The following is a 72,089-nucleotide window of genomic DNA, read 5'->3' as shown; positions in this document are numbered from 1 at the left end:
ATTAAATGTTAATGGTAATTTGTCCTAGGGACAAAGTGGGGCGCGGATTCGGTGGGCAGCCTTTGTTTGTGGCATCTCGCCAAAAAATGGTGCATATTTTTTATGAAGTAAACTACCATTTCTACCCATAAAAGTTGAAAAGGCTGATATATCTACCCATAGAAAAAGAAAATTACCATTTGTACCCATGAAACATGGGTTCCATACAACAAAATTATCCAAACACTAAAAAATCACATAAAAACCCCAAATTTCCCTTATCATCATCATTTTCAACTTTTCATTGAACTCAAAACAGAGTGCTACCATCTAATGCCCCTGCAACGAATCAATTGCCAAACTCAAACAGGCCATGTGGGAAATTGAACGAATTGAGCAATCCTCACCTGAGCCAAACTCTGAGTGACAGGGGTGAACTTGTTCTGTTTCACCTCTGTTTTGGTGAGAGAGACTTAGCTATGGTAGTTGCTCTGAAGGTTCACCGACTGAGAAGCTGACGATGATGGTGACATCGCCGGCAGCTCGTTGGAGTAGAAGAGAGAGTGAGAATAGGGGCTGAGTTAGGATTTGGTAGAGGAGGTGCGAGACTGGTGAATGGCTCACTGGTAGTGGTCTGGACCGAGAGAAAGAATGACTGGGACGGTGAGGGTGGCTCGGGTTTGTCGTAGATGGTGGAGATGGCGGTGGTTTGCGGCAGTTCTGGCAGTTGGAAGTGCGAACGGCGATGATGGCAGGGCTGTGATGGTGGTTCCGAGGTCTCTGGTTCTTGAAGAGGAAAGAAGAAGAGGAGAAGGAGAAGTGAATTAGGGTTCGGTGGTTTAAAATAGATGGCGAAAGAGACAGAAAGAGAGGGAGAGCTCACCGCGGTTTTGGTTCGCAAAAGGGACCGCGGTGGTGGCGGCTGGCACGGTGGCCCGTCGGTAGCACTGGTTTAGTGATAAGGAGAAGGTAGCCACGTTAGGTGAAGAGAAGAGAGGGGGCACTACGGCTCTAGAGTTGCTGGCGGCGGCGAAGCAGGGGCTGCTGTGAAGGTCCCTTGGTCGGTGATGGCGAGATAGGGAAGGAGAGAAGGAGGGGTGACCACGACGAAGGAGGACGGCAGCGGATGGGGTTAGTGGTGGTGGTAGTGGTAAGGTGATAAGTAGATGAGAATGATGGAGTGGTTAGTGGGGAGGAGAAAGATTATGCGGATGATGATAAGGGTAATTTGGAGTTTTTATGTGATTTTTTAGTGTTTGAGTGATTTTGTTGTATGGAACCCATGTTTCATGGGTACAAATAGTAATTTTCTTTTTCTATGGGTAAATATGTCAGCGTTTTCAACTTTCGTAGATAGAAATAGTAGTTTACTCTTTTTTATGAGGAGCTTTGGATAACTAATGCATTATGCAGATTTTATATCAGTGGAATAATTTTACAAATATTAGTTTTATGATTGCTATTGTTATTAGATCTGAAATGCTTTTATAACTATTAGTTTTATGATAGTTATTGTTATTAGATTTGAAATATTTTGTGGTATTATATCAAAAAATTAGAAAAGTCAAATGTTTAAATTAATTGAAAATTGAGGAAATTGTTTTTGGGCAAGGTATTTTTTGTATTATTTTGCATAGACGAAGGAGATATGGGCGGAGATCAATGAACATCGGAAAGGAGGCGTCAGACCAAATTAGAGAGGGACAACTGCGAGATTAGCACGGCGTTAATGTTGCTGGGGCAGAATGGCTTCTTGGCCATATCCTTACTGTCAACGCGCATGACCTCTCCTTACCAGCATAGTCCTTCACCTATGATGACGGCGTTCCCAATGCCTGCGACCGCCTCGGCGGATGAGGGTACTTCATGAGTGTAGCAACGCCTCGACAGCAACCATGGAGCAGATGCCCCAATGAGGAGGATTAGGTGTCGTAGGGATGATATTAGAAGAGAAATACTATCGCGTGTACAGTTGAGTAGATGCCTCTCTCCTCTTCCTCGTTCTCTTCCTCCGAGTTGCAAACACACTGCCCCTTCCACTATCTCCACCGTCAGCGACAAGTCCAAACCTCCCCACCGCCTCTCATACTCATTTCTTCGTCACGCTATCAATTCCTTCTCCTCTCCACTCGATCATGGCGACTTCGGTATCGTCTTCTCCAGCACACTCCCTCCTCTAGCAAAAATTCCGTCGCAGTGAAGCTCATGGACCCCACAACAACCTTACAACAAAGAGAGTGCAAGTTTCACAACAAGCTCTTTTTTCTAATTCGCTTGTGAAATTAAAATCGGTGAATCGCAGGATTGGAATTCTGATGAATGGGTTGTGTTCCATTTTTTTATCACAATTTTGGTTAGACTTACTTACTAGTTACTATTCTTTGGAGTTTTGAGAAGAATGGAACATTTTATGAAAAGAAAAATAAAAAATAAATGAATTTTACATTCTAAACTAATTGTGTATTATAAACCAATTATTATGAGTTAAATAATTCGGTTCAATCTTTATTCATTAAACATAGTAAGATGTTTTGCGAAATTAATTATTTTTAGAGTAATTTGATTAATTATAGAAATATATATATATATATATATATATATATATATATATTAAAATTAGTGATTTTGCTACATTACATTTATTAATTATAGTTAAATGATATAGAGAATAATTTTATTAATTATAGTAAAAAGTCATGTAAAATTAGTAATCTTTTAAAGTAACTTTATAGGTTATAGTAATATGATTTAAGAAATTTTATTAATTTCCTGACTACTTTGACGAAAGCAGCGATGAAATGGTTCGACGGTCTACCCCCAAGGTCGGTGACTAGCTTTGACGACCTCTCGTGCAAATTCCTGATGCGGTTTTCCATCCAGAAGGATAAAGTAAAGCACGCACCAAGCCTCCTGGGCGTAAAGCAAGAGGCAGAACCTTTAAGAGACTACATGGAAAGGTTCAATAAAGCATGCCTGGAGATCCAGAATCTGCCCACAGAAGCGGTAATAATGGGCCTAGTAAATGGACTCAGAGAAGGCTCTTTTTTCCAGTCCATCTCAAAAAGGCACCCGACCTCCTTGAGCGACATACAAGAAAGAGCTAAGAAGTACATCAACATGGAGGAAAACGCTAGATTGCGAGAGCCGAACTGGCGACCTGGGCATTCTAACTCGTCGAAAGAGAAAGAAAACGAGCCCAAGAAAAAAGAGGAGGTCGACCTGGAAAGGCCGAGGAGATATCATTCTTATACTCCTCTAAGAGTTTCCCTCGTTGATGTATACCGAAAAATCTGCCATACTGAAAGACTACCACCCCCCAGGCCCATCAAAAACAAAAAAGGGGGGTCGCGGCGACTACTGCGAGTACCATAAGATGTATGGTCATTAAAAAAATGATTGTTACGACCTAAAAAATGTGATAGAAAAGTTGGCCAAAGAATGTCGGCTTGACAGATATCTCATGGAAAGGTCGGACAATCATGGAAAAGAAAGCGAGATGACAGTGACCGAAGAGACCCACCACCACAGACCCCGGAGAGACATATACATATGATCTCGGGGGGATTTGGGGGTGGGGGACTCACCAAATCATCTCACAAAAGACACCTGAAGCGAATCTACCAGGTCGGGAGTGAGTATTCCGACCTTCTAACTATCTCATCCACCAAAGAGGATGCACAAGGGATCATCCCTGGACACGATGATTGGTGCACGAATTGTGATCATCAATGGCGCCATCAACATGGTACGCTCAATTGCAATCTCAACTATTTATCACAACTTCGCACAACTAACCAGCAAGTGCACTGTGTCGTCCAAGTAATAAACCTTACGCGAGTAAGGGTCGATCCCACGGAGATTGTTGGTATGAAGCAAGCTATGGTCATCTTGTAAATCTCAGTCAGGCGGATTCAAATGGTTATGGAGGATTAATGATTAAAAGATGAATAAAACATAAAATAAGGATAGAGATACTTATGTTATTCATTGGTGAGAATTTCAGATAAGCGTATGGAGATGCTTTGTCCCTTCCGTCTCTCTGCTTTCCTACTGTCTTCATCCAATCCTTCTTACTCCTTTCCATGGCAAGCTGTATGTTGGGCATCACCGTTGTCAGTGGCTACAGTCCCGTCCTCTCAGTGAAAATATTCAACGCGCTCTGTCACAGCACGGCTAATCATCTGTCAGTTCTCAATTAGGTTGGAATAGAATCCAGTGATTCTTTTGCGTCTGTCACTAACGCCCAGCCTTCAGGAGTTTGAACCTCGTCACAGTCATTCAATCCTTGAATCCTACTCAGAATACCACAGACAAGGTTTAGACCTTTCGGATTCTCTTGAATGCCGCCATCAATTCTAGCTTATACCATGAAGATTCTGATTAAGGAATCCAAGAGATAAACATTCAAGCCTTGTTTGCTTGTAGAACGGAAGTGGTTGTCAGGCACGCGTTCATAAGTGAGAATGATGATGAGCGTCACATAATCATCACATTCATCAAGTTCTTGGGTGCAAATGAATATCTTGGAACAAGAATAAGCTGAATTGAATAGAAGAACAATAGTAATTGCATTAATACTCGAGGTACAGCAGAGCTCCACACCTTAATCTATGATGTGTAGAAACTCCACCGTTGAAAATACATAAGAACAAGGTCTAGGCATGGCCGAGAGGCCAGCCCCCAATGATCTAAGAACTAGACGTCCAAATATGATCCTCAGATCTAAAGTGATCCAAAGATCCAAAGATATGAAATACAATAGCAAAAGGTCCTATTTGTAGAGAACTAGTAGCCTAGGGTTTACAAAGATGAGTAAATGACATAAAAATCCACTTCCGGGCCCACTTGGTGTGTGCTTGGCCTAAGCATTGAAGCTTTCATGTGTAGAGACTTTTCTTGGAGTTAAACGCCAGCTTTTGTGCCAGTTTGGGCGTTTAACTCCCATTCTTGTGCCAGTTCCGGCGTTTTACGCCAGAATTCTTGAGCTGACTTGGAACGCCTGTTCGGGCCATCAAATATCGGGCAAAGTATGAACTATTATACATTGCTGGAAAGCCCAGGATGTCTACTTTCCAACGCAATTGAGAGCGCGCCAATTGGGCTTTTGTAGCTCCAGAAAATCCACTTAGAGTGCAGGGAGGTCAGAATCCAACAGCATCTGCAGTCCTTTTCAGCCTCTGAATCAGATTTTTGCTCAGGTCCCTCAATTTCAGCCAGAAAATACCTGAAATCATAGAAAAACACACAAACTCATAGTAAAGTCCAGAAAAGTAAATTTTAACTAAAAACTAACAAAAATATAATAAAAACTAACTAAAACATACTAAAAACAATGCCAAAAAGCGTATAAATTATCCGCTCATCACAACACCGAACTTAAATTGTTGCTTGTCCCCAAGCAAATAAAAATAAAATGAGATAAAAAGAAGAGAATATGCAATGAATTCCAAAAACATCTATGAGAATCAGTATTAATTAGATGAGCGGGGCTTTTAGCTTTTTGCCTTTGAACAGTTTTGGCATCTCACTTTATCCTTTGAAATTCAGAATGATTGGCTTCTATAGGAACTCAGAATCTAGATAGTATTATTGATTCTCCTAGTTAAGTATGATGATTCTTGAACACAGCTACTTTATGAGTCTTGGCCGTGGCCCAAAGCACTCTGTCTTCCAGTATTACCACCGGATACATACATGCCACAGACACAAAACTGGGTGAACCTTTTCAGATTGTGACTCAGCTTTGCTAGAGTCCCCAATTAGAGGTGTCCAGGGTTCTTAAACACACTCTTTTTGCCTTGGATCACGACTTTAATATTTTTTTCTTTTCTTTTTTATTTTTCCCTTTTTTTCATTTTTTTTTGTATTCACTGCTTTTTCTTGCTTCAAGAATCATTTTTATGATTTTTCAGATCCTCAGTAACATGTCTCCTTTTTTCATCATTCTTTCAAGAGCCAACATTCATGAACAACAAATTAAAAAGACATATGCACTATTCAAGCATACATTCAGAAGTCAAAGTATTGCCACCACATCAAAATAATTAATCTGTTATAAAATTCAAAATTCATGCAATTCTTCTCTTTTTCAATTAAGAACATTTTTCATTTAAGAAAGGTGATGGATTCATAGGACATTCATAACTTTAAGACATAGACACTAAGACACTAATGATCATAAGACACAAACATAGATAAAACATAAAGCATAATTTTTGAAAAACAGAAGAACAAGGAGATTAAAGAACGGGTCTACCTTAGTGATGGCGGCTTGTTCTTCCTCTTGAAGATCTTATGGAGTGATTGAGCTCCTCAATGTCTCTTCCTTGCCTTTGTTGCTCCTCTCTCATGATTCTTTGATCTTCTCTAATTTCATGAAGGAGGATAGAATGTTCTTGGTGCTCCACCCTTAGTTGTCCCATGTTGGAACTCAATTCTCCTAGGGAGGTGTTGATTTGCTCCCAATAGTTTTGTGGAGGAAAGTGCATCCCTTGAGGCATCTCAGGGATTTCATGATGAGGAATTTCCTCATGTCCATGTCCATGAGTGGGATCTCTTGTTTGCTCCATCCTTTTCTTAGTGGTATCCATGAGGACTTGGTCCAACCTTTGATCAACGTTGACCCTTTTTGAGTTTGAAAGGGACCTCGGGGATCACCTTCTTCTTGGCCATTACATCCCTGCTGATTTCATAGTCCTAGAGACTGGGAAGTGCATGGATGAATCCATCATCCTTGGCAGACCCTTCCTAGCCACAGCAAAGGCTGTGATTGATGTTGACAGAGAAGAATTGATCATTCAAGTGAATGAAGAATCCTTTGTGTTTAAGGCTCAAGGATATCCCTCTGTTACCATGGAGAGGAAGCATGAAGAGCTTCTCTCAAAATAGAGTCAAGCAGAGCCCCCACAGTCAAACTCTAAGTTTGGTGTTGGGAGGCCACAACCAACTTCTAAGTTTGGTGTTGAACCCCCACATTAAAACTCTAAGTTTGGTGTTGGGAGGTTCCAACATTGCTCTGAGTATCTGTGAGGCTCCATGAGAGCCCACTGTCAAGCTACTGACATTAAAGAAGCGCTTGTTGGGAGGCAACCCAATGTTATATTTATCTATTTTCCTTTGTTATTTTATGTTTTCTGTAGGTTGATGATCATGGAAAGTCACAAAATCAATTGAAAAAGCAAAAACAGAATGAAAAACAGAAAGAAAAACAGCACACCCTGGAGGAAAACCTTGCTGGCGTTTAAACGCCAGTAAGGGCAGCAAATGGGCGTTTAACACCCAGTCTGGCACCATTCTGGGCATTTAACGCCAGAAAGGGGCACCAGACTGGCGTTAAACACCAGGAAAGGGCAAGAAGCTGGCGTTAAACGCCAGAAATGGGCACCAGCCCGGCGTTTAACGCCAGAATTGGCATAGAGAGCATTTTCACTCGCCACTTGGTGCAGGGATGAATTTTCCTTGACACCTCAGGATCTGTGGACCCCACAGGATCCCCACCTACCCCCCACCACTCTCTCTCTTCTTCTTCTCCATTCACCAATCACCTCAACACCTCTTCCCCAAAAATCCCTCACCTATCAAATCCCACTATTCTCTTCACCACCTCATTTTCACACAACCTAAACACTACTTCTCTCCCTTTGGCCGAACCACAAAGCCACCTCCATCTCCTCCATTTCTTCTTCTTCTAATCTCTTCTTTCTTCTTTTGCTCGAGGACGAGCAAACCTTCTAAGTTTGGTGTGGTAAAAGTATTGCTTTTTGTTTTTCCATAACCATTTATGGCATCTAAGGCCGGAGAAACCTCTAGAAAGAGGAAAGGGAAGGCAAAAGCTTCCACCTCTGAGTCATGGGAGATGGAGAGATTCATCTCAAAGGTGCATCAAGACCACTTCTATGAAGTTGTGGCCATAAAGAAGGTGATCCCCGAGGTCCCTTTCAAACTCAAAAAGAGTGAATATCTGGAGATCCGACATGAGATCCGAAGAAGTGGTTGGGAAGTTCTTACCAACCCCATTCAACAAGTCAGAATCTTAATGGTTCAAGAGTTCTATGCCAATGCATGGATCACCAAGAACCATGATCAAAGTGTGAACCCGGACCCAAAGAATTGGCTTACAATGGTTCGGGGGAAATGCTTAGATTTTAGTTCGGAAAATGTAAGGTTGGCATTCAACTTGCCCATAATGCAAGGAGATGAACATCCTTACACTAGAAGGGTCAACTTTGATCAAAGGTTGGACCAAGTCCTCATAGACATTTGTGAAGAGGGCGCTCAATGGAAGAGAGATTCAAGAGGGAAGCCGGTTCAACTGAGAAGGCATGACCTCAAGCCTGTGGCTAGGGGATGGTTGGAGTTTATCCAACGCTCAATCATTCCCACTAGCAACCGGTCCGAAGTTACTATAGACCGGGCCATCATGATTCATAGCATATCATGATTGGAGAGGAAGTAGAAGTTCATGAGGTTATAGCCCAAGAACTTTATAAGGTGGTGGACAAGTCCTCTACCTTGGCAAGGTTAGCCTTTCCTCATCTCATTTGTCACCTCTGTTATTCAGTTGGAATTAACATAGAGGGAGACATCCTCATTGATGAGGACAAGCCCATCACTAAAAAAAGGATGGAGCAAACAAGAGATCCCACTCATCATGAAATCCCTGAGATGCCTCAAGGGATGCACTTTCCTCCACAAAACTATTGGGAGCAAATCAACACCTCCCTAGGAGAATTGAGTTCCAACATGGGATAACTAAGGGTGGAGAACCAAGAACATTCCATCCTCCTCCATGAAATTAGAGAAGATCAAAGAATCATGAGAGAGAAGCAACAAAGGCAAGGAAGAGACATTGAGGAGCTCAAGCACTCCATAAGATCTTCAAGAGGAAGAACAAGCTGCCATCACTAAGGTGGACCCGTTCTTTAATTTCCTTGTTCTTTATTTTCCTGTTTTTCGAATTTTATGCTTATATTTATCCATGTTTGTGTCTTATTACATGATCATTAGTGTCTTAGTGTCTATGCCTTAAAGTTATGAATGTCCTATGAATCCATCATATTTCTTAAATGAAAAATGGTCTTAATTGAAAAAGAGAAGAATTGTATGAATTTTGAATTTTATAACAGATTAATTATTTTGATGTGGTGGCAATATTTTGGTTTCTGAATGTATGCTTGAACAGTGCATATGTCTTTTGAATTTGTTGTTCATGAATGTTGGCTCTTGAAAGAATGATGAAAAAGGAGACATGTTACTGAGGATCTGAAAAATCATAAAAATGATTCTTGAAGCAAGAAAAAGCAGTGAATATTAAAAAAACGAAAAAAAAGAAAGGGGAAAAAGAAAAGAAAAAAAAAGAAAAAAAGAAGAAATAAAGTTGTGATCCAAGGCAAAAAGAGTGTGCTTAAGAACCCTTGACACCACTAATTGGGGACTCTAGCAAAGCTGAGTCACAATCTGAAAAGTGATGAGCGGATAATTTATACGCTTTTTGGCATTGTTTTTAGTATGTTTTTAGTATATTTTAGTTAGTTTTTATTATATTTTTATTAGTTTTTAGTTAAAATTCACTTTCCGGACTTTACTATGAGTTTGTGTATTTTTCTGTGATTTCAGGTATTTTCTGGCTGAAATTGAGGGACCTGAGCAAAAATCTGATTCAGAGGCTGAAAAGGACTACAGATGCTGTTGGATTCTGACCTCCCTGTACTCAAAGTGGATTTTCTGGAGCTACAAAAGCCCAATTGGTGCGCTCTCAACTGCGTTGGAAAGTAGACATTCTGGGCTTTCCAGCAATGTATAATAGTCCATACTTTGCCCGAGATTTGATGGCCCAAACTGGCGTTCCAAATCAGCTCAAAACTACCCGGCGTTAAACGCCGGAACTAGCACAAGAATGGGAGTTAAACGCCCAAACTGGCACAAAAGCTAGCGTTTAACTCCAAGAAAAGTCTCTACACATAAAAGCTTCAATGCTCAGCCCAAGCACACACCAAGTGGGCCCGGAAGTGGATTTTTATGTCATTTACTCATTTCTGTAAACCCTAGGCTACTAGTTCTCTACAAATAGGACCTTTTGCTATTGTATTTTCATCTTTGGATCATCTTTGGATCTTTGATCATCTTTAGATCTTTGAATCTTAGATCACGTTTTGGGGGCTGGCCTCACGGCCATGCCTAGACCTTGTTCTTATGTATTTTCAACGGTGGAGTTTTTACACACCATAGATTAAGGTGTGGAGCTCTGCTGTACCTCGAGTATTAATGCAATTACTATTGTTCTTCTATTCAATTCAGCTTGTTCTTGTTCTAAGATATCACTTGTTCCTATACTTGATAAATATGATGATCCGTGACACTCATCATCATTCTCACCTATGAACGTGTGCCTGACAACCACATCCGTTCTACCTTAGATTGAGTGGATATCTCTTGGATCCCTTAATCGGAATCCTCGTGGTATAAGCTAGAATTGATGGCGACATTCAAGAGAATCCGGAAGGTCTAAACCTTGTCTCTGGTATTCTGAGTAGGATTCAATGATTGAACGACTGTGACGAGTTTCAAACTCCTGAAGGCTGGGCGTTAGTGACAGACGCAAAAGAATCAATGGATTTTATTCCAACCTGATTGAGAACCGACAGATGATTAGCCGTGCTGTGACAGAGCGTGTTGAACATTTTCACTGAGAGGACGGGACTGTAGCCACTGACAACGGTGATGCCCAACATACAGCTTGCCATGGAAAGGAGTAAGAAGGATTGGATGAAGACAGTAGGAAAGCAGAGAGACGGAAGGGACAAAGCATCTCCATACGCTTATCTGAAATTCTCACCAATGAATTACATAAGTATCTCTATCTTTATTTTATGCTTTATTCATAAATCATCCATAACCATTTGAATCTGCCTGACTGAGATTTACAAGGTGACCATAGCTTACTTCATACCAACAATCTCCGTGGGATCGACCCTTACTCGCGTAAGGTTTATTACTTGGACGACCCAGTGCACTTGCTGGTTAGTTGTGCAAAGTTGTGATAAAGAGTTGAGATTGCAATTGAGCGTACCATGTTGATGACGCCATTGATGATCACAATTTCGTGCACCAGAAAGCTTCTGACATGCCAGGGATAGACCCTGAGCTCATGTCCCACAAGCTTTCAGTACACCCCGGAGCACGACCTGTACAACAGCGCAGAAGAAAGCTCAGACCAAAACGACCTCAAGCGGTGGAAGAACAAGTACAAGCCCTCTTAGAAGCCGGGTTCATCAGAGCGGTCAAGTATCCGGCATGGCTGGCCAATGTAGTGCTGGTCAAAAAATAAAACGGCAAGTGGAGGATGTGCGTTGACTACACCGACCTGAATATGGCATGTTCTAAAGACCCATACCCACTTTCCAGTATTGATACCCTAGTAGATTCTAGCTCGGGGTACCAATACTTGTCGTTTATGGATGCCTACTGATGAGCGGATAATTTATACGCTTTTTGGCATTGTTTTTAGTATGTTTTTAGTATATTTTAGTTAGTTTTTATTATATTTTTATTAGTTTTTATTTAAAATTCACTTTTCTGGACTTTACTATGAGTTTGTGTGTTTTTCTGTGATTTCAGGTATTTTCTGGCTGAAATTGAGGGACCTGAGCAAAAATCTGATTCAGAGGCTGAAAAAGGACTACAGATGCTGTTGGATTCTGACCTCCCTGCATTCGAAGTGGATTTTCTGGAGCTACAGAAGCCCAATTGACGCGGTCTCAATTGCGTTGGAAAGTAGACATCCAGGGCTTTCTAGCAATATATAATAGTCCATACTTTGCCCGAGATTTGATGGCCCAAACCGGCATTCCAAATCAGCTCAAGAATTCCCAGTGTTTAACGCTGGAACTGGCACAGAAGTGGGAGTTAAACGCCCAAACTGGCACAAAAGCTGGCGTTTAACTCCAAGAAAAGTCTCTACACATGGAAGCTTCAATGCTCAGCCCAAGCACACACCATGTGGGCCCGAAAGTGGATTTTTATGTCATTTACTCATTTCTGTAAACCCTAAGCTACTAGTTCTCTATAAATAAGACCTTTTGCTAGTGTATTTTCATCTTGGTTCTTCTGGTTCCCTCTCTGGGGCCGAAGCCAATGATCACCATTATCACTTATGTATTTTCAACGGTGTAGTTTCTACACACCACAGATTAAGGTGTGGAGCTCTGCTGTACCTCGAGTATTAATGCAATTACTACTATTTTCCATTCAATTCAGCTTATTCTTGTTCTAAGATATTCATTTGCACCCAAGAACATGATGAATGTGATGATTATGTGACGCTCATCGTCATTCTCACTTATGAACGCGTGCCTGACAACCACCTCCGTTCTACATGCAAACAAGGCTTGAATGTTTATCTCTTGGATTCCTTAATCAGAATCTTCGTGGTATAAGCTAGAATTGATGGCAGCATTCTTGAGAATCCGGAAAGTCTAAACCTTGTCTGTGGTATTCCGAGTAGGATTCAAGGATTGAATGACTGTGACGAGCTTCAAACTCGCGATTGTGGGGCGTTAGTGACAGACGCAAAAGAATCACTGGATTCTATTCCGACATGATCGAGAACCGACAGATGAATAGTTGTGCTGTGACAGAGCGCGTTGAACATTTTCACTGAGAGGATGGGACTGTAGCCATTGACAACGGTGATGCCCAACATACAGCTTGCCATGGAAAGGAGTAAGAAGGATTGGATGAAGACAGTAGGAAAGCAGAGAGACGGAATGGACAAAGCATCTCCATACACTTATCTGAAGTTTTCACCAATGAATTACATAAGTATCTCTATCCTTATTTTATGTTTTATTTATCTTTTAATCATTAATCCTCTATAACCATTTGAATCCGCCTGATTGAGATTTACAAGATGACCATAGCTTGCTTCATACCAACAATCTCCGTGGGATCGACCCTTACTCGCGTAAGGTTTATTACTTGGACGACCCAGTGCACTTGCTGGTTAGTTGTGCGAAGTTGTGATAAAGAGTTGAGATTGCAATTGAGCGTACCATGTTGATGGCGCCATTGATGATCACAATTTCGTGCACCACCTACTCGGGATACAATCAAATCCTAATGCACAAGCCGGATGAAGAAAAAACATCCTTCATCACGCCTAGGGCAAACTACTGCTACGTGGTCATGCCTTTTGGATTAAAAAATGTTGGAGCCACATACCAAAGGCTGATGAATAAGGTGTTCGCTCCTTACCTTGGGAATTTAATGGAAGTCTACGTAGATGACATGTTGGTAAAGACCAAGGAGGAGACCGACCTCTTGAGGGATCTCTGGCAAGTCTTTAACATCATAAGGTTGCATGGGATGAGGCTTAACCCCGCAAAATGCATATTCGCGGTAGAGGCTGGAAAATTTCTGGGATTTATGCTGACACAAAGAGGGATCGAAGTGAACCCCGACAAGTGGAAAGCCATTCTAGAAATAAAAAGTCCAACTTGTCTAAGAGAGGTCCAACAACTAAACGGCCGACTTGCCGCCCTCTCTAGATTCTTGGCGAGATCAGCATTGAGATCCCTTCCACTGTTCTCTCTACTAAGGAAAGGATGCCAGTTCGAATGGATTTCAAAGTGCGAAGAAGCATTCCAGGAGTTCAAAAGGTTCTTAAGTCAACCTCCAATTCTGACCCGACCAATAGTTGGGGAAGAGCTCGTCTTGTATTTGTCCGTAGCAGACAAAGCTGTAGCATCAGCTCTAATACGGGAAGATGAGGTCGGGCAGCATCCTATATATTTCACCAGCAAAGTCCTACAAGGTCCTGAGCTAAGGTACCAAAAACTGGAGAAGTTTGCGTACTCCTTAGTAGTAGCCTCACGCAGGCTACGGCCTTACTTTCAAGCTCACACCATAAAGGTTCGAAGGAACCAACCCATGAAGCAAATCCTTCAAAAGATGGATATTGCGGGTAGAATGGTTCAATGGGCAATAGAGCTCTCTGAGTTCGACCTAAAGTATGAAACTCGGATGGCTATAAAGGCCCAATGCCTCACCGACTTCATAGCAGAATATGTAGGAGACCCAGAGGAAGATGCCACTACATGGGAGCTATATGTAGATGGATCCTCGAACAAGATAGGAAGCGGTGCAGGCATAATATTGTTCAACAAAGGAGGAACTCAAATAGAAGTCTCCCTCAAATTTGAATTCCCAGCCTCCAATAATTAGGCAGAATATGAAGCCTTGATTGTAGGACTAAAGCTGGCGGAAGAAGTCGGTGCGACAAAAGTAGTGATATTCAGCGACTCTCAAGTGGTGACCTCCCAAATAAATAGGGAGTATCAAGCCAAAGACCCCAATATGAAAAGGTACTTAGACAAAACCTTGGAGCATCTTAGACGCTTTGAAGAAACCGAGATTAAGCATATAACTCGGAACCTCAACAGCAGGGCAGACGCCCTCTCCAAGCTTGCAAGTACCAAACCAGGAGGGAACAACAGAAGCTTGATCCAAGAAACACTCCCAGAACCCTCTGTGGCCAAAACAGAGGTCGCTCAAGATGTCCTTGAAGTCACCGGACCAGACCTCGGATGGATGAAGCCTTTAGTCGAATATCTAAAATTTGACATCCTCCCTAAAGAGGAAAAAGAGGCCAAGAAGATCCGGAGAAAAGTACAAAACTACACTCTGGTGAAAAATATCCTCTATAAAAAGGGAATATCAACACCACTGCTAAAGTGTGTTCCGACCTCAAGGACAACCGAAGTATTAGAAGCGGTTCATAATGGAATCTGCGGAAACCATCTTGGAGCCAGGTCGTTGGCCAGAAAGGTAATCCGAGCTGGGTTCTACTGACCGACCTTGCAAAAGGATGCCACATAATTTGTGAAGAGATGCCAGCGATGCCAAATGCATACAAACTTCCACGTAGCCCCTCTCGAGGAGCTCATTAGTATAACTTCTACGTGGCCTTTCGCAAAATGGGGATTGGACTTGCTGGGACCATTCCCTCAAGCGTCAGGACAAGTAAAATACCTAATAGTGGGAGTGGATTACTTCACAAAGTGGATAGAGGTAGAACCATTGGTCACCATCACCGCTCAAAAAACTCGGAAGTTTCTCTACAAAAATATTATCACCAGGTATGGAGTACCTCACTCCATCACCACTGATAATGGCACTCAGTTCACTGACTCAACCTTCAAAAACCTAGTGGCCAGTATGAAGATAAAATATCAGTTTATGTCGGTGGAACATCCACAAGCAAATGGACAAGTCGAGACAGCAAATAAGGTCATACCGGCAGGACTGAAGAAAAGGTTGCAGGATGCAAAGGGAGTCTGGGCCGAGGAGCTCCCACAAGTGCTTTGGGCTTATCGGACTACACCTCAATTTGCCACAGGAGAAACACCCTTCCGACCTGCTTACGGCATGGAAGCCATGATACCCGTAGAAATCAACGAGCAAAGTCCAAGGGTGAGCTTCTACGATGAGGTCGGAAATGTACAAGAGCACAAAGAAGAACTTGAGCTACTCCCTGAAGTTCGAGAACAAGCCTAGATAAGAGAGGCAGCGTTAAAACAAAGGATGACAAACAGATATAACAAAAAGGTCATTCGAAGAAGCTCCACCCCAGAGGACCTGGTCTTGACTAGAAATGACATAGGAGTCAACAAATTTGGGGATGGAAAGCTCGCTACCAATTGGAAAGGTCCATACAAAATTAGAGAGGTCTTAGAAAAAGGCTACTATAAAGTGGCCGACTTAAACGGCACCGAGCTACCTAGGTAGTGGCATGCTTGTAATATGAAAAGGTACTATAGTTAAAAACGAACCCAACTCCCTGATGTACTCTTTTCCCAACTTCACAGTTTTTTCCCAAAGAAAGGGTTTTCCTGAAGGGGGTTTTTAACGAGGCATCAAAGTGGGGACTAAAGGGCAACGAAATTGTTAAAATCCTTAGTAACAAAAAAAGTACCTTTGCAAACAAAGATCTTTTTCCCATATCTCTTTACAAATTCCTTTTCATGTTTTCACTCTATCTACGAAACGCGCTGACTTAAGCTCGACAAAACGTGAAAATCCCATGAACTGACCTAGATGGTCGTCAGGATAAAACGACGAGGTACAAGTCGGTGTAAAGAGGTTATAGAAGTAGATCATGAAAGAACTCAGAAATTAGTTGACTTATAAGTCAGAAAAACCGAGAAAAAATGAAATGCATCACATAAATAACCTAAGTTACGGAAACTCAATAAGAAAAAATTGAGTACGAGAAATATCAAAAAGAGATAAGAAAATCCATCAAAAACCAAAGGCAGAAACTGTCCCCAAGTCTTTAAGAAAAAGTTCAAAGATAACCTGGACAAAGGACAGCCGGCCAAGGTAAAAGTTTTTCCAAAGCAAAGGGTTTTCGACAAAGAAAAAGTCCAAAAGAGTTTTCTCAAAACCTAAATATAAAGCATGCAGGCCAACGTAAGCATAACCTAAAACCCTTATCCAAAAAGAATGGTATTTTTAATTTTGTTTACGGCCACAAAGGGCCAAGAAGTGTCAGGAAACAACCACCACAATAAATATAAAATTGTTTAAAAAATGGGGGACCCACAGGCCGGGCCCCCATATAGCCATCATAAGTTAATTGGAAGAAGGAAAGTCACCACCACCAAAGAGGAAGATCATTGCCAGATCTAGGAAGAGCAGTCGGAGCACCATCAGGACCAGGGAGAGAAGTCAGAGCAGCACCACCGGAAGAAGAAGCGAGTTGATCGGGACCCTTCTCGGGAGCTTTTGAAGAACTCGGGGCATCTCGTGATCGAGGGGGGATTCCATTATCCTCTGACCCCGAGTCTTCAACTCGGATTCGGAAACAGGTCAGGTAGGAGAAACAATGGCCCTGTCAATAACGATCTTATCAGGATCCAAAGGAAAGAGATCTAGGTCGGGAGCAATAACCCCGACCTGTTATTTGAAAATCCTCCACGCCTCCTCGGCTCCTTCAGCGATAGAGTCCTCTAGCTCCACGTAGGCATTCCGAGCTCTCACCAAATCCTTCTTCACCTCCACAAGGTCCTCAAACAAGCTCGTATAGCTTTGCTTCGCCTTCTCCCTTAGACCCTCCGCCATGGCACACTGGCCCATCAACTTCCTCTCCTTCTCCTAGAGACGATCCCTCTCCTCCTTCAACCTCTTCTCCCCTTCTTGATATAAGAGAATCCTCCCCTTTAGCTCCTCAACCCTCAGGGACGAACCCAAAGAGCTGAGGGGAGTCTTCTAAAAAATATCCAGAAGCTTCGTGCACACCCCCGCCGCCCTAACACCCCCTGAACCAAAAGATTAAGGTGGTTTCGAACGGAAGCATCATCCATACTTATACGAGTATGAGAATAGATATAATTTTGAACAAACTGAGGCGCATTAGACTTGGCCTCTCAAAAGAAGAGCTAGACTCTAAAGTCTTGTGCTTCTTCTTCTCTGGTTCAGGGAAAGATCGGGGAGGAAGGGATGGAAGAGAAGAGGCTGAAGAGGATATGACGATAGGTCGGGTGGGTCCCCAAGTTGTGAGGAGGAGGAGGAGGGCCAGCAGCCCTAGCACCACCAGCCCTGGCGCAAGATCTCGACTTGGCCTCTTGGACTCTCTGATAAGATTCCCGGGAATTCTTCTTCGCCATTTCTGCAAAATGTTTAAAGAAGTAAAAAATCAAGCACACAAGTCGGAGAAAATAACTCGGGCAAATATCAAATTGAAAAACAGAATAAACAAACATAACGCTACCTAATTAGGCCTACACAAAGGTCGGAGACCCATGGAGGAACTTTTTTGTATCCAGATAAGGGGCTCTCCCCCATACTTCTCGGAAGAACCCCACAATGGCTGCCTCCACCTCATCCAAATCATCCAAACTATATTTTTCACAAGGAGAGGCCTCTAGCCAGTACAGGAGAAAGCGAAGAGAAAAATTATTGTCCAGGAAAAAGGGGTGGTGACCCTCTACCGCTTGCACTTTGAAAAAAAAGTTTTTGAAATCATGGAAGGATTCATCAAAAACGGTAAAAACTCTCCGGCCTTGTATGGCCCGGAAAGACACCCACTGCTGTTTGTTATTTTGCCCACTGAAGGGCTTGGTCATGTGAAAAAGAAAAAAGAAAATCTTCAAAGAGTCAGAAAATCTAGTGCATGGCTGATGAATTGATAAATTTTTATAAAACCCCAAGAATTGGGGTGAAGTTGGGTAGGGGCAATGCGACAATGAGATAGAACAGCTATCTCAAAATCGGTAAAAGGGAGAAAACACCCAAATGGGTGAAAAAACTCTCATACATAAAAATAAAATGGGGGTCTGCTTTAGAAGCTCTCCCAAAACAAACCCGGTCTTCTGGACCCGGGGCAACTAGTTCATATTTAGGCTCATCCTCGTTAAGAACACAGATTCTATGATGAGCGCACAGGTCGGTAAGGTAGTCGGAATTTAGCAAAGGTTCCTCCCCAATAACGGTGCAATCCATCCACAACGAAAGAGATTCTAAAGAAGACATTTTTTTCTAGAAAAAAGGTGAATAAAACCTACAAAAGAAAAAATGGAAAGAATAAATAACAGGGTCTCTAAAGAACCTAGGGCGAGTTTTCTCAAACGAGCAGAATCGCTAGGACTATAACCAACAAAAACATGCAAGCGAAAAGCATTCTGCAAAGGAAGAGTAAGGAAAAAAACTAACCTTTTTTCACGTAGAAGATAGATGTAACAGCACTCGGAAAGAAAGGAGTTTTTTCTTCTTTCGAACGGCAAAGGGTGCAAGTAAAAAAGTTTTCAGAAACGAAACAAGGGAAGAGAGGAAAAGAATTTATAAACACGTTAAGGGCATAATGGTAAAAACAGAGGCAGTCATTAATGGGCGCACTGTTACCAATGTAACTGGTCCCCATGTGTAAATACGCAAATTCTAACCGACGTGACGTTTGATTAGACGCGACTGTTGAGAAATTTGCGTATCACGTCGGTTCTTCACCAAGTCGGCTACAACCCCGAGTTGAATACTCGAGCCCAACTCGCAAAAGAACTTGGACTCGAGTAGGGGTACTGTTCATACCCTAGCTCAATGACAACGCCCAGATCCAAATAGTACGTAAAGGCCCAATCCACAAGATTGGCCTTCCCCCGCAAACCGACCTCCTCGTAAGAGGTCGGGTTTGACATAGATTCTGCCACAAAGAAGTCGGGGACGAAGATTAGTTGGCAGATAACACTCATTCAAATAAGTAAATGTCCCTAAAATCTCTCAACCTCCTTCTAGGAGTCAAATCTCAACCTCCCTAAGATAAAGGGACGGTTATCCTCCTTGAAAGGTGGAACCACTCCAACGGTAGTTATGGGTTCACCACTATAAGTACAGTGACATCCCTCAGATATCTCTAAGTTTTCATACTCTAAAAACTTGCCTAGACCCTTGCTGACTTAAGTATCGGAGTGTCTTTGTAGGTACCACCCCCCATTCTCTCTCATACATAAGTCGGAAGGAGGCTCCCAGGAACGAACCCGCTCAAAGACTTCTTCCACTAGACGATTGGGCCAACGTCACAAGTCCAGCGCATAAATCTCCGATTACTCATAGTAACAATAATTATATTAGATTAATCTTATTAATTATAGTAATATGATATGAAAAATTAATAATTATGTCAGATTAAGATGTTATAAAAAAAATAAGTATTTGTTAGATTAATTTTATTAATTATAACAAGATAGTATGTAAAATTAACAATTTTCCAGAATAATACGATTAATTACAGTAGTATAGAGTAATTTAATTTTATTTTTGTTTATTATGTGCGAAATTAGAAACTTTTTTAGGTTAATTTTGTTAATTATAGTAAGATGTGTTAGAGTAATTTAATTTTATTTTTATTTTTTATATAAAAAAGAGTAATCATCATAAAAAAATATTTACATTATCATAATATTATGATATTAAATTTATTATTATTATTATTATTATTATTATTATTATTATTATTATTATTATTATTAACATGTATCTCGTTTACATAAATTAATAAATATCTCTAAAACATATATTTTCATAAGTAAACTATTTAATTTAGGTTTTTTTATATAAATAAATAAAAAATACATTATTTATCAAAATATGCACCGACAGAAATCCTTCCACAAATACAAAGAGCTATTTCAGGAAGAGCGTATGCGAAATGGAGATACACACCAATTCGTATTTGGCGGCTACGAAATGGACCTGACACCTGTAGCTCCCATATCATGATCGACGTTCACGAAATTGGGGGCGGGGGGCCCTAGTTGCCGGTGCTTGCGAAATGGCCATAGCAGGGGACATCCACAAAATGAACCCCAATTCAGTGGTACTACACGCGAGATGGTGCATTTCATCTGTACGCCAACGAAATTGGATTTTGGTTATGCCTATATAAATGCTGGTGCACCATTCACCGAAGGAGCCATCCTATCTCCATTCTCTTCTCTGAAATTTCTCTCAACGTCATTACCTTCTTTCTCTCTAAAATTGTGTAGGTGTTGATAAAGTTTTTTGTGGTAATGGATTCGGAAAATGTATATGTGATTGTGTACCCAAATAGAAAAATTTCTCATACGACAGAGGTGTAATGTTCGTTTGCGACGATTTGCTTTGGATAATAATTCTGCTACAAACGTCGCTGCAGGATTTGAAGAATTTGATTCTCATGAATATCGGAATAGTTGGAAAAAAGAAAATCGTGAAGCTGACTTACAATATGCCAGTTGCATTAGCCAACTTGTTTGCGTATCAAAAAATACAGATTAAATTTGATCAGCATGTTTCGATAATGTTCTCTTATCATCGTAGCATCGAAAGCATCTATTTGCTGGAACTTTGTTTGAATCTGCAAGATATCAGTAGAAGCTCATCTAGTTCTAATAATGTGGATGGTGTTTGGAATCTTGGATCGGGAGATGTCGTTCTGGGTCAGATGACCGGTAGGCCCGTAAAAAAGTCTTTAATTTATTTATAAAATATTCCAACGAAAATACACACAAATTGATCCTAAACTAGTAACAAAAGAAATTTATATTTTTTTTTGAAAGTTTTTTCACGAAAATACTTAAAAATAAATTTAAATGTGACCAAAAGATTTTTCTAAAAAAAACCGACACAAATGTGAGCATAAAATATTATATAATATTAATAGATTTAAAAAAGTAACTAATTTAATAAAGAAGTAGTTATTAAATTTTATTTTTTCTTATAATAGATTATAATTTTGTTTTTCGAAGTTACATAACTTATATCCAATATATTTAGTTAAGTGAATCCTAAAATTTAGATAATTTATTTCTATTGAGAAATGGCAAGATAAAATATTTTTTTATACGATGTTAATATAATAAAAAATTTTACAACATTATATTGATATGTAATATGTGTTTTTATTAACAACAGAGCTTAAAGTTTAAAGAAAAATAAACTAAAGGACAATAATTTTTGAAAATGAGATGTCGATAAAATTAGCATGAAAACAAAGAGAGATAAAAAAAATAAATTAAAGAATACATAACAACAAAAAAATAAACTATGATCATAATTAGTCATTTTATCTGCACAAAAGTTTGCTTTCTGGAACTAATGTTGTATTATCTAATTGATTAGTCTGGTGCACCTCTCCCTAATTGCCAAAATAAAGGTTTGAGAAGAATGCAACTCAATATCATCATGAAAAACAAATCTTATTGCAGTAACTGAGTCCACCTCCACAACTACAAGATTATACCCTAGGTTTACAGCAAAGTCCATACGCATAAAATTTATCAGAACTCTGTCAAAGTAACTGAGGTAAAAGTTAAGTTTACGCTAAAATCAGCTAAAAACCTTCCATTCATGTCTCTAATAATCCCTCCGCAAGCTGCTTTTTTATTATGTAGAACCGAATCGTCTGTGTTTAGCTTAACAAAAAGAAGTTCTATGAGGTGTCATTTAATCTGCCTCTCAACATAGTTGCCAACTACCTTCCTAACTCGACTCACTTCAACCCGAGCATGCTAAAAAGTCCTTTGCTAGATAGACAGCAAGGGGAGCAACTTTCTCCTCCTCAATGATATCATCAACATCAGAAATAAATTTATTATGTTGATACCATAAGAATTTCATCATAGTAACAAAAAGAAGGGGCAAGATTGCCCTTGGTAGGAAGATTTGGTAGATAAATTCTCTAACAATCAAGTCAAGAGAGGAGAGTTAAAGAAGTTAAATCCGAAACCAAACTATTATCAATATTCATCCACGTGCCTCTCGCCACCCTGCAGTTACAGAGTACATGGAACAAAGATTCAGGGAATACACTATAAATGGCATAACTGTCTTCCTCCGCCATATGTCTTCTTGCGCGTTTTGCATTAGTCAAAAGAACCTAGTGCGCTACAAACCAGCAGAAAGACCGCAGCTGTTGCAGAGCCTCCAGTTTCCATATTTTTTAGAATAAAAAAGCATTTGAGTCATCCGCATGTCATAAAAAGATAGCACAAGTTGACTTTATCAAAAAGACACCACAGAATCCTTCATATATATTTACATCTTTTTGGCATGCCCATTTAAATTTATATCCAAAAAAATCTTATCTCTTATTGATATCGTTGGATTAAACTTTTTAGGTCCTTAAAAAATTGTTTTACGATATTCTTTCTAATACACTTTGTGGTGCATAGACGCTAATCACAAATTAAGCCTTATTTCTATCACATTTTTTACTGCAACTATCAAATCAACTAATTTTTAACATGTATCACATCCTTTTTTCATTGTTTTTGTATTAATCTTTTTTTTTTGTCATGGTATCAATACTTTCATAGGGTTTTTTTTTGTGTGCCTATTTTTTAAACAAAAACTTTTTGTTGTCTTTAATTTGACTTTTACTCCTTTTATTTTTGTGAATTAACTTATTTATCTTCGTCCATTCACATATGTGCCAAAAACTCTTGCTTATTTTGCATTTTGACCCAATACGAGCCATACAACACGTGCTTCTAGACAATGACCTACCCGTAACACAAAATTTATATTGTTGGTCCATACCGTGAAGATTCCACAAAATTAGTGTTTAACGTACATTCTTCCAAAATAAAAATGAATGCTTATTCATTTCATGTGTTTGTTATTTTAGTTTACATCAAGGGTTAATATCCATAAAATAAATTTATTTCAAAACTTTACAATAACTAGTTCCCTCCATTTATTAAGAACTCGTTAAAAACTACAATAAAAGAAACCGAAAAAATTGAATACAAATTATCAGCTATTGCTAAGTGTACAACCTCAAAATTGGGGAAAGGAAAGAATTGCTTGCCATCAAACAGCCACCTCTTTACGGAGCTACCACTCCTTCAATGGCACGAGACATAGACTCTGCCCAGTCGTCTTTTTTAAATAGGAGTGTCTGCAAAGTATGCATCACGTCATATTCCGGATCAAGCTTCCGCTGCCAACCCTACAAAAGGGACTAGAAATCAGCTTATACTAAACAAAAACAGTTTCATTTTAGAGCTCTAAACCTTTAAGATTAAAAATCTGCGAAAAGCATGTGCAAGGAGTTACTTGTAAGTTCTTTTAAGGTTACATGAATACAAAGATACAAAATCGTGTTTGAAAAGTGAGACATGAATATAGACATTGTGTCCTAAGAACATTAAATTAGTGTATTTTAAATCCTTCTTAACAAGAATGATAAAGAGACATTGGATGGAGGCACACTTATTTTCATTTTTTTTTTCTTATCACTATCAAATTTTCATAATTATATTTTTTATCATTCTATTTTTTATTCTAAATTTTGTATGAAAGAAAAAATAAGGTAAATCAGGCTTTTTAATTGTTTATTCTATCTCATATTCGGTTTATTATGAAACAAAATGCAAACACTAATTTTTGTGTCTCTATCATTTATGTCTTGTTCTCAAAACCAAACGCAGCCGAAGTTCTCCTCATGTTGGTGTCTGGCCTAATTGAATTACATGCCAACGTAAACGTTGTATCAATTTTCTATTCATGATGCTGTGTCAAATGCTGGTGTGGAATAATCTTTATAATTGATGATCTTAGGCATGATAATGTGCCTACAAAGAATTGAGTTGATTATGATTCTAAATATTAATTTGACCCAAGACTGATATCTATAACCTATAGTAAAAAATGATGGAAAGGTAATGGATGTTTTGGAGTCATTATAAAGAGGTGTTTATGGTGGGCATGATGTTAAATGCCTAAATATTTGAGGACCAGGCTGCTGACCTTTGATTTGTAATGAGTTCTTTTTCCTATGACTGAAAATGCGATTTTTAATGATTTTTTAAGAGTTGTTGCTGAAGGTATTCATACTTCTGTATGCTTTGAATCTGAGATCATGACATACTAATCAAAGAAATTTTTTGTTATTAATATAATCCAATGACATCAACTATTCCAAGTAGTTGACACGACCGAGTGGAATAAGAGTTAGTGTTGAGTTAATGAGTTGTATACATACTGAAATTACAAACTAATTACTCTTCTGTTCTCCAGCATGGAAGATTAACGGATTGTTAAGTTTTAGGTTTCAATTTCGACTGTTACACAAAATTGATTCTATAAAACAAAGAATTCAAAGCTCAATATGCCAGGGTGAGAAATGGAGGTCCGATCTTCAATTAAATTAAGATCATTATTTAACCCCATAAAAATAAAAAAGAACAAGAACAAGAACAAGATCATCAACAGACCAAGTCATCTTCTCAGAGTAGGCATACAAATAATGATTTACATCTCTAACGGCAATAGAAAATTGTGCAGTTCTTAGAATAATATCACTGCGCCTTTTGGATGTTTCAACAATAAGTCATTTTCAGAACTATATCCAGAGTAGCAATGTGTCAAGAGCATAGTAGCTAGAATCTCGATTTAACTCTTAAAATCTTCCGATATTACGATTTTAAATGAGTTTATCGATTTTACGAAATTTGTACTAAGTCTGACGATTTTACGATTTAAATCTTGTTAAGATTTTACGTTTTATGTTTTTTATTTACTTTTTCGATTTCACGTAAAATCTCGATTTTCTCTACCTTGGTCAAGAGCAACCAAAAGAAAGGTATAAACTTTTTTCAATCACACAATAGAAATGCACAAAAGTAGAACATTACCCATGCAATAAACATTGATTCCATTTATAACAATGCAAATAACATTTTATCAAAAGGGTGATTATGAGGTGGAACTTACCTCCAGAACCAATGTGGTCACCATCACAGCACAGACATTGCCATCCAAATTGACTCTATGGAACCTAACATGCTCAAGCAACTTTTGTATACGGTCAGCTGTGCTGACTCTTTCACCTTCTGTGGATCTCCAGAACTCAAATGATTTCTCCACCTCCTGTTAAATGCTATAAAATTTCATTTGGGAAAAGTATAGGCAGATTCAGTAATAATTTGGTATATGTCAATTGGAAACAACTCTCTTAACACGTGTCAGCTAACCATTAACTAAGATACAAGAGATCAAGAATGCCCATAAAAAGCAGTCTTTCACCGTTGTCAGAAAGATGACACAAATCATTTGTATATTGGAAGCATACTAGAATCACTGTCACGAGCAATCGCCACCAATAAAAAAAGTTTTAATTTCTTTTTCTAAGTATGATAAAAGCTTATATTTGCTAGAGAAAATAGAAATTAGACTGATGTAAATTACTGAGGCCAAGATTCCAATTGAGAACGAAGCCTTTCAATCATGTATACAATATGAAAATAAACAAACATAGAGAAAGACTGTCCTGAGCATTGGGGTTCTACTACCCTTGGTATAGCTTCTCTAATTTAGGAGTTCTTTGATCATATATGATTTGCTTGACCTAGATCGCACATCTATAAGTATGACAATGTGTGTCAAATCTGGGAAGCTTGTTCCACTTCAGGTTACTGGCACTCTCTCTCACTCTTAGAATTCATCTGGTTCAAATCCGGTATAGGGGTACTAGGATCGAAAGCTCCAATACTAGTTGATAGAACCTACATATGTTGGGCGAAATAGAAGTGAGACCGCTTTATATTATTGAAGCTGAGATTCAATGGGAAAATCAACCTCTGAATCTTGTAATTTGTAGCAGAATGAAAATAAACTGAAAAGAGAAAATCTCCTGGCGTCCTCCTAATTTCCTCCCAAATTCTGCCTGTTTCCCATCAGTACTCTAACTCCATACATATAACGACACATTCCCTCCTCTTATCAAATCTCCTAGAATTGATATTCTTTCTCTTACTCGACAGATATCAAACTCCACAAATAACTAACCAAACTTTTGTCACGTCCCCCTCACTGGATGCAAATATAACAGTGTAAATTGAAAACACAAATAAAGTAAATCTTCACCTCAGTGAAAGATATGGGGTCTGGACAATTTTGTCGTCTTGATAACCTAAGAGTAGATTCCGCAGCACTGCGGCCATCTTGAAGAGCAACAGCCTTAAAAAATTTCAGTAAATTTTCCCGCTCCATTTTAGAAAGTTCAGTAGTAAGGCCTACATCAAGGAAAATGACATGGGGCCTTGACTTAAAGAGTCCTATAGGTGACAGTTTGCTTTTTGCAACACGGACAAGAATATTTCCTGGATGCATGTCAGCATGAATAAAATTATCCACCTGGAAGAGAAGATATATATAAGGCAGTGATTATTTCAGTCAAATGTCAAACTAGTCAAATGATAAGAAATAAGCAATTGAAATTCATCACTGCAAGGAAAAAGACGAATACTTCAGGATCTCAACAATATCTTATCTCATCATGCATTTAAATTATACAAAGCCATTAAGAAAACATTCAATGACTAGTAACTTCTTTCTCACCATTCTTCTCTTAAGATCTCAATCTCTAGTCCTAAAATCACCAACGGACTACACATTACAAATTAGTAAATTATAATTCAAGATTTATAAATTAGAATATTAACAACTTTTTTATCCAATTCTTGGTTTTCTTCTTGGAAGATAAACACGTTATGAAGTTGCCTTATGAAAACCATAGAAAAAATGGAAGTTTGTAATTTGCAAACAGTACTAGTGATATTATTGGCAAATGAAGCTGTTACTGAACTAGCTTTGGACTTTCTCTCATTTCAAGTGCCCTCTCTCTTTCACACACACACATGTGCCCACACGATTGCTCGCATGCATACACAAAGCTATTTCTCTGAATAAAAGGTTAGGTACAAAATCATATCACCATTTCCATGAATCTTAGAACAATTTCAACATGACCTAATTAAGACAAAACCTGCAAAGAAAGAATGGAGTGCATAAAAAGTAAGATTCAGAAGTTTTTACCAAAAGCATCTTTAAAAGAGCATGTGTTCCAATATGAGCTAGGGCACTTTTGATATGCTCCTGGCCTTTAAGCTCGTGAACATAGTGCAAAACACTTTCACCTTGTTCATAGGTTTCCACCAAAACAGATGGGTGCACTAGGGGTTATAGAGGCATTGGGAATGAAACATCTTTCCATCGGCGGAAATTATAGATAAAACGACTAAGATGTGCTGCTTCCCTTGAAAGATCAACCTGAGACATCATATAAACAGCAAATTGTTGCACACTTTCATCTAATCTCAACCACTTCAAATTAGGGAATAAACATGAAATCTTAGCAATTATATTGATGATGATGAAATCCCTTCTAATCGCATCAGCAACCCCTGGATGTCGGACCTTCACTGCCACGACAAGAGGTTTCATTTGCTGGCCTGGGTATTTGTATTTTAGAGTAGCTCGATGAACTTGAGCAATGCTACCTGATGCTACTGGTTCCTCATCAAAATTTTCAAATATTTCCGTCAACTTGCGCCCAAATGCATTTTCAACACATGCTCTGCTATAAGCAAATTTGTGTGATGGTGCTTTGGTGTGAAATTCTGAAAGTTCTCCACAGAGATCCCTAGGGAAGAGATCTGGTCTGGTTGCAGCCCATTGACCCCATTTAATAAATGCTGGCCCGGCCTTTTCAAGTGTAAGGCAAACAACATGAATCCATGTTTTCCTAAACTGATCACCAAAATGGTTCACTAAAGGAGCCATAGCTATGCAGGGGAAGAATAAAACTATTAAATAGATAGCCCTGATAAACAAGATAACAATCTCGAGAGCTTCTAAGATAGCTGAGGTTAGATCTATACGTCCATCTAGTGCATGTATGTAAAATGAATCTCTATTTGGGAAGGATTCTGCTTCAGCCCATGATTGTTGTGTCCAAGCAAGCTCCTCTATTACGAATGCAATGAAACCAGGAATAAGAATATTCGATCGAGCCAATGCCAAACTAACTGCACGGGCAATCTGACCTATTGGTGGTGGAATTGGTGGGAAACACATTTGAGAAATCCTGCTCCAAATAATTTGAGGATGGTGGTAGTTTGCACTATTTGCAGGGAGGTAATAGATGTTTCTCCCTTTGCTAATTAGATTGATGTTATTATACTTTAATTTGAAAAGGTACATGAGCGGAGTTTGTCCTTTGTGTACAAGTTTACTGTAGGATGAGAAAAATTGGCATGTTGAGTAAGCGGAGCATCTTGGATGATGCGACTCAAAATTAAATACATCAAAGCCATGTTTCTGACCAGAAGAACGCACAAACCTTCTAACATTTCCACAAACAAACCTGCATAATAGATTCTACGAATATTATTCACATGGGTTAATTCAAATGAAGCAAGAAGTAAAAGAATATTAAACCTAAAAGCTTCAAAAGACAAATTCAAACTGATCACAATTTTATAACACACATCTTACAAACTCCAGAAATCTTTAGGTTCTATTTTCCAAATGAATAAATGAGAGCCAAGATATGGTTGCTATGTTCTAGTAATTTATAACTTAAATTAACAACAGCAAGCTTTATGTCTAAAACAGTTTTACCTAGAAGGCTTGAATCAGAAATTTTCGTAGCAAAGTATGTTTAAGTGCCAGCAAACAAGTTTATACGGATGAAAAACCTCACAATAAACACTTAATACTACTGAAAGAAAGATGATCAATGTTTAAGTTCTCGGCATTTTTGGGGAAACATGAACGTCTTTTTTCCCCTCAAGAGCTCTCTCCGTGAGGTGTTAGTTTAAGCTGTTTGAATGTCAAAAGAAGTTATCCAAACACATCCCTAGCTAGTAGCTCCCTTACTTAATAAAATCGAATATCACTTAAAATAGATAAATAAACAAACATACACATGCATGCCAGTATATTATTACTACTTTTTTATACATTTTTTTTAAGAAATCGCGAAATCACTGAGATTTTTAAGCCTTCAACAACAAAAGAAACAATATATTGAGAGGTATCATCTTATGAAAGCCAAAACAGGAAGAACCTTGACATGGTGGCGTGGAATTAGCTTAACAGGGCTCCAAACTGTGCCGGTGTATTGAAATCAGTGCACGCAACATTGCTTCCTCGTCGGAGAACGTCTATCAGCTGTCTCCGCCGCGGACGTCGGCGAGGCGTAGTCGGAGCATGGTGGTGGCGTTGACATGTAATTTTGTTGACGGTTGGTGTTGGAAGCAATACAGATCGTGGAAATTGGAACCCTGCGAGATAAATGATAATTGATTTTGGGCTCGTTTTTTTATTGGCGCTCAAAAAGAGTTTTTTTTTTTTTTTACTAAATAAATCTTAAAGTCTTTGTTCAAATCAGTCTCCCAATTTATAAAATTGAACATTTTAATTTTTTAAATTTTAAAATACATAAAATAATTCTCAATATTTATCTTCTTTAGACAATATAATCTCTCACTAATTTTTGTCGTTAGTATATAATATTAATTGATAATATAAAATATTAACTCGCATATATAATCGTCAAGTATTTACGTGTACAATATGAACAATTAAGTCCTTAATTTTATTTAAGAAAATAACTTCGTTTTAAACTCGGTCTTTATTCTCCTCTTTAAGCATGTTGCCATGAAGAATCAGAAATCTTAATTCATTTCCTAAAGTTATTCATATTTTAATGGCCAAATATAAATTCAGTTTATTCTAACCGCCAGATCAACCATGATATTATCAATAACAAAAAGTTAAGTAAGGGATAACATTCAAAATGTCTTTGTGGATTCTATACTATTATCACCAAATCAAGTAGGAAAGAGAATTTTAGAAAGTTGTTATTTGAATGTCCAATAAATCCAGTTATTTTATTGTGATTTTGCATATAATTTAAGTATATAATATTTCTGAGTTTTATGTTGTTGCAGGAAAAGTAATCTCACTACAACCTCTTCACTTAGTTTCACATAGTCTTTGACATCAATTACAAGAATGGTGCCATAGCCAACGCATGACTCAATAAAATGCATGTGGACTCGCATTTTTAGACCTCAAAGGCCCAAGCATAAGGTTGTTCAACTATTTAAGAAAAAAAAAAGAAAAAATAATATGAAAAATTTAGTTTTTTGTTTTGGTATGTTGTAGTTATATTTTTTAGACAGAGAAACGTTTTCCTCTTTTTAAAATTAAGTTAGATTAGTTTGTTTAGGTTAGTTTTTAGTTAAGTTCTATTATTTCTTGTAACAATCAAGCTATAACTTGACTGGATCCTTACATTTTTTTTAGTTTATCTTTAAATTTCTATTTTTGATAATAAGTTAGATGTTTAGAAAAGAACAAAAAATAAATTTTTTTCATGACTTTTTTATTGCTTATTATATTTGTATGGTTTATTTCAGTCTATACAGAACAGATGGAATGAGACTTATGTTAACTATTACAAGAAAATTAGAGCGTCAAGCAGTTTCACTGTTGTTCCACTATTACTGCCATCGCCATCACTTTCAATATCTTCGGATGAGGACTATGATGATGATGGGAATGAAGATTACACTCAAGACTATAGCTAATAAATTTAGTATGGTTGAACAATACACCGAGTTTATATTTTGAATTATAGTTGATGGATCAACACACTTTGTTGATATATGGTTGTTACTTATTATTATAGTTGATGTATCAATATACTTTGTTTATGTTTTGAATTATATTGACTTGCTTGTTTATAGTACTTTTATTTTAGTTTGATAATAAGATGAACTTATTTAAATTTATATTTATTTTGTATGAAAGGTTTATTTTGCAATGAAAAGATCTAATAAAATATTGTATTACCTTACTGATAGATTTACAGACAGATTTTTCGTCTGTTTAGAGTTAAAAATGCTTTTCCAAACTCCAATTACCGACGAAAAATTTGTCAAAAAATCTGATACTAGTTACCAACGGAAAATCTATGAAAAATTGGACGGTTTAAGCAAAATTAAAGTGACGATTACCAAAAAAAATCTGTTGCTAAATTACCGACAGAAAATTTGTCGAAAAATTTGACCATTTTTTGGCGAAAAGGGGACCATTACCGAGGAAAATTATGTCAGTAACGGAGAAAAATCTGTTGGTAAATTATTGACAAAAAAAATTTGTCGGTAAACAATTTTCAACGAGACTTTTATAGAGGGACAAAACCCCTCAGTAACCAAACATTTATTGGTAAAAGAGACAAAATTTGTCTATAAATCTATGTGTAATAAAGCAATTCTTTGGTTGTGTGACATTAGGTTAATCTATAGAATTTTGGGCAAATAATGTAATCAGCTCAGTTCTTCGGAAAAAACACTTGGAAATCTAAAAACACTCTCAATCTCCCTAGCATCATACAGTAAAACTGAAAATCTCGAGTAATTCTTTTTAAGTTTGAGTACTTGTACTTTACTTTTTATTTTTAATTAAAGTTTTTTATTTTTATTTGTTTTTTTACATTTTCTTCTTCCTTTTTCTTTTAATTTATGTATTTTACTTTATCTCTGACACTTTATATATTTGCTGTTTATCTTTAATTTTACTTTTAAAACTACAATTGAGATCTTGAGACAACCATAAAAAGAATCGTTTCCGTTCCTTGAATTAAAATTGTAAAATAAAACTTAAAAAATTATTAATTTATTTGTTGTTAACAATAGAACAAAAAAATCGAGTAAAATAATAACATTACAATCTGAGTCATTCATCCACCCATCCTGTTAGTGTTGCAAGTATGAAGAGTGTTGAAATTAGTCCCACAACAAAAAAAGCAAGAAAGAGTGAGAAATTTATAAGATGAGAAATCCATTGACTTATTACCTTAAGATTTTGAGTTGAATGTGGTGTTATCTCATCTTATATTCTCTCGTTTGATTCCTTCCCAAAATTTCTTCGGTGGTCGTATCAGAGCCGATGGTTTGGTTTAAGGAGTATTTAAGGTAAAGCATTCTTCCCCGGTGATAATTTCTTTATTTAATTAAAAAGGTATTTTCTTTTTTTATCCAAATAAAATTAAAATACTTTTAATAATTAAAAATTCTTTATAAAAAGTGTATCCAAATGTAAAATAAATTTTATTATTAAAAAAAATATAAAAGAACTAATTTGGATAAATTTTTAAAAATATCTTTTTAGTCATTTTTAAAATTTTTTAAAAAAATAAAGATAATTTAATATTTAAATATCTTACGTAAAATTACTAATATCTATTGATTTTATTTAAATACAATAATATAAAAATATTTTTTAAAATTTACATATATCTTTTTGATATTTTTAATATTTTTACTTTTATTCTACCCAACAAATAGATTCAAAATACGTATCCACTCAACAATCACAGAAACAACACAAGAATAGAGTCGGCACCCGAAATAAACGGTCCCACAAAATCTAAACCCGCACACAGACACAGCCACGCTCCCTCTTTGCACATAAAGCCATACGTATTTCTCGCAATACAAAATTTCCGTTCTTTCTAATTTTCTTGGATTCTCCGTTCCCAAGCGCTTCCTGTCTACAAAAGTTTCTGGCCATCCAAACATAATCTCCGATGATTCTTTCTCCTTTAACCGTCATGAAAATCCTAACCGTCACCAGATACTGACCCAAATAATAACATAACATCTCCTCAAAGGTTTCGTGTCTTGTCTTGCTTTCAAACATGGAAGTTTCTTTGAAGAGTAGGTCCATCAAAAGCAGAAGCAGAAGCGGAAGGGGCTGTATGTTCCATTGTTTCAGGCCGGATAGCTTCCTCGACGACGACGTTTCTTTCGATTATGCAACGCCGAGTCAAGAAGCCGAAAATGGAGATCCACTTCTCGGCTACATTGCCGTGGCAGAGAAGCAAGGCGTCGTGTTGCCCAAGTTATTATCGTCGGCCTGGAACTCGGTGAAACATGTTGGTAGCGGTGACGGCGGTGGCGATGGCGGTGGCGGTGAGGAAGTGAGTGGATTTCGTGCCAGAATGAAAGGCAGGAATGGTTCTTTTCGGCATGTATTCATGGCGGCTTTAAATGAGACAGCATTGGTTAGTCTTTCTATCATGTCTGTTTTGAAATTTGGTACTAATTATCATTTGGCGGTTTTATCACGAAGGTTTGGACCACCAATTTTATGGGAATTGTTGCATTTTTTCTCCTCTTGTAACCCAACAAAATCATTATTATTCATACTTTCACATCATGATATTTTGGAATAGAAAATTATCTCGTATCAAGATTTTCCAAGAAACTACCGGACAAAAATCACTTTTGTGTTTTATCCAAGGAGTAGTATGACTTATTAATTGCAAGAATTCATCACACTTTTGTTCTATTTCCTTCACTAGTAGAATTTGAGATATTGATTGATATAAATATTTATGTAATTAATGTCAAAAAAGAAACCTTAATCAGGTTTTATTTGCCATTTTATACACTCCGTTATATTCATGCATGCTTGATGCTCATATGAATCTTTTTTCTGGCCATTTTCAAAATACAGTTACTATTCAACAACTTTGCATAATTCTTTAGAACTTTGTTCCTTGTCTTATCTTAATTATAGGGAAGGAAGATTAAAAGAAGGCGAAGAAGAAAGAAGGAAAGGTTATTAGCTAAATCTTCAACCATAAGCAACCCAGAACAACAGTACTATAGTGATAAAATCTCGGAACAAGAACGCAGAATGAGGGTCCAAACCTACTCATGTACTTCCAATTCTTCTCGTAATTCATCTTTATTCACTCCAACATCTATATCATCAACAAGTAAAAACTCAACCAGTTCATGGGGCACTCAAGCTTCCACCTCCTCCTCAGAACAAAATGGCACACTGATAAGATCATCGTTGCCATTGAATGGAACTTGGGAACTAACAACAGCGAAACGAAAGCAGGAGGAAATAGTTGTTATTGGAAACAGTAGTATGAAGAAAGGGTTTTGTGGCGGTTTCAACAATATGACAACGTGGTTGTTTATGACTTGTAGCCTTACGGTGTTGATTCTGTGTGGTAAGTTTTGTGCTATACTCTGTACCTCAATTGGGTTATTTGTGGTGTCGCCGCATCGGAAAAGAAGGAAATGCAATGGGGGTTGTCTCTGTGAAGAGACTGATCTTGATTCTGCTGAGCAATAGCCGCTCCTAAGAAGATTATTATGGAAGGTATGCTTGATAGGAGAAGTAGCAATAGCCGCTCCTAAGAGCAATGTATGCTAATTGCAAACAGCCAAAAAAAAAAAAAACATGGTAGGGGGGGTGTTTATACTTTTTTCTTTTATTCTTAATTTTGCTCCTTTTGTGGTTCATTTTTGAACTTGAGGCTTTAGCTAAATACGTATGTAAAATACATTGAAAGTCATTAGAATTGGTTTAGTAGCGAGGGATTTGAATAGGATGTATGTATGAAATTTTAGATTTAAAAGTCCATCGCCCTTGTGTAATAGAAAATGTAATGCACAGATTAATTTTTTTTCAATTTATATAATTTCCAAGTTATAGGAAAGAACTTGAAATTCTGTTGTTTTTGCTTCTCTGTGATAGTGAAGGAATCAGTGCCAATATGGAAATAACGTTAAAATATGGTCCTGCACATAAACTACATTTGTCAATTTATTCTATTATATAAAAATCAAATTTTTGTACTTAATAATAAAGTTGATGTGACATATTTTTAAGAGTATTTTTTGATTTATTTCTTTTAAATACAATTCATTACCTAAATTAATTATATCAATTAATTGATTTAATTAAATATTTAAGTATCACACAATTTAATATTATGTATATTAATTAATTGAATATAATTGTTAGAGTATAATTAGAATTAATTAGATCAATTAATATTATTCAACATATCTGAATATTTATTGTAAGATATTACGTCTTTATTATTTTGATTCTCTTTATCACCTATAAATACTATTCTATATTGTATCATTCTATACAACTTGAATACTCACAAACCTTTTTTCTATTGCTCTTTTTCCTCTTTCTAACATGGTATCAGAGTCATAGTATTCTGCTTGAGGAGGATAAGTTGATTTTCTTCTAGTGAAATCACTGTACTTTTCTTACTTTTTTTGTTCGTGCCATTTTTTTCCTTTTCTTTGATCAATGCTTTGATACTTTTCTGACCTTACAGATTAGTTCATCCACTGCTTACTTATTCTCATGGAGAAACCATCTGAGTTTTTGTCACCTTCCAATAGTTTGTCATTGCTTCGTACTTTGTCACTTTTCAGCAGTTTTTTGGCAGTTTGTCATCTTTTTCGCAGCTTTTCGGCAGTTGGTCGCTCTTTCGACAGTTTCGTCTACGTTCTTTTTCGACAGTTCCATGTGCGTTCTCTTCATGCGCTTCGTTCTAGCAGTTCTGTCTGCGTTTTCTTATGGCGTCTGCGCTTCTTTCCGACAGTTCCATCTGCGCTTCCTTCCGACAGTTCTGTCTGCGCTTTCTTTAAGCAGATTCGTCTGCACCCATATATCAGTTTATGTATTTTTTTTATTTAGTTATTTCAAATAAGTTTCAAAATCAAGTTGCCACTTGAGTTTGAGAGGGGATGTTAGAGTATAATTAGGATCAATTAGCATTATTTAACATATCTGAATATTTATTATAGAATATTACGTCTTTATTATTTTTATTCTTTTGACACCTATAAATACTCTTTTATATTGTATAATTCTACACAACTTAATTTATATAGTTACAATTGATCTTGCTGTTTCGTTTTTTTAAATTGTTCTTTATTTTTTTATGACTTGATAATTTAAATAAAAAAGTAAAGAAAGAAAAAAAATGATGGCCAAAGGTAGAGGCTAAAAGGCTAAAGCAGCAAAATCATTCCTCAGCATTATTATTATTAATATGAACTTTATTATTTCTTTTCTAACATTCTTTAATACGAGCTTCATTTCTTTTTCTTTATTATTATTAATGCTTTTATTATTTTATTCTCTAATTATAAATCTCTTTATAATAATTCTTTAATAGAATATTTTTTGGTCTAATAGATTTTTTTTCTATTTTTTGTTAAAAATAATTTATATTAGGAGACAAAAGAAGATACAAATTAAATTTTAAAATTTAAATTTAAATAAGATGTGTAAATGGTAACTATTGAATTCATTTGATAAATTTAAACTCTTTGTATTATCGTCATTGAAAATTTTAAATACTATTATAAAATTTTTTATTTTTTTTAATTTATTGTTCTTAAATTATACATTATACCGTGTCTTTGAAGAGTTTCATCTTTTTTAAATAAGTGTGACATTATATACTTTTTTGGATTCAAAGGGATAATGAAATCGAAGTGAGTAACAAAATTGATTATATAATAAGATACAAATTTTTAGAATTTCTAGCACAATTGACAAATTTTTAGTTTTAAAATAAATTTTTATTCTATTTTTTATCTTTTATTTTATGTTTTATAATTTTTTTATTTTCTTAATTAATTATGACTGTAATAATTCATCACAAATTCGTATTTTGTAGAGAAAATTTATTAATCATAAAATACATAAGACTTAACCAAAAAATTTAAAAAATGTTGATTAATTACAAAATAAAAAATTATGGATTGTGCTTTAATTATGTTGTAAAATACAAATTGGGGCTATTTAAAATTAATTTTTTATCATTAATATTAACTTAAATTATAATAAGTTAAAAAGTAAAAATTGTATATAATAATTTAGTTTAATTATTTATATTACTAAAATTATTTTTATTATATTCTATTTATTTTTATTCATTGGTGATCTTTAATTGTCTATTTTAAATAAAAATTTAAATTGATAGAATTAATTTTTTTCAATTAGTAATTAATTACTGTGACATTTTCTTTTTTCAGTAATATTTTTTAATTTATTTAATCTGATTAATCTTCTCTTTCTTATTTTTTGTTAATTTAACTAAGTAAAATTACTAAATTTAAGTTATTTTAATTCTTACAACTTTTTATTCTAATAATATATTTTAATTAATGCATTAATATAATTTTAATATTTATATGTCATTAATAATAATAATCTCATTTTAAAGTGACATTTTATTCCGAATATATATATATATATATATATATAATTATAGAAAATCTACTATTTCTTTATACGACTAGACTAGACATATTTATATTCAATTTATTTAATTATTTAATTATAATTAATTATATTAAAAGATTAGATTAACATTATGGTAGACTAATTATATTATTATTATTTAATTATATTAAAAAATTAAGATTATGATGGATTATCATTATTTTTATTATTTTTTATTTTTATATTAATTTAGATATTTAATTTTTTATTATTATTTTTTATTCTCTTATTCTATGTGTTTATTCCTATAAATCTTGCTAAATTAAACAAGGTACTGTATATCTTTTTTTTATTCCTCTTTTATATACACATAAAATTTATTAAATTATTTTTCTTCGGTCTAATAATTTTATTTTTCTTCTATTTATATTTCTTTCCTTCAATATTTTATTGGTTCTTATATATTTTTCTAAATTTTATTTTAATTTATATATTTATTCTTATTATACTTAACATTTTTTATTTATGTGTTATATATATTCTTATATATGTTATAGAAATATGATTTGATTCCATTAACTTGTCAATTTTTTTTAAAATATAAAGCTAAAACACAAAAATATATTTATAGATATTTTACTTTTTTAACTAAAAAATGTAATTTTTTTACTATCGTTGTTGAAATCCTAAATTAAATATGAATATTGATTTTTGAATTAGAATAAATACATTTTAAATTTTTTGTATATCGAAATAATATTCTATCAATATTAGAATTATTTAGATGGATAAATAATAGTGAATATAGAATTATTTAAGATGAATATAAGTACATATTCTTATTAAAAATACGAATTTAAAAATATTATATTCAATTCTCAATAGTCAATCTCTCATTGAACCATTGTATGCTCAAAAGATTTTTGAAAAAATGAAATAATTTTAGGTATATAATTTTTGTAAAAATTTAATTAATTCAACATATTTATTGTCGTTATTAAAAAAGTAAATTAAAATAACAATTTAATATTTTTATACTCTTAAAATATTATTTATTTATTTTTCTAGCATTCTTTATTATCCAATAATCACATTAATATAATTTAATTCAATAAATTTATTTATTATCATTCGATTGAATAAAAATTATATTTTATCTAAAAATTTTAGGATTTCTCAACTTAAAGATCATCCATGTTAAATCATTAAGAGATATAACTAAGAGCGCGGAAGCGTCCCTATATTTGAGAGCATGATTGATGAGATCAGAGGGCTTGGTTTTTGTGGTTTTTTGATCTTCGTTAACCAAAACCTTCTGTATCCCTGATAGGGCTGAATCACAACTCCACTGTGAAAAAAGCGCTATGGAGGCGAGTTTGATGTGTTAGAGACCAAAATCCTGAAGTCATTATTTATATTTGAGTGTGATACTCGTTAAACCTAAAACTCAAATAAATTAGTATATATGATTTTAATCTAATTTATCCAAATCAAAAGTAATAATGACTTATTTAATTTAATATTTATGACAATAAATAAGATCACCGTTATATAAGCCATTTAATGTGAAATTACTTAATTTGCGATTATAATTAATATAAGTATTGCTCATAAATATATTAAGAAATAATTTTCTAACAATCTTCCATTTGGGCTATACATATATATATATATATATATATATATATATATATATATATATATATATATTCTTGAGATAATTACATCTTATAAATTTTATGCGCACATCTGAATGTTATTTTTCTGATTACTTTAATAATATAGTCTGTCTCATATATAAGTTATGAAATTACCGTACGAAACCACGATGATCGCCATACCAAAATACTCAACCACATAGATTTAATTTGGATGAGAAAATTCAAAAATTACATGCAAAAATGATCTCATGCATGCCTATTTTCAATTGGCCCAACTTGAATAAAAATTATATTTTATTCGGTAACAGACTCAGATGAAACTGCAAGAAAAAGCGCCTAGGCTCATAGCGATGGCGACTAAGTGATGAGTTTGTGGAAGAAAAAGAGAAGAACTTAACATACTCAGAGAGAGAGAGAGAGAGAGAGAGAGAGAGAGAGAGAGAGAGAGAGAGAGAGAGAGAGAGAGAGAGAGAGAGAGAGAGAGAGAGAGAGAGAGAGGACTCGGCAGGAGAAAGGTGGTGACGGGCTCAACAGTGACGATAACGGGATAAGCAGCGATGGCGACATGAGCTGTGAAATGGGTAGGCGGTGATGGGCTTAGCAACGACGATGACGGGAGCTAATGAGAATTTTTGTGAAGAAGCCGAGAAGAAGAAGATTCTGGATGAGGATGACTAAATTTATCTTGCATGGCTATAGAGTATGGACTGAAGCTGTGAATCACTAAATTTGTGATGTGAGGCAATCTTAATTCTGAAAAAGTGTTTATATGTATATATCCAAGGCGGGTACACCCTAAACTCGACCATACCCTTTTCTGAGCAAAATCAGCCCCAACTCGGGTCAAGTTATTACCTTTCCCAACTAGGTATGGACGGGTCGGGTAGCTACGCATTCAGGTGCTCCTACTAAGTTTAACCACGTATTAATACTCTATTTATTAAGGGTTTACCGCTAGCTAATGGATTGCTACAAACACAAGGCGAGATTCTAACTCCTAATAATTATTTAAACGGATAAGTGAGATGATCATTCAACAAATTTAAATTGATTAAGACAAATGGATTTGGATCCTCTAAAGTTTGAATTTCACTTTAGAGAGTAAAGTGTAATTTTCTACCTTTGAATAATTTCTCTTTCATATTTATTCTTGGCCCCACCTATAAAATCAATGGTGAGAGATCACACTTTACTCTCTAAAGTAAAATTCAAACTTTAGAGGATCCAAATCCAAGACAAATACTAATTATTTTTAATATTTTAATATTAAAAATATTCAGAAATTTTAATTATAATTTTGTAAAATATTTATAATAATAATTATTGCATATATTTTATTTAATTTTTTAATAATTTTTTTTATATAATTTTATGTATTATTCTATATAAAATACAAAAGCATACACTAATTTTATGCAAAATTACAAATAAAAATGTTCAGAAAATCCTAAAAAGTAAATTCCAAAATCGCTAGTGGCAAGCAGCCAAGCCACTGTGGCGGGTTTAGTTCGCATTATTTCACTTAAATCAAAGATCCGAAGTGCTTCAACTTGAGCTTTGTCCAAAAATAGGTTTAAGAATTAGATTGTCAAGTTAGGAATTTTTGCACCCTAGTATTTCATCACATTTGTTAGCGGAAATTCTTTTTATAAAAAAATATATTTGAGATCAGATACGAATTCAAAAATATTATTATGGCGGTCAATAACATATATAATATTAAAAAATCAAGCAAAAAATTATATAATATAAGATGTATTATAAAAATATATCGATAAAAAATATATTTTAAAGTATAAAAAATATATATGTACATTTTACTAATTAACAAAGTGGTCGATTCTTCGTATCATAAAATTCATCGACAATATAATTTGTGTCAAATTTTTCAGCAATTTTTTTTCAATATAATTAAAAGATAATTAGCAAAAAATTCATCTTTTATTTTGTTTTTGAGTTATTCTTCACAATATTCATAGCGAAAAAGATCTCTTAGTTGTAACAATTGAAACAGAAAGAATTAATACCAAATAAATCAAAAAGGACGGTCACAAGAAGAAAAAAAATCCACTTTATGAAATTTAAAAAATTTTATTTAATTAAAAAATATTAATAATAATATCCTTTTTAAATTTTTTTAATATTATTACTTACTTTTTAGATATTAAAAATTATTAATATTTAAGTTGGATTGAATTTTTTTATATTAGACTAAATAATTTTTTTAAAAGATTAAATTATACTTAATAATTTATTATATTAATTTTTTTTAAAAAAAACTGAGAAAGAAACTCGCCTCCTATATGTCCGTTCCTGTTTGAGATCTTGATAATTCAAATAAAATCTTTTATCTTAACCATTAAAATATAATGATAAATAATTTAGAATAAATAATTATTTTATATATTAAAAATTATAATAATATAAATTAATTATTCAATATTTATAAAATTTGATTTTTTTTTTCTTAATACGTTCCCTCATTATTCTATCAATCTATCATCCACCTTTGAGTTTTTTTTCTCAACGCGCACCTACTTATCATATTGAGGTCGTGTCATTCTGTGGCACTTTCTATAGAGTTTCTCGACTCTCGATGACAATGTCGTTCTTGGTAGAGAGAGTTTCGTTACTGTGAGCGTTGAATTTGAAAGCCAAAGTCATTAGATTTTCTTGAGACTCTTTCCGAGTCAGATATGCTAAGTGTAGGAACTGTTTTCTTATAACGAGTGCAGAAGATCCACCTCTATATATAATTTTTGGTGGTCTTCCACCACAATGAGACTAAGGACAGTGCGAAATCGGTAAGTTAAACAAATTTATGAAATCTATGATAATAGAATGTTGAATTGGAGTGAGAAACCTTGTTCCAACAATATAAAAAGGAAAAAATAATAATTAGTAATAATATTGTTAATAATATTGGTTATATAATTTGTAAGTAATGTGGTGGTTGTTATTAATATAAAGAAAAATAAGGATACATTAAGTGATTGATGTGACAGTTCACTACAAGAAAAATATCCATTCAGCCACACTTTTTTTAAGTTACATTTGAAAAGCGTAGCCTATTCATAGAATAGGCTACGCTTTTCTCCGTGTTGCCTTTTTATAAGAGAAAAGATACACAAATGCGGCATCATTTAAAAAGCGTAGCCTTAGGTATTATAGAAATCGCTTATAAAGCGTAACCGTAGGTTGATATCTATAGGTTCACTTTTCGTATCAAAGGAGACGCTTTTAAAGAGTAGCCTATTTATTAAGTTTTGGGTGCGCTTTTGAAGTGTTTTCTAATATATTAATGTATACTTAATGAATTTTGTTTTTTTTTTCAGAAGCCCTCCCCTCCTTCAGAAACCCGTGCCTTGCTCCTTCTCTTTCAGAAAGCTTCACGCCACCACCACTCACCGTCGCCCTTCTCCTTCGTCTTCACCTTTGCTCACCCCACTCACCGTCGCCCTTTTCCTTCGTCTTCTCACCTTCGCTCACCACTCACCGAGACATTGAAGCTCTTCTCTCTCAAAGAAAAACCCTAGCCACTGCTCTCTTCTTCAAGCTGTGTCGCCGCCGTCAAATCTGGTCCAGCCGCCGTCCCCACTCCCACTGCTCCAGCGCCATCGCAGCTCGTCTTTATCGTCGCATTACGTCGCCTCTGTTCCACGGCCGTTGTCTGTTCTAATTCCATCGCCTGTGCTCCACTGCTCCCTCTCCCTCAACTCGGTTTGAGTTCTGGCCCTCATCTGAGTTTGAATTCTGTCTGTTATTATTTTTTTCTTATTTTTATTGTGTTATTGTGATTTAATTGTTGGTGTTGTTGCTGTGTAACTTATAATTTCTCCTGTTGGTGATGTGAATCTGAATAACAGAGAGTGATGACATATTTATTCTAAATCTGAATAGTATTGTTTAAGAGAAAAGCAATAATTAGAGGACATGTACTAAAATTTTTATGTTAAATCTAAATAATATTGATTCTTTCTTCCTTTGTTAGAGGCTATTTCAATAGTAAATAATGCATGCTGGGCTATTGGAGAACTTGCAGTTAAGGTATGTTAATGTTCTAATCACACTCTTGCAGTTATCTAAACTGACCAAGAGTTGAATGGCACTCTTGTTAGACATTAGGCTTTGGATATCTTTGAAGAAATCATTATTGCTCCAGCTTTTTGTTTTGGAATAGATTCCTATAACTTGGCATTAGAGTCTCAGCTCAAATATTCTAATCACACTCTTTCATAAAACTCGCATTCATGTATAGTTTCTGATTGTCTTCTTGTTTATTAGGGACTCAACAAGTCACTCATAGAGGGAATAAAGAGGGAAGAGAGGAATTGCTTGTAGTGTTACAGAGCCACATTTAGATCTTGAGGGTGACAATGAGGAGGTACTTTCAGTTTGCTTTGGGTTGGATAATTTGTGAGTTGGTTAATTTGTTGTAACTGTCAGGTTAGTTAGAAATCAGAAGTTAGTTTGTTTCAGATTTTGACAATTTGCTGCACTATATCTATTAGACTAGCATATGTTATAACAGTTATTTTAGTTTCAGAAGTTAGTGTCGATTAGTTTCAAATTCTGATCATTGTAGAACTTGATAGGAAGGAATTTGATTCAATAGCTGTAATCTTGCATGTTTCTAAATTCTAAGTGGTCGGTTCAGTCTCCTATTGCAGCTCTTTTCCATTTCTTGAAGATAAGTATTGTTCATAAGTATAGCAATGGTCGTACTAATCAGGTGAGTTGCAGAAGGATCTAAATGTGGGTGTAGATGGTGAACTAGTGAACTAGTGAAGTCAAAGTTTATCAAGTGATTGCCCTAATATTGAATATTGAATGGCAGGGTCAACAAGATTTCACGTTCAGAAATCAGAGGAGGAATGGAGGGCCATTCTCTGTCTGTCTCTGTCTGTCTCCCTCATGAATTCACAGACAGTAGAGAGAGGGCAAGGAACAGAGGAATAGCCAAAGCACCAGGGAGCAAAAACAGGAGCGTTCTTCAAGTTTTTGGCTCTTCATCAACCATAGCACCAAGAGAAAGAGAATGATGGCCAAGGAAGGAGCTGACTGAAGCTTAAGAGGGAGCTGCGTTCCACTCACCCAACTGTTCTTCGAGTTTCTTTGCTAGGTGAGGACAGCGACTTCATCTTCTTTCTTTTCTCCTCTAATTCAAAATTCTGATAATTCTCTTGCTCCATTTTTTTTCAATTTATTCAATTTCTGTTAACACAACTACCACCACAAGCAAAGAGAGGTGAGTGATTTTCTCTCCTCTGTGATTAATTTGGTCGAATGGCCTTGTGAAATGTAACTAAAATTCTGGTTCTTGGAACGGTTAAGGTTTGGGCTCAAGAGAAAAACAGGGACAAGTCTTGTGTATTTGATCAACAAAGAGGTAAGGGTTAGAATAGTTAGATATTGATTTTAGTTGTATTTGGTGATTAAATGGCAGAAACCTTTCCATTTAGTATGCTTATTGACCAGTCAGCTGTTTGATTCTTGGATCTGTATGTGAATGATTGTTGCTTTCTTAATCAGCACTGTTTACTTTGTAGTGGTAAATGGTAATGTTCTAATAAACAAAAATCAAGTACTAATGGGGACTATTATTCATTTGTCTAGAGTAGTTTACTGATTTCATGTTAATTATTTTTGTTGCATGTTAATTATTTGGCTTGGAACCACTTTCCATGTACTTGGCTTTCATGGACGAACTCATGAAAAACGAATTGGAAAAATGGTCAAAGATGGGGCAAATTGAGTTGCTGACTGAACTCAGAAGGCTTACCTTCAAGATCATCATCCACATTTTCCTTGGCGCCTCCAGCACTTCTGTTATTGAAGCTTTGGAAAAGGAATACACTAAGCTTAACTATGGCATGAGAGCTTTGCGCATTGATCTTCCCGGTTTTGCATTCCACAAAGCCTTCAAGGTGCATGCAGGATGTTTTTCATTTTAAATAGAATCTTTTTATGTTATATTATACATATTTGACTAATTATATATATGATCTGTGATATTCAGGCTAGAAAGAATCTAGTTAGCATATTTCAAAATGTTGTGAATGAGAGGAGAAAGGAGAAGTTAGAAAATCCAAACAAAACAGCAAAAGATATGTTGGATCAACTGATTGATGCTGAAGACGAGAACGGTAGGAAATTGGCTGATGATGAAGTGATTGACATTATGATAATGTATTTGAATGCTGGACATGAATCTTCTGGACACACTACCATGTGGGCTACTTTGATCCTTCAACAGCACCCTCAGTATTTCCAAAAGGCTAAGCAAGAACAGGAAGAGATCGTAAAGCGGAGGCCAGCAAATCAGAAGGGTATGACAATGAAGGAATATAGGCAGATGGATTTCCTCTCTAAGGTGATAAGATATATTTTTACTACTTTCTTATACAAGCTATGTTATCTTGTGTTAAGTAAAATTTCATATTTATAATTATAATGCATCTGTATGTGTAGGCAATTGATGAAACTATGCGCTATATTACCTTCTCTTTAATGACATTCCGGGAGGCAAAGCGTTATGTCAAACTGAATGGTTAGTCCCAATTGTTTCTGTAAAATTATATTTTTTGGTTCTAATAATGGTTATTATTATTGCTTAGATACATGTAAGAATGATGAAGAGTGATGAATCATTTACATTTTGATATATGGTGTAGGTTTTCTTATTCCCAAAGGTTGGAAGGTTTTTGTTTGGTATAGGGCTATTCACCAAGACCCTCAGGTTTATCCTAATCCAAGGATATTTGATCCTTCAAGATTCGATGTAAGTATTATATAATATACTTTATAATATTTTTGTACATGCTATTCTCAAATAGGAGTTAGATATATGTAGCATTTCAGAAACAAGCCAATCAACCAGGGTAAACAGAATCTATACATAGACATTTTTTTATTGCTGTTATGCTCCCATATAATTCTCATATAGTTTTTTTATTATGGTTATGAAATCTGGGTTCTGATTTTCTGGTCTTCTGAAGGATAACTAAATGAAAAATATCCATTTTTGAATTGTGGAACACTAATGAAAAATAACTAAATGTACTACCATTTTTTTAAGCAAATTCGTTATTTTTTAGAATTTTATTTATTTACTGATATAGCTTCTGTTTTCATAATGGCCATAAGCCCATAACCTTTCGTTTCTTACTCTCTCTTGATGACTTTATATTATCTGATATGCCTTTAAGATATCATTCCGATGAATACTTTTAACTTTAATTGTTACCAACTTATTTTGTTCTATTTTTGGTCAGATCTCAATGTTTTCCAATACAGATTTCTGGTTGGCCATTGAAGTTAATGGCTTATGCTTATTTAGCTGTTAGTCCTCCAAGCATGATAGCGCGATCTGAAGAGGTATGAACTAAACTAACTTTTCTGATATTGTTGTAGAACTCAACTAGTGATTCTTTTGATAGATGGCTGCAGCAGCATCAAATAAAAGTACCGCCAAGAAAGATTCGAGATATCCTGAAATAGAGGAGCAAGCATTGTGCGAATCCAGTATATCAAAATACAACAATAACTTGTAATCCTCTTTATATTCATTGATACATGGAAAGTAGTAGTTTAGACATGTTTCATTTTTTTTTACTCTATTGTTGAATGATTGTTCAATTGGATAGTTGGATCCATTGTTTTATGTACTAATATATTGTAACATTACAGTGCTTGTGAATCTTTAGAATGTATTTGCTGTCTTTTGCTAGAATATTTTTTAGTTTAATATAATTGTGTGTTTATTTTTATTTTATAATATTTAATTTATTTAATTAAAAATACATAATTATATATATAATCATATTATTAAATATTATGTTGTACAAAAAATTATTAGAATTATATATATATATATAAAAAAAAACAATGAGGGACCTAAGGCTACACTTATATAGAGTAGCTATAGTATACAAAAAAAGAGGGACCTAAGGCTACGCTTATAAAAAGTAGCTATGGTATACAATATGGCTACGCTTTACAAGTGATGTAGTAGTGTTAAAAGCGTAGCCTATTCTAGAAAAATGAAAGTTGAAAAGCGTAGCCTTTGGTCCTGGACAGTATCACTTGAAAGGCGTAGCCTATTCTCAAAAGCCAAAAGCGTAGCCCTTGGTGCAGAAAAGCGTAGCCTTTGAGAATAGGCAACGGCCGAATAGGAATCACTCCAAAAAGCGTAGCCGTAGCCCAAAAAGCGTAGCCATAGCCTAAGGCATCATTTTTTTTCACTTTTGGCTACACTTTTCAAGTGTACCTGAATGGGTGTTTTTCTTGTAGTGGTTGTTATTGTTATGAAAAAAGCAAGAGAAAGAAAGTGAGAGTATTTAGGTGATTTAATATTTTATTTTTTAAACTTTTATTTAGACTATCAAATTTCAGAAATTATTTTTGATATGAAAAGGTGGTTGGTGTTTTGGGAGATTATTGGAAAGTGGGGTGATTTATCGGGGGTGAAGGTAGCAGCCATCACGCAGGGGGCGTGCTGTCCAAGCAGCCAAGCCGCGTGTCATCACCGAAGCACCACATAGGGGGCGTGCTAACCAAGCAGCCAAGCTGCGTGTGATCGCCCAAGCACCACGGAGGGGGCGTGGTGACGCGGCAGCCATGCAGAATTCTGACACCACGCGGGGGGGGGGGGGGAGGGGGGGCGTGGTGCAGGTGGCAGCGCAGAGTTCCAAGGCGGTCTTCACCACCGGGGGGCGTGTTGACTGTGCTTCCATGCAGGAGACCATCTTTCACTCCGGGAAGCAGCAAGCAGAGAATAGGGGCTATATATAAGAAGCCTCTCGGTATATGTTTTGGAGAGTAGTAGTGTTATGTTTTGGAGAGTAGAAGAAGGGTTGGTTGCTGAAGCGTGTTCCAACTACAAGGGAGATTAGTGATCAACAAATAGGAGAAGGAGGGTTGGAGTGCAAAAAAGAGGAAGATTAGAAAATAGGAGAAAAAAAAATTTTTGTATTTATTTTAAAAGATGGTTTGTAATTACTGTGCTTCGAAAGAACATATTATAAATTATTTGGATCATTCAATTTATGTAAGTTGGTACATTATATTTTTATTATGTTTTAATTTTCTGTTATTTTTTGTTATTTAACATAGTATAGTATATTTTTATTTTTTGTTATTTTGAGATTAATTTTAAGTTATAAAAAGACTATAATATAATAAAATGTATATTATATGATGTAATAAAAATTTTATAATAAAATATATTCTTTTTACAATAAAATATAAAAATATTATAGTAAAATAAATATATATTCTGTTAATAAACAAAAATGTATGTTGCAAATATTCAAAATTTTTATATATAAGTGTTAAGATAATAAATAAATAAATAAATAAATACAAATTAGAAAATAATATATGCATTGTTATTAAAAAATAGAAAAATATTAGTTTTTCATGCATGAGTAAAAAAAAATCGCTCATTTATATCAATTTACAAATATAATAATAATAATATAATAATAATAATAATAATAATAATAATAATAATAATAATAATAATATACAAATAATAACAATATAATATAATATATACATATATATTTACGTTTGTATACTAATAAATATATGCATAAACTTTTTAAATAGTAAATATTTTGAATTTTTTTACATAAATATGCGTATGTTAATAAATACTTATATGCTGCGTTTGTTTGATGAGACACAGACACTAATACATAAATACGGTAATACACGTCCATCGTTTGTTTGCTAAGACACAGATTTTCGAAGGACACGGTGACACACAAACATACATAAATACATGTATTTGGTGTCCTTCAAAAAAGATGAGACACGGAGACACATTGATGAGACACAAATATTTACTCTTTTATCCTTAGTAATTTACTCTTGTCCTTATTCCATTGGTGATAATATAAGGATAAAATTGATATTTTATTTATATTGTGTGTCTTGTCCAATATCACCAAACACAATAAAAAATTTGTGTATCTTTGTGTATATGTCTCTTTGTGTATTTGTGTCTGTGTCCATATATTTGAAAGACAATAAACAAACGCAGCCATATAGAACAGTGAACTTAACACGCCCCCTACGTGTTGCTTGTCTCAACCAATCACGCTTTGACACGTGTCAAAAAGCTTCTGCGTGCTGACTCATCACGCCCCCCACGTGCTGCACCTCCTGGCCAATCACTTGTCGCCACGTCAGCACGCCCCCCACGTGCTGACTCATCATGCCCCCACGTGCTGCATCCCTGGCCAACGACTTTCTGCCACGTCAGCACGCCCCCCACGTGCTGACTCACCATGCCCCCACGTGCTGCACCTCCTGTCCAACTACATTTTGCCACATCAGCACGCCCCCTGCGTGATGTTTACGTGGCTCAACCGCAGCATGCCACCTAGCCTCCACGTCTCCTATGTGTGAAGGCACCACGTTCCCTGCGTGTTACCCTTTCATCTGACACGTCCATCTATTTGTAATACACACAGTTACTCCATTTTCAGCCATCAAATTTGTTTATATACCTTTTTCCATCCAAGACAAAATCTTGTAAGATTAAGATTTATTTTTTGGCATTTTTAACTCTTCGTTGGATAAAATAGATTAGAAAAACATAGAGTAAGACTGAGAAAAAAAGAGGTGTGTGTGGACGTCATTTTTCAATTCAGTAACGATGACACGACAATTTCTTGGGTCAGCTTTGGATGTTTGGTGGAATTTGAAGTTGAGGTAGGTTATAATTGGTATCTTAGACCAATTCCAGTGAAAATTATTTTAATGAATAAATAACTATTTGTACCCATGAGAGATGAAAATGCTGACATTTGTACCCATGAAAGCTCGAAACTAATCTTGTACCCATGATAGATGTTGTCCGTGTGACAAAAATGTCCTGGCTTGGATCTGAGCTTGGTTCGTGGGTTTCCGAACCTACGTGGCACTCCCAACTCCCCCCCCAAATCTAAGCCAACTATTCACCATCATCATCTTCATCTTCTTCACCATCACCATCACCATAACCTCCATAACCTCCATCACCATCACCTCAGCATCACCACAGCCACCTCCCTTCACCACAACCTCCGGCAACAACCCATACTGTCGCGCCCCTTTCTCTTCTTCTTCCCCTTTTCTCACCTCCGCTGAGCCCAGAAACCACAGCGCCAGCTCCTCCTCTCCATCAAAACAGCAAAATTTTCAAACACCAACATGAATCAAAACAAACCTAAATTCACTAACATGCATTTCTAACTAACCAAATTAAGCAAAATGAACTAAAAGCAAAGAAACATAACTCAGAAAAAAAATGCAGGGGATGAAAGACACAGGGAAAACGGATGTTCTGTTGCTGATTATGGTGTTTTTCTCGCCATGTTGAATTTGTGCGAGGGTACGAGGTCGCTTGAGTATGGGAAAAGGGTTCATGAGTTCTTGAGAAGATCGAGGTTTCGAGGGGAGGTTGAATTGAACAATAGGTTGATTGGAATGTATGGGAAATGTGGTAACATGAATATTGCACGCAATGTGTTTGATCGAATGCCAGAGAGAAACATGAGTTCTTGGCACTTGATGATCATTGGATACACTGAAAATGGAGCTGGTGATGATGCTTTGTTGGTTTTTCAGGAGATGAAGAAGGCAGGGACACGGCCTGAGAGTGAAACTTTTGCATTGGTTTTGGCTGCGTGTGCAAGGGAAGAAGCTGTAGAGGAAGGATTATTGCACTTTGAATCAATGAAGGAGTATGGAATTGTTCCCACCATGGAGCATTACATGGAGGTCATTAACATTCTGGGTAATGCCGGTCAGTTGAATGAAGCTGAGGAGTTCATTGAGAGTAAGCCATTTCAGCCTGAAGATGACATTTGGGAGGCTCTTCGAAATTTTGTTAGGATTCATGAAGATATGGATCTTGAGGATCGTGCGGAGGAGTTGTTGGCATGCCTAAATCCTTCAAAGGCCATTGCTAATAAGCTTCCAACACCTCCAAGGAAGAGAGGAGAAGAATAGAGTGGCCGAGAATCGGCGTGCCGTTCTGTATAAAGAGGCTGATGAGAAATTGAAGGGTTTGAGTGGCCAGAGGAGGAGCTGGCGCTGTGGTTTCTGGGCTCAGCGGAGGTGAGAAGAGGGGAAGAAGAAGAGAAAGGGGCGCGGCGGTGTGGGTTGTCGCCGGAGGTTGTGGTGAAGGGAGGTGGCTGTGGCGGTGCTGAGATGATGGAGGTTATGGTGGCTGGGAAGAGACAGTGATGGATGGGGATGATGGTGAATGGTTGGCTCAGATTGGAGGGGGGTTTGGGAGTGCTACGTAGGTTCGGAAACCCACGAACCAAGCTCAGATCCAAGCCAGAGCACTATTGTCACACGGACAGTATCTATCATGGGTACAAGATTAGTTTCGAGCTTTCATAGGTACAAATGTCAGCGTTTTCATCTCTCATGGGTACAAATGGTCATTTATTCTTATTTTAATTTCTATTTATGATTCATTTATCATAAAAAAATAATTCTACATCAATTTTTATGTCATAAACAGTAAGAATTAAAGATGTTTCTTTCTTTTTTAATAAGAGGGAGCTATTCTAATTTCTACTGGAGTCTAATTATTAATTTTTTTATAAATAATTAAAAAAATGAATTGATTTGAATCTATTTCTTAACAAAAATTAGCAGAAATTTAGTTGGAGAAATTTGAAAAAAAAATTGATAAAGATTGAAAGAAATTGTGATAATAAAAGTGTGTATAAGTAATATTACAACAAAATATTATTTTATTCACTTTAACAATTTTCTAATATTTTTTACTTTAAATTATGATAACTTTTTGTTTTTTACTATTAGTAGCAATGGTTATTCCACTCGTTAACTATTTAATATTTATTTTTATTTACTTTTTTAATTTTATTGGCAATCAATCAAGTTCCTATTCAAAAGGGTACTTGTTGCTTGAAAATATATGCAAGAATTTTATTCTATTTTTTTTTTCAATCGATGCATTTTTCTTTTTCTTTAACATTACAATAAATGAGACCTCAAAATTTGATCTATTAAAAATTCTCTTAAAGAATGATAATTTTGGTGGTTCAGAATTTATGATGAAAGAATGAAAAAATGTGTGAAAATTTAGATTTTATTTGAATGGATGTAAGTAAATAAAAAGGAAGCAAATAAAAAAGAAGTAGAGTAAAAATTTATTTATTTTTTAGTTGCTTGAATAAAGAAAAATGTATACAATTAATTTCTTTCATTTCTCTTTACTATGGGAAGAAATTTTTGTAGATAATAGGTCTCACCACTTTTTTCATTTCTCTTCTATATTTTTCTTATATTTTTCTCTTCCACTAATTTTCTTTCTGCTTCATCTCAAAAATATAATTTTAAGAAAGAAAATAATAAAAAATCAATAAAAAATAAATGTGTATAATATTTTGAGTGAGGTGTAACATATCAGTGAGGAGTTCGTAATAATTATATAAAAAGATTGATATCAAATTGGTATTCGAAAGATTCTAACGTTGGCAAAATGGTACTTGATTTTTGCTATTGATAAAATAGTCTCTAAAAGATTTTAAAATTTGACAAGCGTGTCTCCGAACGTCGGAGCAAATCATCGGCTAGCACATTACTAACGTGGTCACCGTATTTGGTTGACTTGACAAACCACCCCCAAACCCTCATCTCTCCCTCCCCAATGCATACTCCCCCTCCCTCCCCCTCTTCATCGCAATCCCCCATTCCCTCTTCTTCCCTAACACACATACCCCCCTCTCTCTCCCTCTATATCGCAGCCCTCCCCGTATCCAATGCACACTCCCTCCCCATTGTAGCCCCCTTCTCTCTCCCTCCTCAACGCACACTCCCCCTTCCCTCTCCCTCCCCAATTACAGCAGCAGAAATAGCAATAACAACATAAACAACACCATCAGAATCCCAAACAGAATCAACAGAAGAACCTGCATATTCAGAACCTAATCTTGCTTGTTCCTCATTCTCTCTTTTTCCTCCTTTCTTCCTTCTCTTCTCGGAGGACCATAACAATAATAATAACAATATCCATTCACACACACACAGACATTTACACACACATAACCTGCATATATAAATATAAAGAGAGAAAGAGAGAAAGGCTGAGAAGCTGAGAAGATGTGTCTATTCCAGGCTTTGTTGTGGCTCCGATGGTGGTGGCGATGGTCCTTGACGGTGCTTTTGCTGTTTCTGTTGAGGTTTTTGCTGCAAATCGGAGGGAGAAAAAAGTGTGCGTTGAAATTGCTGTTGTTGCTGTTGATGTTGAGGTGGTTGCTACTGTAAGTGGTGGTGTTGAGAAAGATAAGAGGGAGTGTGCGTTGAGAAGAGGGCTGTGATGAAAAGGGAGAAGAGGGGGGCTGTGATGGGGAGGGAGAGGAAAGGGGGCTGCGATGGAGAGGAAGAGGAAAGGGGTTGCGTTGGGTAGGGGGAGGGTTACGATGGGCAGGGAGATGGAGGGAGAGTCTGTGTTGGAGAGGGAGGGATCAGGGTTTGGGAGATAGTTTGCCAAGTCACTAAAATACGGTGGCTATGTCAGCATTATGCTTGCTGAAAATTTGTTTCGGCGAGTTCGGGGACACGCTTGTCAAATTTTAAAATCTTTTAGGAACTATTTTGTCAATAACAAAAGTCAAGTACCATTTTATCAGCGCTAGAATCTTTCATGTATCGATTTAGTATTTACTTCTTATATAAAATAATCTTTGTTGTAGCGATTAATGGTAGAACTTCTTATGGACAATAGCGACATCACGCCTCCAAATCTTTAATAATAAAATTAGTAGGTACATCAAAGAGTATGGTTAATTCAGTTGGTTAAAATTCTACACTAACAATCTAATAACTTATATTCAACTCCCACTTTTTTGATTCACTAAAATATTTTATACTTTATTTAAATTTAACATGTAACATGTTTGGACCTCAAAATTTATTTTGAAACTCTGCCACTAATAGTGATTTGTAATACACTTGTTTCAAATTAAAAGTAATAGTTGTGAAAAAAATTGTACGTAGTTAAAAAAGTGTAAATGAACTAAATGCTTCTTTTGTTTTTCTTATTATTTATGCAAAAAATTTACCAAAGTTTTACACTCAATTTATTTTTTTCTAATATTTATGCATATCGACTAACAAAAAAGAAAAAACAAAATAGTATAAAAAACAAAAAAAAAGAAGAGAGAAGAGAGGAAGAAAAAAGAAGAAGAACATGAGAGAAAAGAGAAGAAGAGAAAATAAAAGAAACAAATTGTATAAAAAAAAAAGAGAAAAGTTTTACATTCATGTAAAAATTACATGGATGGTATCCAAGTAACTTTCACTCCACGCCCCACATGCCCGTTTGTTTTACACGCGCCTCTTATAACCTATATAACAAATCCTTATTTTACGTTATCAACGTTTCTCAACGTAAACTTTTTCATACAACGTAAACCTCTTTTGCGTTATTATTATTATTATTATTATTATTATTATTATTATTATTATTATTATTATTATTATTATTATTATTATTATTATTATTCAACCTAATTAAATTTGTTGTTCTCCTCTTTCGCATTTTTCTTATCTGCATTATGGATTTGGATTGATTCAATGCAATTATCTTCGTCGTTCATCTTCTTCTTCGTTTTCTTCTTTGATCTGCACTTTTGAATTGAAACAATGAATGAATCAACTTCAAATCAGTTGAATGAGTGCGATTTTGATGATTCTTCTCAAACGCATCAATTTGATGAAGTTTGGATTATTGAATTATGAATCAAATTTAATGGAATGAAATTTCTAATTTTATTTGAAGTGAATTGAATGGACTGAGGTAATCTACATCTGAATTGAATTCAATTGAATTGATAATATGTAACTGTGAGTAATTGTGAGTGTCAGAAATTGTGAGTAACTCTGAGTAAATGTGAGTAACTTTTCGGTTCGGTAAGTACTAAAGAGGTGGTTCATCACATTCATGTTTTCGGTTCGGTCCGCAGAAAGGAGTCTAACAAAAATTAGACCAATATGTTCTGTTTTCTTCCCTAAGCACTATATAATTGTTTCATTGTAATTAAGATTTCAGTTCACCATAACTAAGATTTTGGTTCACCATGAGTACTGTGTTCGGTTCATTCTCCACTATTCAAAACTCTTCTTCCTCACCTTCTACTTCTTCTTCACCAGAGAGAGAAGGAGGAAAAGACAAAAAATATAGTAGCAACAACAACAAAAGAATGACGATATGGTTTCAGGATTTAGGATTTATGGGTTCAGGGTTCAGTGTACATGTGTTCAGTGTGTTTCAAACTTTTGGTTTACCTCGTGTATTAATTTCGGTTCACCGTGTTCATGGTTGAGGGTTTAGGGGTTTAGGGTTTAGGGTTCAGAGTTCAGGGTTTATGGTAGGGTTCAGTGTTTAGGGTTTAGGGTTTAGCATTTAGGGTTCAAAGTTTAGTGTTTATGGTTCGGGTTCAGGGTTTAGGGTTTAGCGTCCAGGGTTCAGAGTTCAGAGTTCAGGGTTCAGGGTTTAGGATTTAGGGTTTAGGTTTTAGGGATTTAGGGTTTATGGGTTCAGGGTTCTGGTTTTAGTGTTTATGGTTTAGGGTTCAGTGTTTAGGGGTTCATAATTTTTTGGTAAACAGGAGAGCGATTTGGATTACTCTTCTGCAACGAATCAAACTGATAAAGTTTGGATTATTCAATTTTGAATCGAATTAAATGGAATGCAATTGCTAATTTGAATTGAATTGGTAATATGTAAATTGTAGGCAGAGTTATTTGAATTTGATTTTATATAATGGATTATGTTTCGTTCACTCAATACTATACAATTGTATTGTTTTCAGTTTACCATGAGTACTATGTTCGGTTCACCATGAGTACTGTGTTCGATTCACCATGAGTACTGTGTTCGGTTTATTCTGCAGAAAGCAATTTGAATTTGATTTTATATAATGGATTATGTTTCGTTCACTCAGTACTATACAATTCTATTATTTTTCGGTTCACCATAACTAAGATTTTGGTTCACCATGAGTACTGTGTTCGGTTCATTCTGCACTATTCAAAACTCTTCTTTCTAACCTTCTACTGCTTCTTCACCAGAGAGAGAAGGAGAAAAAGACAAAAAAATACAACAACAATAATAACAAAAGAAGGATGATAACGAGAAAACACGTGAAGAAGAAGAAGAAACGCGAAAAAGGAGGAGAAGAACGCGAAGAAGAAGGCGAAGAAGAAGAAGCGTGGGAAAAAGGAGTATTGGGCGATTTCGTGTGTATTGGGCGCGTGTATTTTACGTTTCATTTAATGGTATTGTGTTTTTTTGGTGTTGGGCCAACTTGTTTACATGGTTACAAAATGTGTAGCATCCCCGAAAAAAAATGTTAGTCTTAATAACATGAAAAAAGAAAGAAAGGGCTTAAGCAGTTTTTTTTAGTAGACTGGGTTCTGTATATACGTGAAGATGTTAGTGTATTTATAGTAGAATAGATAATTACTTTTTAGTGTAGTTTTATCTTTGATGGTGGATAACCGCTCATTTTTTTCTAGAAAAGTTGTTGAGATCTCCTTCGAGAGATATCTTAGGAGTTAGTTACTTATTTAGATAAGATGAACTGAACTATTATCATCGCGTCCAATTTCTAGGAAGTCAGGTAGATATAATGTGTGTTTGGATTATTGTTTGTAAACGGAGATTTGTATAAAACTGATTTTGATTAAAAGTGAGTTTGTATTAACGTGATTTATGTTTGGTAATTTTTATTCAAAATGGTTTATAGTAAACTAAATATTACTTGGATTATATTATTTAAAATCAATTTTAGATGAAAAATTACAGAAAATGACATGAATTTAAATATTTATTTTATGTTATCTTATAATTTTATTTTAGATATTTAAATAAATTTTAATATTTTTTTAGTATTCTCAGTACTCTTTAGTACTCTAATAGGATTAATAGAATCATAATTCAAGGAAAAAAAATATTCCATACAAAAAAATAATAGTAAAAAAATCTATATAAACAAAAAATAATAAGTTTTATAAAAAATAATAATATGCATGAAAGAGTATTGGAGAAACAATATTTTTAAAAAAATTTATCATATAAATAACAAAAGGCACAATTGCTATATAGAAATAAATTTTAGTCCAACGTAAAAAGTTTAACGCAAAAATTAGAAATTATAGCTTTTTGGTAAACTTGAGTTGAATAGTAGAATCAAAGAAAATGGATTCTTTTCAGTGTAAAAAACACTTGAGAGAATAAAGTGTGATATCTCATCTTTAATTCTATAAGTGAGATCAAAATTAAATAGAAAAGAGAAAGTAATGAAAGGTTATATTAAACACTTGAGAGCATCTAGTTTTTTTTTTTCACTAAAAAAGATCCACTCTCAGAATTAAGTTTATGTTTAGAAAAAAAAAAAATAATCAAACAAAAAAAGTGAAGCTTTCAAGCCAGCTTTTGATACTCCAAAGTTCAAATACACCCGTAGTAGAAGTAGGATCTCTTAATTGGACTTCTATTTATTTTGGGGAGTGATTTTAGATTTTTTTTTTATTGTATTTTCTGTTTTGTGTCATATGCCATTGTTAATTTTGGTAAGCACTTAGTGTGATAACTCTAGATAATTGCATAGCTAAATCAAATTTATATTGAAATTTGTGTGCTCAGATAGGATTATGTTGAGTTTTAGGAAATTAGTGTATATAATACTTGAATTAATAGTAAAAATTTTATCAATATTGTAGTAAAAACTAGATATATAAATTGCATTGTATAAGATAACTGAACCAGAATATATAACTGTGTCACATTCTTTTTCTCTATTTTATTTCTATCTTTTTATTTTATAAGACAAAACAAAATTATCTCCTGTATAATTCATTACACAGATCAAGCAGTAGCCAAGTTCAATTTCTGATTTTAAGATCAACTTATTAAAAGTAAAAAAAAAAAGCCGTAAATTCAACAGCTCTTTTTTTAAGTCTTCTGAAACCTTCAAAATATATATATATATATATATATATATATATATATATATATTAAATTGATTAAATATATAAAAATTTAATTCTTTTATAGAATAAATAAAATGTGTAAAAAATAAAAAATATATTATAAATTATTTATATTCGTAAATAAAATATTTAAATTATTTATTTATAAAAAAAATCCCTCCTGCCTTCCATTCATTTTTTAATAATCACAAAGCAAAAGGAAAGAAGCTCCCTCTCTGGAAAACTCTACTCTGTTTCTCTGGGAACCAAAAAAACAGAAAAAGAAAAAATGCAGAAGCAGCAAAATCCATTGGCACTGGATTCCGACCCACAATTGCCGCAAATTAAAATCCACCATCCGACCTCTCCCCGCCACCACCCCTCCGCCGTATCCACCGCAACCCCAACACCAACCGCCGGCGCACGCCGCAAAATTGGCGTAGCCGTGGACCTCTCGGACGAGAGCGCCTACGCCGTCCGCTGGGCTGTCCAGCAATATATCCGTCCCGGCGACGCCGTTATCCTCCTCCACGTGAGCCCCACTAACGTCCTGTTCGGTGCCGACTGGGGCTCCATCGACCTCGCCATCAACACTGACCCAGCTTTAGACGACGAAGGCATTACCACCACTGCTTCCATCAACGACAGTTCTGGCGGCGGCAGTGGCGACCACAACAAGCGCAAGCTCGAAGACGATTTCGATGCATTCACGGCGACAAAGGCCGCCGATCTCGCTAAGCCTTTGCGTGAGGCACAAATCCCTTTCAAGATCCACATCGTGAAGGACCATGACATGAAGGAGCGCCTCTGCCTCGAGGTCGAGCGCCTCGGTCTCAGTGCCGTCATCATGGGAAGCCGCGGATTCGGTGCCGTGCGTCGCGGCAGCGATGGGCGCCTTGGCAGCGTTAGCGACTATTGCGTGCATCACTGCATTTGCCCCGTTGTTGTTGTCCGCTATCCTGAAGATAAGGACGGCGGCCTCGCGGCTGGTGCTAGAGCTGGGGATGCCGTGGTGGCGAAGCAGGGCGGCGACGGCAAGGCTGTGATCAAGCCTGTGACGGCGGTGCAGGATCATAAAAAAGGTTAGGGATTTGAAGATATATTTTTTCTTTTTGTGACGGAAATGGAAATGGAATTGATGTGATAGTTGATATATCGATTGTGCATTGATAAGTGTATTGTCAATAGAAACTTGGGTAGTTGTTTAAGAAACCTGGATATGGGAGACACTACAAGCAACTAAATGTAAATGTTAGGATCAAATGACATTGTGTCAATTTAAGCAAAAGCTTTTATAGGATATATATTTTATTAATCTAACCATTAAATTGTAACAACATATAGTGAAGATCATTTATACCAAATTTCACTGAAATCGAACATCAATACCCATGTAATTGAATAACTTGTTTTTGTATATTTTGAATAATTATATTACGTCAATTTTTAAGTATATAAAAGGTGTAGCAAACGATTTTGGATTGGCAAGAAATTTTTTTAGAATGATGCATACAAAACATAAACTTCTAATCCAGTGGTTAGTTTTTTAAAAAATTACTTGAAAAAAAGTTATTAAATGTTATAACATTTACTTGAAGCTACGCTAGTGTTATTTGATCCTTACCAAATTTGGGATATGTCTTGTCTGATTGGGGAATAGCAAGATATTGTATATTAGGTGGTAGAATTTTCGTTGAATGACAGTGGAGATAAATCCCAACATTGAACACTGTGTCGCTAATTTTGTTTTTAAAGATGATGAAAACTTGACAAGGGCTTCGCCCTAATGTATTGATTGGGCCACTTTAGGCATAGCTTCATCTGATTTTGGTTTTTATCGTGTTAACTTGGTTACTTGGTATATGGTTGACTTAGATAGGCCATAGTAGGATGCTTTATGGCAGATTTTTTTTATTTTTGCTGAGGTTTACATTTTCTTATCCATGTTAGTAATGATATTAGTTGAGGTTTACATGTTTTTTATCCATATTAGTAATGATAAGTCACCATTCACATTACTTCAAGAAGCAACCTAATCTTATGCTGAGTTGGATTGGATTTTGAAATTGCATCCAATCCATGATAAGTCACTTTATGAATATGTCATTTCTAAACCTTAGGATATGGTTTGCCATTTGAGTGATATGCAAATGCATCCACTGGTTAAGCCAGGTTCTATTAAATCCTGGCATTCACAATTGAGATGCTGGCAATTGTATTGCCTAAGGCTCGTGACATGCTTAACTCTTATGACTAGCCTTGAATATCCTTGCCTTCCATGGTTTCATTTGCATTTATTCTTTGTATTATGCTACACTAAAAGTGATATGAAATTATAAGCTATTAAGTTGACAGGCTTCTTAGGTTTCATTCATCCTGTTGTTTTATTGTTTTTCCTGTTGGTTTTGTTATGGATATGCAATTTCCAATTTGCATATTAAGATTATAGATGAAAATTGTATACTAGATAGCATCTGACACTAGGAAAACATTAACAACCTTGCTTACGTTGAATGTTTGATTCCTTGAATGACATTGAGCTAATTGAAGTTTCCTTTTCAAAATCTGTTTCCCCTCCAGCAATGCTCTATTGAATGATGATATGTGATTTTATTTTCTTAATCTCTGAGCTAATCAATCTGGATTTATACATTACACATGTTACTGTGTTTTAGACCTGAGCGTTACATCTTAAGCTGATATTGATTTTGCTGGCATTCTTGATGTTTGGTTTTCTACTTAATTTTTTTCTTGTTGCGGAATTAAAATTTGAGCTTCTAATTGTTGGTTGATTTGGAGCAGAGCATTAGCTGAAGCCAAGTTGTTGGCCAAGTCGTTGCTTCAATCTTTTCACTGCAAGTGTGCTCTTATGCCTTCCTTCGCCCCCTCTCTATCATCTGCAACTATAAAGAAAAAGAAAGAAGCACATATATTTTCTTGATATCAGTGGTCAAATGGTATCCCCTTGTACCATGCTTCTTATTGGGGTCAACAATGCTTGTATATAAGTATATCAGATGTTACATTTTTTGATGCTGTTTAAAATTTTAAACTTTGTCATGAGATGCTTTCATTAATATATGTGTCTTGATTTTTCTCCTGTGGTTTGGATTTTTTTATTGGATTGCAGAATGTATTTGATCCGAAAGGGATTGGTGGTAATGGTTATAGAGTGCTCTCTTTCTCTTTCTGTCAGGTCTTTCTCTTTCTGTCAGGTTGTACTTAGTGCATTTCCTGCTTATGAACATTGAAAATGATTATGGCTAGTTTTTGTATGGATTAATATGGTAGCGAAACCTTTTTTGTTCCGAAGTTGTATATACTCTTTTCATGTAAATACATAAGTTTCACTGAATGGTTTTTTGGGTTTACTGTTCGCATTCTATATGTGGAAGTTTATACTATCATGATGAACGCTTTATAAATTACAGATTACTGTAGAGGTTTGATGATTTCTGCCTCTTAGTTGAACTATGAAACCCTTATTATTGATCACATAGAATGTAGTTAGTCACAGGATAAAAGTTGGGGTAAGTTTCATTTAAGTAAATTTTAATTGTAATAAATACCCAAACAATTTAAGTGTAATAACCCTTAGCATCTTGTTCTTCGTTGGAGGTGGGTTAGCTTGGCAAGTCACTGTATATTGTTAGTATGGGAATGGGAACACAAAAGTGTAGTTGTAACTTGGAAGTTGGAATTAGTGCATAATATAGATATAGATAATGTACTAAAATTTAATATTTAATATATAGTTATATAAAAATGTGAATTTCGACTATAACATGAAAATAAAACCTATTTTAAGAGTATATTTCGTTCATAAAATAGAAAATGTTTTATTTCTTTTTTTATTGTAACGGATTAAGAATTTTTTTCGTCCTTCCAGGTCTTGGGTGAAAATCAAATTGTTTCTAAGGTTATTTTGCGTTCAAATCGTCTCTAACATTGAATTTTGCATTGACTGAGATTGACAACATACATCTGGTTGAATTACTAAATTAGATTTTTGTTTTATTTTATTTTATTTTCGGTTTAATTATTCTACCAGTCTTTATAGTTTCACCAAATTTTCAATTAGATCCTTATACTTTTTTTCTTTTTAATTAGATCCTTGAACCAATATTTTTTTTAATTAGGTCTCTACCGTAACAAAACCATTTGATTTAACAGAATATTCCATTTATAAATTGAATATTCCCTCCATTTTTTCTAAATTCATAAATTGTGTCTCCCTTTTTATTTTGAGAAAGACAAAATTAACCCTTCACTCTTCTTCCACCTTTTCGTCTCCCTCCTTTGCTCCTGCCTCTCCCTCTCTCACCTTCATTCCTCCCACCTCCATCGCACCCCTCCTTCCTCTCCAATTCCACCCCCGACCACCTCTCCTTCCACCTCCCAAACTCGATTCAATGATCAGAACACAAGGGATTGAAGGGAAGAAGGAGTTGGAGAAACTGCGGGCGAAAGAGAACATTCGAACGAAGTTCATCGCTTTGGAAAAGTTCATAGATGTTGATGCGGCTGAGTGGCGGTGATGCTAGCGATGAAGAAGGTCCAAACCCATGTGTTTTCCACTAAAGAAAAGCTCTCAGAACTATGCTGGGATTTTCATTGAAGAAAAGCTCCCAGATCTGTTGCGTCGACCTTTGAGACGGCCTCCGACACCGTCACATTCGGCTTCTCTACCTTTCCAGATCTGTTGCGTTGATCTAACAGGAGCATCGTCGAATCCTTCTTCCACCACTCTTCACGCCTCAAGAGAAAGAAAGACAATACGAAAGAGAGACCACAAAAGAGATATCACATTGCGAGGAGTCAGAAAGGGGTTGAGGAAGAGCGAGGCGGTGAAGGGCGATATGGCTGCTGCCATCGTTGTTGGAAGATGTTATCAACGAGCTGCTTTCTTCCTGTTCGTTGTCGGTGTTTGCCATCTCAGATTTGACCTTTGTTCTGCTTCATTTTGCTTTTACCTTTTCTTTTGCTTCATTCTACTTTTGCTTCATTCTGCTTCAGCTTCATTTTATTTTTGCTTCATTATATTTCTGCTTTTACTTCTGTTTTTGAATTAGTTTTACTTTTGCTCAATGATTATGTTAAAAAAATTAATTGTGTTAAAAAATTCTAATTATGAATTCTGATTATGTGTTTTGATTATGTCATGACAAAAATTTTATTTTTAATCATACTAAAAATTAATTATGGCAAAAATTTTAGTTTTGAATTTGTGTTGTATGACATAATTTTTGCCATGAAAGAAGGGAGCTTGTTGGTAGAGGGAGGGTGGAGACAGAAAAGGAGGATGAGAAGATGGTGGAGGTGAGGGTGAAAGAAAGAAGAGAAAGGTGAAGGTAAATTAGTAAATTTATACTTCATAAACGTTTTTTTAACTTTTACTGTTAATAAGGACTTAATTAAAAAATTTAATATAGTATAGGGACCTAATTAAAAAGAAAAAAAGTATAGGGACTTAATTGAAAATTTGATAAAACTATAGGAATCAGCAGAATAATTTAACCTTTATTTTTTACTCTTTTTTTATTTTTCTTTTCTTCTTTATTCTTCTTCTTTATTCCACACAGTACATTTATTTTTTCTTTTTTTTTTGTGTATGCAAGAGAATAATGGAGTTGGTCACCATGGATATAATCCTAGGATTCAATAGACGCATGTTTCAATAAATCTTCTCACTCACAAAACAAGTGGAACAAATGTACCTTATTATGTTTGACTTATGTGGAGGAGCACATAAGAATGAAATATGTGAGTTATTCCAATCCACCACTGAGTGAGTAAACTACATGGGATGTTTCTCAAGTCTAGAAGATAATCCATGTTTCCCTAAATGGAGGAATCACCCTAATTTTGGTTGGGAGAATCAAGGACAATAATACTTCAATGTTCCATACCGATATCAAGTAAATCCAATGCAATTCCAGAATCTTCAGGAACCATCACCCCTTGAGCTTGTTATAGAAAACCTATCTCAATCCACTCTTGAACTTGCTGTGGAGAGACTATCTCAATCAACTGCTAAGTTTGTTCAACAAATCCAAAACTTCATGCAAGAGACAAGAACAAACTTCAAAAATCAAGAAATCTCCTTCAAAAATTTAGAGGTACAAGTGGAGCAGATTGCCAAACAATTGGTAGAGAAGCCAACAAATTCCTTCCTGAGTGAAACAATGCCAAATCCTATGGAAAAATGTGAGGCAATTAATGTAAGGGGTACACACTACATAAAAAATATTAAGCACCATCAGATTTATCGTCAGATTTAGCGTTGAACGTTAGCAACGAGATTTCTTTTGGATTTATCGGCAATAATGTCGTCAAATTCGTAAGGTTTAGTAATTATTGGCAGATTTTGGGATCCGACGATAAAGCCAAGTAGTGAAACGATGCATTTTGGTGCCCCGCAAAGTTTTACCGTCGAACTTTTTCGATGGTAACTAGGACGTAAATTCAAAACGCAAACCCTCTTCCCCCTCATTCAGATTCACTCCCTCTCTCACTAAACTACTAAAACCACTATCTCCTTTCCTCTCCCTTCCCTCTCCCCAAAACTACCATATGTTGTCGCTGACACCGCCACCACCACAGCCCCCTCTCCGTCGTTGCCAGCCCACCCACCCCCGAGACCCCTTCGTTCTTCTTCTTCTCCTTCTTCTCTCCTTGCCACTTCACCGTTAATCTTCTCCATTCTCCGAACCACCGGCCGCACCACAAAGCCACCACCACCGCTCCCCAGCTTCACCTCTCTGGTGTCTGCTTGTCACTGCCACCACCACCACCGCCACTGCGCAGCTTCTCCTCTTTGAATCGGTTTTGCCTTTGCAACAATAGATAATAGATTCAACTGCGAATATTAAAAATAGAAGCTTGTATGCTTAATGCTAATGCATGTTGAAATTCAATTAGATTATACTTTGTTTTGTTAATTGAAATCTCTATATTATGCTAAAATATTTTGTTGTAAATTGAAAAATTGTCATGCTATTCCTTTTAACAGATCCAAAAATGATTGAGAAATTAAGTTATATTAAAGCATATGTTGCTTAATAAGGATACATATTTGAAAAAAAAATACTATTTTAACCTGTTCTTCTGTTTGATGAAAGTGGAGATGGGTGTTTATGTCTGGTTGTTTATTTCCAACTATTTTTCTTTTAATAGATTATATCCACATGTATGTAAACTATATATTGAATGAAACATTATCCTAACAGATTTTGTTAGTAGAGTGAAAAAATCTTTGTTTTCTATTTAATTTTTTTCCTTTTTTCTATGAAAACCTAGTTAGGTGATGTATATGATGAGTATGGAGACTGCGTTTTTATACATGTTTGAAGATGGCTGAATTTGAGTTTATGAATATGCTGAGGTTTTGTTGATTGTTGAATTAGTTTTTCTTATTTTGATTTTGAATTTGAACTTTGAAATTCAACCTTGAAAAGTGTTTTGATTATTGAACTGAATTGCTGAATATTGTTACTGGAGTTGTTTGACATTGTCTGAAAGATGTGCATTGACTATGTTACTGTTGGTTTTGATAGATGTAGACATGATGACAAGAAGAGATTTTGCAGATCAGGCCGCCAGTCGTGGTCGCAGCTGTGGATGGGGTAGAGGGAGGGTTTCTTTTGGTACCCCCGGTACTTCTGGATTCTCCCCCTCTACTCCGACCACCCCGGTCACGCCACAGGTTGTTGGTTTGGCAGACCAACCATTCATCATGGTCCCTAACCCCAACTACATGCTGCCATCCACGGCGACAACGACGCCTCCTACTGCTCAGCAGCTTGCATCCACAACATCGCCGAGTTTAGCGACGGATGCCGTGGCCTCGGAGTCCAGCCACGACAATGAGGTAGCAACTGATGGAGCTCCACCACCTACCATCATACAGTTACGCATTTGGCCTAATGACGGCATGGGGTAAGTATCATGTTCAATGCTCATGTATTTTTTGTTTATTGTTTTCTAGTTTTATTGATTATGATTCCCGTTGTTGCCGAGATTTCCTAAAAATTAATTCATGTTTTTAGGTTGATTTGGAATGCTTCTGGTTATTATCCTCTAATTTTATTGATTATGATTCCAGTTGTTGATGAGATTTCTTGAAAATTGATTCTTGTTTAGTGGATTTAGGTTGATTCTTATTTGTGGGTTGTTGTTAGGTTTTTGTCAAACCTGAATGCGTGTATTCAGGAGATGACGAATGTCATCAAGCTGATGTACGACTAGTCTTGGCCTAGCTACACGAAGATTTCCGCTGAGACCAGGCAACGCTAGTTTGAGAAATGGGTGGTAATTGCTTTTATTATTTCTGTTTTAATTATTTTTTATCTAGTTTATATCCTCTATCTTGTCTAAATGAATTTAAAGCTTCATTGTTGCAGCTGCACTTCATTTGGGATGTTGAGCATGACCTGGTCCATCCAAATGATATTCGACGATAGGATGGGTCGGCGGCTCTAGCAGATGCTGGACGATGTTCGCCATGGCCGGGACCAACGGACGTGCTGGTTTCGACCGAAGGTAAATAAGGGATTGTTTGCTCATTGGGAGAACGATATGGGGTTCATGCATTGCCATCACACCAACCGAGCTAACAGCGCATCGGAGAGGTCGTCAAAGAAGGGCCTGTTTGCTCATTGGGGTCGTTTTTTGCCAACAGCCTCCGCACCTCGACGTTGAGGCCGTCATCACGCTCGACCACTAGTTGAGCCGTCCAGCGCGAGGAAGGTGTGGATTATTTGAGGCTCCAGGTGTAGGAGCTCCAATGCATCCTTCACCAATAGGCTCAGGAGCTTAATGACTATCGGGAGAAGTATCAAAAGATCCTCACCCGCGTGACATCTACAGATGAGCTCAGACTGAAGTTTAGAGAGTTGCTAGAGCAGATGCAGCATATGGAGGCTCAGATGGAGGTGTACCAGGCCCAGATGCGCGCCGCTGACATCGACTCTGCTGGTGGCAACACCGCTGTGGATGGCAGCGGTCGCGCTGGTGGCACACGGACATCGTCACCTCCTCCTGACCTCCAACTCAGGACCACGGGACTGACGAGGACAACTATCTGAATCTGTAGATATTATGTTTTAGTTTTATTGTTTCATACATTTATTTGAAGTACTTGACTTTTATTTAATTTGCACATTGTATTATTTATTTATTTTAAATAAAAATTCTTCATTCTTTATGAATTCATCACTAATTGTGTGAAAAAATTTAAATTTAAAATTAAAATTGACCATTTATTTCAAATTTAAAAAAATAAAATAAAATGACATTACCATCAGAATTACCGTTGGAATAATTCGATGATAACATGGTGCAAAACATGTTTTGTCCCCAACATTACCGTCAGAAAAATTCGACAGTAATCCTGAGCTGGTAATGCATTCTAAAGTCCAACGATAATTACCGACGGACGAAATAAAATTGACGGTAAGCATTTAACAACGTGGTTTATATCATCTAATTATTTTCGATGGTAAATCCGACGGTAAATTGATTACCATTAGATATACTTGAAGAATTCGATGGTAAATCTAACGGTACTCAACGTTTTTCTTATAGTGACATATCCTAGTGAATCAAAAAGATGTATGAGAGTTAATTTAATTAACTCATTGATCTAAGAAGTTCTTGATAAAGGGCCTTTAAGAATTCTTCACAGCACTCAAGTTTTTAAAGAAACAGAAGAGTCGAAAGATGAGTTGCTAATAGAGAAAATACCTTCAGATAACACCACGGAGAAAGAGGGATTGCTGCAAGTATTGAAGGAAAGTAAGATTGCTATTGGATGAATAATCAGTAATCTGAAGGGAATAAATCCCATGATGCGCATGCACAAAATTTTACTGGAGGAAGATTCTAAACCTGTGGTTCAAGTACAAAAAAGACTTAATCCAACAATAAAAAAGTTGTTCATAATGAGGTAATAAAGTTGTGGGATACAATCCAATCAGTGAGTATCTTTTTCTTCTCTTTTCTATAAAAATCTTTTCTTTTAATTAATTGAAAAAAGAAGAGAAAGAGAGCTGGCAACTAACTTCAAAAGTTGAAGTCTGGCACCTTCAAGGAGGCAAGGAAGTCGGCACTCAGTGCCTAGTGCCCATGTATTAGTGGCACCCAAGAGTCAAAGTTTATGATTTATTCCTTCCAAGTGTCTCAAAATTTTTGTTTAAGATTACATGCATGCTTATTTTTATTTATATGATCATGCCCACCACTATTTTTTTTGTCACTTCTCACTATCTTTCGTCCTTCTTTCCCAAGAAAACACATACCTCCTTATACCACTTAAAACATTTAAACTTAGAAATTTGACAAATCTTAAGTTTGGTATAATGGTTAAAGAAAAAATAAGGGTTTAGAACGCAACAAGAATACATTATGAAGAAAGCCCAGGACATTGATGGAGATTGAAAATGGTAACCTTATTCTTTTTGGTAGTTAGTCATGTGTCTTACTCTCTTATCTTTTTCTTTTGCATCATATTTTCTTTGTGTTTTTTATTTTCTTTTTTGTGAGTCTTAGTTGTTTAAAATTCTAGCTGCTTGTTTCTCCAGTAAATTGCTTATGTAAAACGAGAATATTTGAATGAGAGTAATTGATAAAAAAATCAAAATAAAAGTGGTGGTTCTTAGAAATATGGTTACATTTAATAGATTTAAGGTATCTGAATGAATCCTGCAGAAGAAGAAATAGAATTTCCAAAATAAAATTCTAGAGAAATATTATGAGAATTCAAAGTCCAGCCCTTGAAGTAGTGGTACCATGAAAAAAAAGGGGAGATCGAAAAACAAATAATGATAAGACTCTGAGCACCAATGACTTGAACCCAGTTATGTGTCGGTGGTGGTTTTGTGTCAAGGAGAGTCTTGGGTAAGTAAATTCAAGGGGTGCCTCATCACCCGCTAACTTGAGTCAACTATCTCGAGATTATCGATTGAAAATCTATATTAAGAGTTTCCTTGAGACAAAGCATTTAGAGTCCATAGCGACTCTCGGCACCTATGTTTGGATGAATAGAAATATTTTCTAGTTATGTGCTTGTGGTGCTGATTGTGTCAAGGAGACGCTTGGTGATTAAATTCAAAGGGCGCTTTATCACCTGATAACATGAGCCAACTGGCTCGAGATTATCGATGAAAAACCTTTTAAGAGCTTCCTTGAGATAAAACACGTAGAGTCAAAGACTTCAAATATCTTTCACTGATTAAATTGTTAAGTAACTGCTTCTAAGGTCATACAATTTAAAAATAATTCTCATAATATAATTTGGAATTGAGTTTTGAATATTCTAAATCCTTGAGCATGCAAGATTCATCAAGGGTAGATAACCCTATATGTAGCTATGGAGATTGTCATAAACCCCACTTTCACTTTTATTTGGACTTAAATTTACGAACTCTTCAATTCTTCTCACTAAGATAAACTCTGTTTACTCTTTTTTGTGCTTGAGGACAAACAAAGTTTTAAGTTTGGTGTTGTGATACCTAGACATTTTTAGCAGTTTTTATATATCTTTTTTAGTAGTTTTCTTAGGTTTAAATCAAAGTTCTTATGTTTTTGATGAAGTTTTTATAGCTAATAAAATAGTTGAATTTGTTTTATTGTGTATTCATAATTATTATTTAAAGAAATCAAGAGAAGAGAAGCAAACAAGAAAATTCTCAGTTGAACTCTTAGAAAAATGGGCACCAGAACGCCTAGAATTCAACTCCTGGGAACCCAACTTCACTCCTAGCATCCAAACTTCAAGACTAGCATCCTAACTTCAAGCCCAACCGCCAAACTTCAAGCCCAGCACCTTTGATGGTATCTCAAGGGCGGTGCCCAGCTTGGAAGATTCAAGCGCAACACCCATGCATTTTTGCACCTCCAGGGAGTCTAAAGTGAACCTGGCGCCTAACGCAAGTTCCGGACCCTGGCTTCAAGTGAATTTTCACTTCGAGTGGCCCAAAAGTGCATGCCTAGTGCTAAGTCCAATGTCCACTCCCAGGGAGCTTTGAATTCAACCAAAGATTCAAGATTTAAATGATTAGTTAGCATTAACTTCTTCTAAAAAGATGAGATTTGGTTGTTAGGATTTAGTTTTAGATTATATTTGAATTATCGCTTGCATTTATCTTATCCTTCAAAAGATAAGATTATATTATAAATAAGTGAACACATGGTTCACAGAGATCATCAAGGATCTTCGAATCCCAAGACTGAACTAGATCCATCCAGTACCTCATTAGTTTTAGGTTATTTTTTTCTATCATGAGTAACTAAACCTCGTCTGCTAAAGGTTATGAGCTCTATTTGATTTTATGGATTAGTAATGCAAGTGTTTTCTTTATTTTGATTCATGATTTTTTACTTTTTCAAGATTGAGTCTCGTTCTTCATCTTTAATGGTTAGAAGTATTGAGAAATATTCTAATTTTGTCTTGGATTCTGTTGTTATTTTGAGAAATTTAATATCGGAATTAGCTTGAAACTCTTTCTCATGATTTTCAACTTGACTAGGAATAGTATTTTGATAGTTGTGTGACTTTAAATTGAAACCGTGCTTAACCTCTTCTTTTAATTAGTTGACCAATAAATTGATAATTAATTAAATTAAGAGAAATTAGATTGCCTAGAAATTAAAATTTGATTATAAATAATGTCATGGAAAGATTTTTACATGAGTCAAAGTAGGAAAACACAAATACTACTTTTTCTAAGAGTTAAACACCTTCGAAGCCTTTAACATCCCATTCCCTGATTACTTCTCCAAAGTTTATAAGCTATCTCTCATTCACAATCAACAACCTTATTCACTGTTCTTTGTTTCTACTTTAAGATTCATAATTTTCTTGCCAAAGTTTGATCGATCTAATTAAAGATTTAATTAGACGTTGCTTGATTCAATCCGTTAATCCTCGTGAGAACGATATCCAATGATCGTGGTGTTACTTAGAGCGATTTGGTATGCTTGCCAACATCCGAGCGTATCAATTTTGGCTCATCATCAACCTTTCTAGTATTTATTTTCCAAAGACATGATATATCCCTGATTGTCCTCTAGCTTTTTCAACAAAAACACAATCAAAATTCATCCTATCTCTGATAGCACTGCATTTATCCCCACTTTTGTGGGTTTACAAAAGAATCACAAAATAAGAATTATATTCTCTTTTCAAATCTCTAATGATAGTAGAGAAAGCCTTTGTCCTGGCACCACAACAATTCCATGCGATAATATTCATTGATAACAAAAATAGCAATGGAGTCTTCATGAACCAAAATCAAACTAAGAATGACACGAGGCATTTGCCCCTACCTCCACTGGCGGTTGTATCCTAGTCACTGGTGTTGTTCTTATTGGCGAGGCTTCCCAATTCTGGTGGTTTCTTCAGCGAACCCCATCTTTCCATGCTGTTACCACTTTACTCGGCGGTGGATCAACTATGCTCAGAGGATTCCACAATGAGCTAGGTGCCAAGGGGTCCCTGTACATAGCATTTATTCTCCTTAAAGATTAAAAGACCTCCCATTGTTGCATCACCACTCCTCTCATACTCTCCATCATTTCTTGCTCCATTTCCTTCAAATGCAATTTCTTAGAGAGAATTAACATTTTATGTGAGTTTGCTGGAGAAGATTCTCATGAGCCAAAATTGATATGCTCATATTATTGGCAAGTGCATTAAATCACATCATGTAATATCACAGTGAGTGGATATTGTTCTCACGAGGATTAACGGATTGAAGCAAGTAATGTCTAATTAAATTTCTATTTAGATCAATCAAACCTTGACAAGAAGAATTCGGATCGTGAAGTAGAAGAAAGAACAGTGAAGAGAGAACTGATTTTGGTGTGATTATTGGGCGAAAGAAGACTTAAAGAATTATGAAGAAATCAAGAATAGGGAATGTTAAAGGCTACGGTGATAATAAATTCTTAGAAAAAGCCACGAGTGTTTTCCTACTTTGACTCATGCAAAAATATTTTCATAGCAAATAATTTATAATCAAATTCCAATTCCTTGGCAATTTAATTTCTCTT

The 72,089-nt window shown here is 35.5% G+C and overlaps 5 protein-coding genes and 1 pseudogene across 16 annotated transcripts; 4 read left to right on the top strand and 2 right to left on the bottom strand.

The window, feature by feature from the left end:
• Positions 1–22,244: 22,244 nt before the first annotated feature.
• On the bottom strand, positions 22,245–26,622 carry LOC140173099 (uncharacterized). The gene is made up of 4 exons (XM_072231764.1): positions 26,377–26,622; positions 25,225–25,380; positions 23,348–23,458; positions 22,245–22,274 (listed from the first exon to the last, which is right to left on the bottom strand). The coding sequence occupies exons 1-4, from the start codon at positions 26,620–26,622 to the stop codon at positions 22,245–22,247; spliced, it is 543 nt and encodes a 180-aa protein (XP_072087865.1).
• On the bottom strand, positions 23,085–29,666 carry LOC112789999 (uncharacterized). 2 transcript variants are annotated; one of them, XM_072232670.1, is made up of 5 exons: positions 29,363–29,666; positions 27,328–28,657; positions 26,377–26,646; positions 25,225–25,390; positions 23,085–23,458 (listed from the first exon to the last, which is right to left on the bottom strand). In XM_072232670.1, the coding sequence occupies exons 1-2, from the start codon at positions 29,368–29,370 to the stop codon at positions 27,472–27,474; spliced, it is 1,194 nt and encodes a 397-aa protein (XP_072088771.1). In that variant the 5' UTR covers positions 29,371–29,666; the 3' UTR covers positions 23,085–23,458; positions 25,225–25,390; positions 26,377–26,646; positions 27,328–27,471. The 2 variants fall into 2 exon arrangements, with proteins under 2 accessions (XP_072088771.1, XP_072088770.1); XM_072232669.1 differs by having other exon boundaries at positions 25,225–25,380.
• A 3,112-nt stretch (positions 29,667–32,778) lies between these two features.
• On the top strand, positions 32,779–34,828 carry LOC112789997 (uncharacterized). The gene is made up of 2 exons (XM_025832205.3): positions 32,779–33,370; positions 33,889–34,828. Exons 1-2 carry the CDS (start codon positions 33,005–33,007, stop codon positions 34,456–34,458), a joined length of 936 nt encoding a protein of 311 aa, XP_025687990.1. The 5' UTR covers positions 32,779–33,004; the 3' UTR covers positions 34,459–34,828.
• Positions 34,829–42,314: 7,486 nt separating this feature from the next.
• Positions 42,315–46,761, top strand: LOC112789995 (ent-kaurenoic acid oxidase 1). 11 transcript variants are annotated; one of them, XM_072232659.1, is made up of 11 exons: positions 42,315–42,749; positions 43,021–43,076; positions 43,314–43,413; positions 43,867–44,151; positions 44,364–44,418; positions 44,771–44,956; positions 45,049–45,402; positions 45,501–45,579; positions 45,704–45,810; positions 46,304–46,406; positions 46,469–46,761. In XM_072232659.1, the coding sequence occupies exons 6-10, from the start codon at positions 44,771–44,773 to the stop codon at positions 46,373–46,375; spliced, it is 798 nt and encodes a 265-aa protein (XP_072088760.1). In that variant the 5' UTR covers positions 42,315–42,749; positions 43,021–43,076; positions 43,314–43,413; positions 43,867–44,151; positions 44,364–44,418; the 3' UTR covers positions 46,376–46,406; positions 46,469–46,761. The 11 variants fall into 11 exon arrangements, with proteins under 11 accessions (XP_072088760.1, XP_072088761.1, XP_072088762.1 ...); XM_072232660.1 differs by having other exon boundaries at positions 43,867–44,277; XM_072232661.1 differs by lacking the exon at positions 43,021–43,076.
• Positions 46,762–49,882: 3,121 nt separating this feature from the next.
• On the top strand, positions 49,883–51,144 carry LOC112775400 (pentatricopeptide repeat-containing protein At2g15690, mitochondrial-like; annotated as a pseudogene).
• A 7,082-nt stretch (positions 51,145–58,226) lies between these two features.
• On the top strand, positions 58,227–61,392 carry LOC112789994 (universal stress protein PHOS32). The gene is made up of 2 exons (XM_025832188.2): positions 58,227–59,119; positions 60,840–61,392. The coding sequence occupies exons 1-2, from the start codon at positions 58,327–58,329 to the stop codon at positions 60,845–60,847; spliced, it is 801 nt and encodes a 266-aa protein (XP_025687973.1). The 5' UTR covers positions 58,227–58,326; the 3' UTR covers positions 60,848–61,392.
• Positions 61,393–72,089: the final 10,697 nt, after the last annotated feature.

The sequence above is a fragment of the Arachis hypogaea genome, chromosome 3 (assembly GCF_003086295.3).
Source record: "Arachis hypogaea cultivar Tifrunner chromosome 3, arahy.Tifrunner.gnm2.J5K5, whole genome shotgun sequence".
Taxonomy (NCBI): Eukaryota; Viridiplantae; Streptophyta; class Magnoliopsida; order Fabales; family Fabaceae; genus Arachis; species Arachis hypogaea.
This window is presented reverse-complemented; position numbering and strand designations above follow the sequence as displayed.

What these genes read in the sequence shown, in the direction of transcription:
- LOC140173099 (XM_072231764.1), bottom strand. Translation starts at nt 26,622, where the DNA reads ATGCATCCAGGAAATATTCTTGTCCGTGTTGCAAAAAGCAAACTGTCA. An exon ending in TGACCACATTGGTTCTGGAG is followed by an intron (nt 23,459 to 25,224) that starts GTAAGTTCCACC and finishes TCCCTTTTGTAG; the next exon opens with GGTTGGCAGCGGAAGCTTGA. An exon ending in CTCGTGCCATTGAAGGAGTG is followed by an intron (nt 22,275 to 23,347) that starts GTAGCTCCGTAA and finishes CTGTAACTGCAG; the next exon opens with GGTGGCGAGAGGCACGTGGA.
- LOC112789997 (XM_025832205.3), top strand. Translation starts at nt 33,005, where the DNA reads ATGGAAGTTTCTTTGAAGAGTAGGTCCATCAAAAGCAGAAGCAGAAGC. An exon ending in CTTTAAATGAGACAGCATTG is followed by an intron (nt 33,371 to 33,888) that starts GTTAGTCTTTCT and finishes TCTTAATTATAG; the next exon opens with GGAAGGAAGATTAAAAGAAG.
- LOC112789995 (XM_072232658.1), top strand. Translation starts at nt 44,714, where the DNA reads ATGTACTTGGCTTTCATGGACGAACTCATGAAAAACGAATTGGAAAAA. An exon ending in CATTCCACAAAGCCTTCAAG is followed by an intron (nt 44,957 to 45,048) that starts GTGCATGCAGGA and finishes TGTGATATTCAG; the next exon opens with GCTAGAAAGAATCTAGTTAG. An exon ending in AGATGGATTTCCTCTCTAAG is followed by an intron (nt 45,403 to 45,500) that starts GTGATAAGATAT and finishes CTGTATGTGTAG; the next exon opens with GCAATTGATGAAACTATGCG.
- LOC112789994 (XM_025832188.2), top strand. Translation starts at nt 58,327, where the DNA reads ATGCAGAAGCAGCAAAATCCATTGGCACTGGATTCCGACCCACAATTG.